This window comes from Malurus melanocephalus, unplaced genomic scaffold (genome assembly GCF_030028575.1).
Source record: "Malurus melanocephalus ecotype Western Australia unplaced genomic scaffold, MMel_1.1 scaffold_59, whole genome shotgun sequence".
NCBI classification, from domain to species: Eukaryota; Metazoa; Chordata; class Aves; order Passeriformes; family Maluridae; genus Malurus; species Malurus melanocephalus.
Window position 1 is genome coordinate 255,400 of NW_026623291.1, and position 70,407 is coordinate 325,806.

The 70,407-nt window shown below is 48.0% G+C and overlaps 4 protein-coding genes across 5 annotated transcripts in view; 1 reads left to right on the forward strand and 3 right to left on the reverse strand.

Annotated features, from left to right (window-relative positions):
• The window catches only part of PKIG (cAMP-dependent protein kinase inhibitor gamma), a 16,704-nt gene extending 12,401 nt beyond the window's left edge, over positions 1 to 4,303 (reverse strand). Inside the window, exon 1 of the mRNA XM_057365909.1 lies at positions 4,096 to 4,303. The gene's annotated coding sequence lies outside the window, so the exon portion shown is untranslated. The remainder of the gene's footprint in view (positions 1 to 4,095) is intronic.
• Positions 4,304 to 19,797: 15,494 nt separating this feature from the next.
• SERINC3 (serine incorporator 3) lies at positions 19,798 to 27,986 on the forward strand. The gene is made up of 10 exons (XM_057365905.1): positions 19,798 to 19,886; positions 20,398 to 20,559; positions 21,016 to 21,209; positions 21,940 to 22,019; positions 22,724 to 22,861; positions 23,704 to 23,873; positions 24,614 to 24,704; positions 25,102 to 25,279; positions 26,072 to 26,299; positions 27,037 to 27,986. Exons 1-10 carry the CDS (start codon positions 19,848 to 19,850, stop codon positions 27,173 to 27,175), a joined length of 1,419 nt encoding a protein of 472 aa, XP_057221888.1. The 5' UTR covers positions 19,798 to 19,847; the 3' UTR covers positions 27,176 to 27,986.
• A 754-nt stretch (positions 27,987 to 28,740) lies between these two features.
• TTPAL (alpha tocopherol transfer protein like) lies at positions 28,741 to 37,344 on the reverse strand. 2 transcript variants are annotated; one of them, XM_057365907.1, is made up of 5 exons: positions 37,288 to 37,344; positions 35,711 to 36,163; positions 34,806 to 34,999; positions 32,931 to 33,041; positions 28,741 to 32,217 (listed from the first exon to the last, which is right to left on the reverse strand). In XM_057365907.1, the coding sequence occupies exons 2-5, from the start codon at positions 36,147 to 36,149 to the stop codon at positions 31,942 to 31,944; spliced, it is 1,020 nt and encodes a 339-aa protein (XP_057221890.1). In that variant the 5' UTR covers positions 36,150 to 36,163; positions 37,288 to 37,344; the 3' UTR covers positions 28,741 to 31,941. The 2 variants fall into 2 exon arrangements, with proteins under 2 accessions (XP_057221890.1, XP_057221891.1); XM_057365908.1 differs by lacking the exon at positions 37,288 to 37,344 and adding an exon at positions 37,043 to 37,240.
• Positions 37,345 to 47,575: 10,231 nt separating this feature from the next.
• HNF4A (hepatocyte nuclear factor 4 alpha) lies at positions 47,576 to 64,074 on the reverse strand. The gene is made up of 10 exons (XM_057365911.1): positions 63,823 to 64,074; positions 60,015 to 60,192; positions 58,203 to 58,297; positions 56,056 to 56,162; positions 53,398 to 53,553; positions 50,510 to 50,597; positions 49,842 to 49,997; positions 49,321 to 49,557; positions 48,548 to 48,670; positions 47,576 to 47,920 (listed from the first exon to the last, which is right to left on the reverse strand). The coding sequence occupies exons 1-10, from the start codon at positions 63,935 to 63,937 to the stop codon at positions 47,778 to 47,780; spliced, it is 1,398 nt and encodes a 465-aa protein (XP_057221894.1). The 5' UTR covers positions 63,938 to 64,074; the 3' UTR covers positions 47,576 to 47,777.
• Between the last annotated feature and the right edge of the window lie 6,333 nt (positions 64,075 to 70,407).

Sequence of the window (70,407 nt, forward strand, 5' to 3'; positions counted from 1 at the left end):
AGGCTTAAAGCAAAGTGGAGCAGTGATGCTCTGAAGTAGAAGTTATTGCTGAGCAGCTTTGTTCGTGATGGGACATGAGGGGAAACTCCCATCTTCTCTCTCAAAAAAGAGCTGATTTTGGAGACAAAAGCTCTTTAGCAGCATCTTCTAACCCTGCAGGCCTGGCTCTGGCTAGATGTTTCTCCCCACAGCCCTTGCTTGGGCATCTGAATTCTGCAGATTTGGAGGTGACCGTCTTGCTCCATCCACAAAGGCTCATCCCCTTCTGGCTCACCTGGTCCTGCTGCTGCCAGGGTGATGGGCAGAGCTCCAGAGCCCCTGAGCACAAAGGCCATATCCCACACAGACTGTTAGGGACTTGAACAGTGGCACATGGATTAGTCCATGCAGTGTGACTCAGGATGTGCTACAGTGCCTTGCTAAAGAACACTTTGTTTGTAATCTAGTCCTGTAACACATCAAGGTACTGTGAATTGTTTTGGGAGCCTAGTGGAAATGCTCATTGGTAGAAAAACATCCATACCCCAACAGGAATGAATTACAAGGGCAACAGCACAGAATTACAGAATCATTTTAGATTGTAAAAGATCTTTAAAGTCATCAAGTCCACCACTAAGCCATCTCCCCAAGTGCCACATCCACATATCTTTTTAATATCTCCAGGGATAATGACTCTACCACTTCCCTGGGCAGCCAGTTCCAGTGTTTGACAACCCTTTTGGTGAAGAAATCTTTCCTAACATTCRACCTAAACCTTCTGTGGTGCCACTAAAGACCATTTTCTCTTGTCCTGTCCCATGTGCACGATCGCACATRTCTGAGGTTCAGATTCCCTGCATGGTGATCAGATGTTACCCAAAAGGAGCAAACACATGAAACAACCTTGGTCCTCTCAATATTGCTTCCAATTAATTCATGTTCCAACAAAACACACCCCAGAATGTTTTTTTGGCAGAATTCAGGACTATTCTACACAACAGCTGTTCTGGTGCTGCTTTGATCCAGAGAGGAAATCCTGCCTGGTTTCAAGCAAGGTGATRGCAGCAGAGAGAAGGTTGTTCTTGTGTCCCTTGGCTGCTGGGTAAACAACAGGCTGCATGCATGGCTGSTCAGGACAGCAGCCTGGTCCTCCCAGAGCAGCCAGGCTGCCTCATTTCGTGCTCTGCCTCCAGCAGCAGCTGGCATCCTCGGCTTCAGAGCTACAAGAAAACCTCTAATTGTAAAGGAATGTTTTTTCATAAGTCACTAATGACTCTGAACCAGGAGGTGTTATAATCCTTACAATGCAATATCCTCTTAATCATRCCCAGGATTGTTTTGTTACCGAGATAACTACCTGGTGCCCATTAAAATGCCTTCAGAGCTCTTTGTTCCACCGATATCTCATGGCAGTGAGCACCACAGATTAATTACCCTTTGTGGAAACAGTCACTCCAGTAAAGTTGGTGACGYTCTGGTGGGGATATGTTTGGCTTATTACATCACTGCAAATATCAACAGAAATGGCATTTCGGCGCCCGACGGGGAGTTCCCTGGGCAGCGGCTTGTGACGGGCAATGTGCCTGCATGAGGAGCTGTGCAAAGAGCACCCAGCCTCTCTGGGCTCTCCTGGGAAGGGCAGTGCTGGGGAACTCCCTGTGGAAACCAGAAAAGAGCGGTGGAAAGCACATATTGCCTTAGGCTTGGAGAGAGTGAGAGTTTTGAAGTGGGGCTCGGGCAGTTCATAGTCCAACTGTGGCTCTTCCTGCTCACWCTGCAGGTGCCAGCCAAGGCCTGGAGTGACCTCAACCTCTAACTGYCACCATGAGGAGCTTGGGACAAGGCCCATGGAACACCTGAACCTTCCCTTCTCCCTGGCTGGTACTTGGCTATGCCTGGGGAGCAGCTTCCCTTACAACTTGTCTTTTTCTAGTATGAGCAAAAGACGACGAGAAGCAGTGGGCTTTTCTTCCCCTCTCATCCTCTCTAAATGGTGCTGTGGTGGAAAATTTATTTCTTGGATCTATCCATATAAACAGCTTTGGTGCCATTAAGGAAGCCCCTAAGGGTGTGGAGRAACAATTGGAATGTGAAAATGGGAGAGATCAGAATGGGGTGACACAGAAAGGCAGACAAAAAGCTGGRTTGAAGCTTCTGCTGTTCCTTATGGACTTATAGATGCATCCCTCATTCTGCCACAGACCTGTGTGAGCCCAGGGAAATCATCTGCTTTGTGTGAGGCCCATGTAAAACAGGAATGATGCTGGGGCTCGGGTGCCCAGACAGGCTGGAGGCATTAATGCACAGCAGTATGCTGCARGAACTGGCTCTGAAATGTGGGAGATCAGGAAATGTTAGCACCTCGGAAAACGTTTTTCATAGTTATCTTGGGTGGCAAGGTTATGTGCCTGTGGCTATTCCTGTGAGTGGGATCAAAAGTACATTTACTTTTCTTTGGAATGACAGGAAAAAGCAAARCTCCCCCTCCTAGCTCCTCGTGTGCCGGCACACCCCTCACAATCAGCCACTGGGTACAGAAGTGCCAGGTTGATGGAAGATGCACGGCTGTGAACATCCCTGGGTTACATCTCTTGTGACTGAGCTGCCTGTGCTGGAAGCACAGGTACTGTAGTTTATGGTCTGCAGGTCTCTGAGGCATCAGAGTCTGCACCCTGTGGAAAGCGTCCCCCAAAATGATGGCACGGGGAACACTCACATCTAGGTGGAACTCTGTCCGAAAGACTCAGTGCTGTGCTCTGTGCACAAGGTTTATTAAGCTCCATTGGTATATCCACGTTTATAAAAGGCCATTTAACCTATATCTGCACTATAAACAAATACAGCCATTGAGGATCTCTTCGTGGATCCTTCTTTCCTAAAAACCCTTCCTCACAGCCAAAAGGTGGCAATTTCTTAGCTGGGTGGCCACGCTTAGCTCAGTGACTCTTTCCAGCCAAAAGTCGCTGAAACCAAGCGCTGCCCCACAGTAACCAAGCCAGGCATGCCGAGCAAAGCCCAGAGCTTGAGGGGCTGTCACCATCTGAGTCTCAGCCCCCCAGTGAAGCCGTACCCACCCCATAAATCCTCCTTCACCCTCGCCCTGCAGCAGCATCCCCGCCGCAGCTCCTCGTGCTCACTGACCCCGGCTCGTCCTCCTCCGGGTTTGAGTCACCAGCACTCCCAGGGCATTGCCCCTGGGGTCACAGCTATACTTGGCTCTTGCTCTGCACAACCATTTACCCCTTCCAAGCAAAAGGAAATTTCCCAAACATGCCTTTGGGRCCAAGGCATTACATGCATGTGAAAGCTCCCCACCACGGCTCGCTACCAGCTGCTTGGGGAAATCCAGAGAGAGGAAAGACACACAGCTTCGAGGTGGAGGCATTTGCAAAGCCTCCTGAGAATACCACCGCACAGCTGTTCTTTTTTTATCCCAACTCTTTGCATTTTCAAACATTTGCTTGGAAAGCCGGATGCCAGCAAGTCTCCGAGCCTGCTTCTGCTGCCACATTCTGAAAGCTCTGCTCGTACCCGCAGCTCCGAGAGGAGTCCCGGACAGCCCTACGGCTCCTTCCATCCCGAGGGATGATCCCACCATTCCCGCACCGACGGACCGCCTGTCCCGCTCCCGTGCGAGCACAGAGCAACCCCCACGCTGGAAGGGATTCCCTCCGGCAAATCGCTCCGAATAAACGGACACGCGTTAGAAATGAGGCCAGAAATCCCCACGGGGCTCACTGATCCMCGGTCCTCTGTGATTTCTCTCCTCCGAGTCTGCTCTCCCTGCTACCCCTTCGCAGGGAGCGCTGAACCGCGTTATTCCCCGAGCGGAACAGCCRCCAGCTCCCCGCCGGCAGCCTGCGAGCGGCTTCTCCCAACAAACAGCGCAAAAACCGGGCTGCAGCTCTGCTTTTCCAGCCCGCGATCTGCCGGCAGCAAAGCCCTCGCCGTTCGCAGTCGGTCGTGTAAAAGTTCACCCAATCTCCGCACAAACCCGTGCCCCGTGGCGCGGCCGTGGGCAGGAGAAGAGCCCCTGGCTGCGCTCCCGGGCAGGTRTCCCTGTCACCCACCGCCCCTGCCCCTCGCCCCCACGGCAGCGAGCACAGCCCTACTTACAGCCCCGGCTCCCGCCGCTTCTCCGCTCGCAAATCCCGTGCTCCCGGCGCCGGGGAAGGAATCGCGGCTGGATTACACCCTGCTGGCGTCTCTGCCCGCTGTGGCGAGCAGCCAAGCCGGCCGGGAGAGTCGCAGCCAGTTTCAGACTTGCAGTTTCCTTCTGCTGGGAGCTGCTAAATGAAGTTGCACTTGTGGGGCCAAGGGGCGTGTTCTCCTCCCCTCGAGTCAGTCCCTGCCTGCTGTAATCCAATGCTCTGCCCGATGATGTCAAGCGGCTCCCGCTCGGCTCCTACCTTACAGTCGGCAGGAGGGATCCGTTTCCTTTTCACAGRGATCTTTGTTTAGCTTCGGCTTGTAACCCCATCCCCCGACAGCTGCGTGTGCCCGAGCATCCTCCCTTCCCTGCTCAGCGCTGGGGCTTCTGCTGCCGGGCTGTCACCCCTGCCGGCTGCTCCCCCAGGTTTCTCCGGCACATCGCTCGGATGCACGTCCYACCTGCATCCCACTGTTTTATCCTCTCCATCAGGGCTCGGCCACAGACACCATCACACCCCTGGAGCCTGAGCTATCCTACCAGGTGTAGCCAGGGAAAGTATATACCAAGATAAATGCAGCTTTGTGTCTTTTTGGAGTGCTCCACTGGCTCCCATTAAAAGCGAGGAGTATTTCAGCTCATCCGCCCCTGGGTGCCAGCTGTATTTGGGGGTGAAGYGCAGAGCTAGCTGGTGACAGCACCTGGATTTAAGGGGGAAGGTGCTGAGTGTCACATTTAAATCACATTTCTTTGTATCCACCCTGCTGTGTGAAGCACACCGTGGGAGCTCGAGGTCACTATAGAAGAAAATTTTGGCTGTTCTTGGTACCACAAGGACAGAGGAATGTCCCTTTGGCTGGCATCACCTCCTGGTGTCMCATCAGCCTTGCAGACCCCACTGGATGGCTGAAACCAAACAATCAAGGTGGTTGYAGTCATCCTCTGGCCCCACCAGTGTGGAGGGAAGGTGTGTGAGCACAAAGGAACGCGCACAGTGCTGCCAGCGTTTGCTTGAACGCTCAGACTGGAGCAGGGCTCATTAGTGGTAATTGCTTTGCTGAGAGAGTGGAAGATTTGCTCCATCCCTGCTGTAAGAACACTCAGCTCCTCACAACTGGGGAGCACAAAGGGTGTTTGCCAAGGAATGGATCCACTCTAGCTAGACAAGTTTTTGTTTCAGGTTGCAGGCAAGGTTAGGCTTAGGGTTTGGCTTAGGGTTTGGCTTAGGGTTASGGTTATMTTGCTGGCACCAGACAGGCACAGAAGTGGCATCTCTGCATTCCTGCAGCTCTCCCATGACAGATGGGACCCAGAGCCACCCAGTGCCAGGTGAAGAGCAGCAGCCTCTCCTCCCACACGGCACCACCCTGCACAGYTGGACCTGTTCCACCTCTGCTGCCATCACCAGCTCCAGCCAGAATCTGTGCGTGCCCAAAATTGTGGTGGTTGCTGTGAAAGATACCCACAGGATCACAGGAAGAGATAAAAACACCAAGAACAGCAGCAAGCAGCACAGGAAACACCCTGATGACAATTCTGAGGCACAGATGAAGGGGAGTGGACCTCAAAAGGGCAAAACAGACCCATGCTCAATGCAYCCCCAAACCAACCTCATGCAGCCTCCTGATTCAATTCAGTTTTAGATCAAAACCAGCTCCAGGAAGCCCATTTGATTTCCTGAGATGCATCACCTGGCAGAACTCATCTCTCTCCAGCCGTTTTGAGTCASACATTGCTGCTCACCCAAAAGCAGCCGTAAGGGATTCACCACAATGCCCTGCCTGTCTTCGTGAGATGCCAGGGAGGGAGCAGGGCCCTGCTGTGCCCAGGGGTAGCACAGCCTCAGGAGACTGCTGTGCTTCTCTGGCCAAGGCTGCAGTTTTCCCTTTACTCCAGCTAGCACTTGAAAAGGATCCAGAAGGTTACAGCTTCACACTCAGACTTGGACTGCAGGGTTTGGAGGCCAAGTCTGGTAAGGATACAAGTGCTACAGTCACCCAGGCATTTCCCTGGCAGCCTGTGGCCAGGACCATCACAGCACAGACAACAAAGAACAGTGCAACAGCAGAGTACTCTGGAAAGCCAGGAGCTCAGGATATGTRCTTCTAAAATAAGACATGACTTGTCTCTCTCAAAGCTCCCAATCCCATGTGTGGTCCTGGCAACAAGCCCCCAAAGCAGCCACCAAAAGTCCATGCTTTTCTGTGCAATGGTTTGTGTCCTTACAATGACTTTCTCATCTAATACCATACCCTACAAGGGCGTCTCAAACATTTTCCACCAAAACTCTTTTTAAGTAAAAAAAAAAAAAAAAAAAATCCATTTAGATTTTCTACAAACTGTATGTTTCTTTTTCCTCGCAGGGAGGTGGGGGACAATCCCGAGATGCCAAAAATCCTGAGATTGCCTGAAATCTGAACACATTAGTATAAAAATGCATGGCTTTCAGTGTATTCAGTCTTCTTGTTCTTAAGCAAAACTGACATTTTGCAACAATACACTCAAACTTCTAGTTAATGCTCATGTTTGCCATCTCCTGCCCTCTTTTGTCCACCATAAGGCRTTCATCCGGGGGTGGTGGGCAGATGATAGAGCTGCCCAGCATGGCTCGCTCTGCGTGATGGATGGTGTCACAGCCTTGAGCTGACTGACTCAGCTGCAGCCACAATCAGCCCTTAGTGGCTTCTACTTTACTCATGGGTTTGTGTTTGCTGAGGTTGTGGCTGCCTGTTGTACCCATCTGCTCACTCTGTGCTGTCCTGYGTAGTCTGGGATCGATGCTGATGCCATTACCACTCTGGACAACTGGAGGCTTGGCTCTGCTGCTTTTGACCTTGCAGTTGGTCTGCAGTGAACTGTGAATTTTTAGTTTTGTGCCACAGAGTGGGATGCAGAGAGCAAAGCCCCAGGGAAAGGATGGTCCTATGAAAGTCGGCAGCCCATGGTGTGGGTGCCACCTTCGCTGCTCTGGTGCCACACGAGATAGGAGAGCACAGCTCAGGGAMGAGCAAGAACTGCCCTGCAGATTGACTCTTAACCTTTAGCTGCAGGAGGGACAAAACCAAAGCAATCTTAGAGGGTAAATGTCAGAATGAGGTGAGAGCATCCCCAAGGGTTTCGATGTAAAGAAGCCCAGCCCCAGAGCAGCACCGCCGTGCCAGACCGCACGATCCCGCTCCGGCAAGGAAAACCACCAGCACAAAGGACCCTCCGGGAAGCTCTGGAGCCTAAGGAGACAAGCTGTCACTTCAGAAGGATCTGACCTGCCTCTGACCCGAATGTTTTTGCAGCCTAAGYCTCGCTTTCCTGAGTGCTGCCAGGGTTAGAGCAGCGCTGCGGTAGCCGCTGATGTCGCATGCAGCCTCCTCACGTAAGAGCAGCTTCCCGCTGCATTTCCCAGGCACTGAGGGCTCCGTGTTGCTTGATGTCATCAGGATTGCAAGGAAATGTGGAATGGCACAAGATATGCATGGAAAAAATGTGACATGGTTTTTTTTCCAGACTTCCTTCCATAAAATAAATACTTAAAATAAACTATTTTTGATAAAAAGAAACAACCCCACAGAACATTTTTCAATGATGTGCTGGGCTCCCAGGGCAAGAGTGGATGTCTTAAGCCATCAAATAACAGCTTCACTTGGAGATTCATGAGAAGAAGAGAAACTGAGAAGTAAAAGCAGCTTTAGTGACAAGCCACTCTTTTTGCTGTCAAGGGAGGGACACAGTTTGCTGTTGATTAGGGAAGAGAGAGTGGGTGCTGGGATGTCTGAATGAATTAACCAATGTTCAGACCCATGTTATTTTTATAAAAGCTGCTCATCCAGAAAGATTCAACAAGTGAAACACAAAGAAGCTTGTAATGAGGCTAAACTCATTAGTGACTCCCCCTTCAGGGTCACCCCTGTTAGAGGGCAGGGCTTGAGGAGCTGAGCAGGGCTGTGGGGAGCCCCTCTGGGCACTGGGACCGTGGGGACATGGCTGTGGCTGCTGGCACTATAGCTCTGTGTGGGGCTGGCATTCCACCAGGGCAGAGCACACTCAAAAAACTGTTTACTTTGAGCTGGAGCTATTTTTAGCTGCACTAATCTGTGCAGAGATGATAAAGCTTTTCATTGCGAAGTGAGTGGCTGTGCTTTGCTTCTGGGCAATTTCACTCCACGAGCTCATCCCTTCCCCCTTCCTGGCCACTTCTCTTTACTGACCTTATCTCCTCTGCCTCTGAGCCAAACACCTCCAAAAGGTTTGTCCCAACTAGATAGGTGGGAGTCTCAGCCCAAACTTTTTTTTTTTTTTTTTTTTTTTTTTTTCCCTAGGGAAAGTATTCTGTTTAGGAAGTTTGTTCAATAGTCTCCAGAGCAATAGTTGCAAGGCTTTGCTGGAAGCCCATCATGGACATGCACCCTCTCATTTCTGCAAAATGCCTCCTGTCCAATGGCTCTTGCAAAAGAAGTCACTTGACAGCAAAAGAAGTCACTTGACAGCAAAAGAAATCACTTGACAGCAAAAGAAGTCACTTAACAATTACCTCTCTGCAGCTGCAACAAGTACAAGCAGGTCTCAAACTCGGATCTCATGGCAAACCAGAATCCCCAAGCATTGCAGTCCCCACTGCCCTACACCATTTCTTCCAAGGGGTCCCACAGCCCATTCCAAAGTCCCTCACACTCTGTATAAGAAGCACTTTACCTGCTGCTGATAGGAGCAAGCGCGGCAGCTGGTTCACAGCACAAAGGCTACAAAACACGCACAAACCCTGCTTGCTCAGGGATTTGTTTGTCTAAAGGACTCCAGAAGCTTCTSCAGTGTAAACCCACAAAGGTCATGCATCCAGCACATGCTTCATCAGAAAATCATCCCTTGTGGTGAAAGCTTTCTTGTCTGGGACACAGCATGAATAACATCTCTGTCGGCTCAGGGGGTGTTCAGAGCGGGGAAGAACATGCAAGTGTTAATTAAATAGGTTMATTCTGCTTGTTAGGAAGGGTCAGATATATAGAAAAGCTAAAAATAATTGTCAGGATGAGAAGGTACAGCAGGAGAGGTATTCCTTAAGCTGATCATGATTGACTGCTCAGGTGTTGCTGGCAGGGAAGCAGGAGATGCCCTGAGTTCCACAAACAGGTACTTCTTCCCTTTGTCCCTCTGATTCTGCCAGAGAATGTAGCTGGAAGAAATCAAGGAGCAGGCTGGCTTGGCAGCTGTGTTTCTCCCTTTCAAAGAGCAAAGGGGTTTGCTGATAAATGAGAAGCAAACAGTCATCTCTGTCAGTRTTTAATATATGCCAGAGCCACCCAGCCAACAGCTGATTGTTCACCGGTGGCTGGCAACCAGACAAGGATTCCTGTTGCTGATGTGCAGCAGACAAGTAAATATTTTGGTTCTAACTTGTGTTCTCAGCTAAATGGGCTTTTACAGGCTTTTATYCCAYGAAATMTGAAAAGGGGACTCCCTCTGGAATGGTGAGGGATCAAACTTGTATTATTAATCCTCTGTGTGTGTCAAAGGACTACAATCTTCAGGCTTCACCAGATACACTCACACTTTACCTATGGCTGGGAAAAAATTCAGCCTAACCTCCTGTTATGTGTCCTTGGTTTCCATGCTGGTTGWTTAAGGGAGTGTGTGTAACCAGATGCCTTCTCGTGAAGCAGCTGACCACTGTGACAGCCAGAGTGAGCCCAGCAAGGCTGTCCCTGTGTCCTGTGCTGTCCCACGCCCTTAGACAGAGAGAAATAGTGGTGCCATTTCTCTATTCTAGCTCTTCCCAAGGCCACAGACACTGAGATCAGGGAGCTGCAGCATCCCTGGGACTTTGTCAGAGAGCAGCAGGAGTTCAGGGTGCTCCATGGGAGGAGCTCTGTGTTCTRGTCAGAGAGCAAAATATCCTGTATGTGCCGTCAGTGTACACAAAATAAAAGCAGGGTTTGCCTGGGAGCATTTCATGTGCACACAGCCCTCTGCTCCCAGCACCATACTGACAACATGTCCTGCGTTTCAGGGGTTGTCCAAGCATGCAGGGCTGGCACAGGAAGGTGTAAGATGTGGTGACAGGGCTGCTCTGAATATTGGGTGGCCCAGAGAAGGGCTCTGCCACCCCAGGGTGGACAMAGCAGCTGAGAGAACCCTGCTCTTCCTTACCAGCTGTGGGCAGAGTAGACTGTTGGCTCCTGGGAGGAATGAAGGACACTGTGGGGCATAGGATTTGCCAGGAGGCAGAGCCATCAGTTCTCARGGGTGGTGTTRCACCAGGGTCTCAGTCTGAGRTCCCTGCTCCTTYCCCACTGCAGCAGTTGTTCCTAAGRCATARTCCCAGCCTCAGAGAGTTTATTCCTTTAAATAGACAAGACAGACAAAATAAAAGGAAAAGAGGTACTATCATCTCCTTTTGGCAGGTGGCTGGTGGAAGGACAGAAGGCTAAATGACCACTRCAGAGACAGATTTTCACCCAGCCCAGAACATTAACCTTGTGTGCTCTGCTGCTGGCAGCTCCTCCATGGCCATCACAGATGGATGGCCCGATGCTCTCGTGGGTCTGTGCCAGCAGACAGACCTCCCTCACCTAATCATGGCCAATCTCACTCCCTGCTGCTTGGAGAGGTATTTTAGTTACTGCTGTTTAGGTCATGACTATTATGGTTATTCCAGGATTTTCTGTTTTCAAAGTGTTCKACTTACTCCCTTAGYTTACTACATTTGTTTCWCATTCTTACTTTCTCCCAAAGTTGAGCTGGGTTTTCTTRGACAGGTGTAAAATTCACTTTTATGCAGGATTACGTTTTTTTGAACACAAAGTTCAATGTTTTCATATAGACCCCACTTACTTTTATGGATTAAATAACTTACTACATTTCTCAARTAATTGTTTTCAGATTTGTAAAACTTGGCCTGATAAAGTATCAAGTGTCTTTATTCAGATTATCTATTGCAAGAATAATCTAGTGATGGCATTTAAATAGACATCAGCTTTCTGGACCTGTATGTTAAAATCTTAGTTCCACACAGACCCGAGTTAGATGCGTCACAGAAAGGTCTTGCAGAGGACCCTTTAATAAAAAGGCTGTCTCAGGTCAGAAACTTTTAGTCATATTTGATCTAAAAGTCTGTGTTTGKGGCTGTTCCTTGCCCTGTAATACTGAGAGGTAAATGCTAGTCATTGCCCCAAGCACCCTTTGCCCAAATTGCTGTGGCTCCCGATGGCTCCTCACTGCACACAGCGGTGGTGGCAGTGACGTGACCTGCCAGGTATGCAGCRAGGCACAGTGTGACAGTTGTGCTGTTATTTCTGTATGCACAGATACATTTCTSTGAAGCTGCTTTGATGTGCTGCCCATCGGGCCCAGGCTTGTTCCAGGGAGCAGCCTCTGCACCACGCTGGACACCTGCACGTGTCCCACCCCTGTAGGTGCAGGGACTGAGCTGCTGACAAAGGGGATGTGGTGCCAGATGTAGAATTGCTGCACAAAAGGGTCTCAGCTTTCCATCTCTATGGCAACCAGCAGGAGATCTCACAGGTTGGACAAAGGGTGTGTGCTCCTCATCAGCACTACCTGCCTTTCTGTAGGAATGAGGGCTCAAACTGAGCCACCAGGAGGGAAAATCAACTTTATTCTGGCTAAGAGGCCCCTTTTAGTTATTATTTAATCCAAGTCTCCAAGCACTTTAATTTATCATTAATAATATAATTAAATCTCAGCTGTCTTCAAGGATGAGTTGAACAAAAATGTAGCCAGTTGGGCACATGGAAACATTCATTTATGCCTCTTCATTGCAGGGAAAGGTCATCCCCATCTCTCCAAGAGCTCCACCAAACACACCACTTCTGTCCTGAAGGCAGAAAGTCACCCATTTTTCAGTATCCAAACCAATTTGGRAAGTAAGCCTGCTAGCTCTTGTGTTACTGGATAACAAGAAATTGTGTGAAACTGAGAACTAGAATTGTTATAATAAGAGACCTGCTTTTCCCATCTTTATTTGCACAAGAGAAAAAAATAGACTCTTGAATCTATACTGGTTTATTAGATGTAATTAAGAAGCAAAATCAGAGAAACTTCATAAATGTGATATTGAAAATTTGGATGTTGGAGCGAGAATGTGTGGTCCCACCTGCAAAGTAATTACTATTTTAGAGTAAATCACTACATAATTGGGTTCTTTACCCCATGAAACAATAGGGAAGGCTTTTTGTGCACTCAGAACTTCATCCCAATTTGCTGCATGCTGACTTCCTCACGTAAAAAGGTCATTTTTGGCAATGCTTGCGGAATATTTACCACTATTTGTTCCACAGCACTTCAAACTGGGACACCACCACAGTCCAAAACACTGAGCTGTGCCTGCTGGCGATGGATCCAGCCCAGCAAGAGCCAGGAGCTGGCACTGTCAGTGATGGTATCCAAACAAGCCACATTTGGGAAGCAGTTAGGAGTCATCTTTAATCATTCAGCACTTTCAGTTGGGTTCGTTAAGTTCCAAGCCGGGTAATTACAGCCTCATTATTTTTCTCTTTACAATGAAGACAAGCCTGCAAGCCAGGCAGAATAATTTCTTCTGCTGCCGTTGCCAAGATATGATAGCACATCTACGCCATAAGGAATTTGTCATGGTATCAGTTTTATTAATGGTAAATAATGACTCTTCAGTTAAGCAACATCTTCACATCAGCTGGTGCCTAACCATAAAACACTAAGTAAATTTCAACCCCTACAGACAGGTAATTGAGTYGAGATTCCCACTGCTCAGCATGTTGCTTGCTGACCAGCATGTGTCAGGTTTTCCACATTATTTTTTTTCACTGAAATTAATACCYGGCTACAATCAGACTTTAATTTTAAAACCACAAAGGCTCATCTAAAAATAAGACATCAAAGTCCCCGTGACAGTAAGTAGAGGCCAAGACTAAGGGAACGGTGGTAGATCAGGTATCAGAGAGTAATTCATCCTGTCTGTCTACCTTCACTGGCTCGAGGGAGAGCTCAGTTCTTGCAGGGACTATTTYCCAGCCCAGAACCCACAGTTAGTGTGGCAAATACTGAAATACACAAGGTATTGCTTTCACAGATCTTGCATCAAATTGAAGACTGTAAGGAGAGTAAATACATGTTTGGAAAAAAACAGCTTTGAAAAGAAAATATCCACAAGAACTGCACTGTGGGGCTGTCCAGGCATTGGGTTTCTGCACAAGCCCTGGAAACAAGGTAGGAAATGCACTTATACCATCACACATTTTAATTAAAAATGGTAAGCCATCCTGTAGAGTCTGAAGAAACTTCTGCCATTATCTCAAACAGCCAACAAATTCAGAACTCAACTATTAATTGCAATAGGGGGAAATGACTCTGCTTCTGCCACTGAAACACCTGTGGACGTCACGCTGAGCACGGTGACCTGCTTTTGTTTCCTACRGACGTGCTCAGGTTTGCAGGAGCACGACACATTTAACGTGTGCTTTAGCAGGACTGCGTGCATTTGCAGCAAAGGCTCAGTGCTCTCGAGTGTGTTCTGCAGCAGGAAGCTGTTGTAAGATCCCCTGATAAACCAACACTCAGCCCTCAGTTCTTCCCCTCCCTKCCCTTCCAGGATTAAGGCTGTGGGTGTTTCTGGCCCTGGTGCACGTGGACGCTGTGAATGCTGAGCTTTGTCAGCTCCTGCCCTGTGCTGCCTTCTGCAAACCRCTTGATTTACACCCTCTTGGGCAACAACCCTCCTGAACCCAGCGATGTGACTAGCATGGCATTGTATTATTAGACTTCCCCAGGGCGCTTTTTCTTCTAAATCATCTAGGATGGGAAAAACAGTTAGATAAAGGAGAATGTCATGACTCATTCCCCAATGYCATGGAGGTTCAGAACAATCAGAAAAGAGTTAACAGCACAGTCACCCCCCAGTAGTATTTCAGAGTTTCTAAATACAGAGTTCCTTTTTGAGCTGGATGCCCGTTTTTGTTATCTGAAAAGTATTTCTAGAACTCTTGGCCAACTTTAAACAAACAAACAGGGAGAAATATTTGTGAAGATAAGACAGCTGAGAGTGTTTGGTTACTGAGTCTTTCTAAGTTGAAGGATTTAATTTTTGGACTATTTCTTTAAAGCTTGTGAAAAGAAGAAAAAAATTGCTCTGGAAATGTTAAATCACAAAACCATCCCAGCTATGGCTTTGGAATAACAATCATTCAACTTAGCAAATATCAAACGTGGGAAGGGATTTATCTGACGCATCTATATGATCATGTGAACTCATTTCTCAAGGAGAAATAGTCTCTACTGGAGACACAAGAGGAAGGAACTGTTTTGCCTTCTTAAAAAAAAAATATAACAACATAAGCAACTATAACATGCCCAAAGCTTCCTGGCACAAATGCAAAAAAGCAACATCTGAAATGTCAGCTGGTACGCTGGGAGGATTTACATGATTTAAAAGATTTATGAGAAAGAATTATTTCACTGGCTTCAGAACATCTTGGAAAGCGGCAATGCGGGGGGACAATGGAAAAGAAGGGGAAAAAAATCTCCAGCTAAAAGAAATTATCATGGCCAGTATGAATCTGTATTGCTCTTTTTGGTGCAAGAAAAAAAAATGGGTCAAGCATCCATTGGATTTTAAGCTACATTTAAAGATGAATGAACAGTGTCTGCTGTGACTCTGGGATATACTCATTTTCTCACATTTCATATTGACTCACAGTGCTGTGGCCCACCTAAAGCCACACAGCTCATCACTGCTCAAAGCAGGATTAAATCAAGAAATTCCTGACTTTTCGTCCAACTGTTTCTTCACTGGAAGCTGTTCCGCAGCAGCCACTGCTGATACACAAAGGCTGGCCAGCTGGATTTCAGTGCAGGCTCTCAGGGGAGAGATGGGGTCACAGAGACAGGGGAAATAAATCCTGCCTTAATAAAAAGATAATATATCAAGCAAGGAAAAGGCATGAAACCATTTGAAACAATAAACTCTGCAACATTTTTAAGTGTGCTTGRGCAATGCTCAAGTGGAAGGTTGGCTTGCTTTGTGGCTACCTGCTCTTGAAATGGCTACTTAAAAGCATGGTCCTTGATGCCCTGCCCAGCATCAAAATTGGTGCTGCAGCACCAMACCTGAGCCCAGCTCAGCTCTGCCAGGACAGCAGGGGTGGATGCTGCTCTGCTGGGCTGGGAGGGGGAAGGTGACAGCTCCAGCAATGCCTCTGGCTCCATGGCTCCTCCTGGCACAGTTACAACCAGCTCACAGCAGCGCAGGGCTAGGGCTGATCCAACAGTGCCAGCCCCTTCTGGGTCACATCCTGCACCCCAAAGGGCCCTGTCTGAACACCCTGTGCTGTTTGCAGAGGTACCACATTCACCTGTCATTAAACTGTTCACTCCCTCCTCCTTTTCACCAGCCATCTGTTGCTAATGCCTTCCATAGTTCATTCACAGATGTCACTGCAGATCTTTTGTGAAAAATAATTCCCTCCAATCTATCTCTGTTTATGTTTTATTGTTGTTTTCTTCATAAGCTTTTATTTAATGTTATTGAAATACTTTTCAATACATTTAAGTCTCACTAATGCTTCCATAAATAATGAGATGAAAGGGCTCAGTAATATCATTCCAGGGTATTAGATTAAGGTGAACATTTTTCTCCATCTGTTTCACCAATAACCTCAACTAATGCAGTTTCCAGACCAGACCACATGATCTTAAGTGAACTGAAGAGAGTGAAAAGGTCTCTGGTGACATATAAAGACTTAAAGGAGATTGAACAAAGGTGTCCTATAAAATAAATTTCTGGCCAAACAAAACTGGAAAGACACAGAGATTACAATTCTTCTATCATAACAGCAGTGACTCATGCAGTTGCATAGTCACTTGGGGTGAAAAAGAAAACAGTTACTCAATCTCTCAGGGATTTAGACACAGAAGAATATATTATGCAAGTTTTAGCTGCGTTACTAATGGCCTTGAAGCACACAACTCTACTATGACTCTCACTCAGCTCAGCAGATCACAAATAAGATGACTCATGTATCCATGGCATGATAGGAAAATAGAGAGCCTAAGAAGTGCAGAGGCAGGTGCTAATACAGTCACAGAGCAAGCAGTCAAGGGAAGAAAAGATTTATAAAATCATGAGCAAAGGACTGCAGAGAAATCAGCTTCTGTATTTGGAGACTTGAGACCATGRATTAGGTTGATTTTTCTTGCTCTCAGATCAGGGGGTTGTGAGTGTGATGCCAGGCTGTGCCCAGAGATGAGCCACTGGCACCACTCACCTGCCTGTGCCAGGGAATGGCAGCAGAGAACTCACCTCAGTCTCTGCATGTCAGTGGTGAGCGAGCCCCTGTAGACACAGCACAGGTGAGATCAGACACCACGAAAATCATCCACAAACTTGACAATGTTTATACTCGGCAGAACCTCCTACCCTGCTGGTATATCATGATTTTGTGGAAGTTGCTAACTCTGTTTAAAGACTAATGAAACCCATTAGTGGTCCCAGCCATAGCAGTGTTTTGCCCATTATCTCATGACTGACCTTCTCATGGGTGAGGGCTTTGACATCTATTCTCAAAGCACAGGTTAAAATTTGAGTGGTTGGGCAGAGCTCAACTCAAAATCTGGGCTAAACCGCTGGAAAWGCAGTTGTCCCAAAGAAACTGCAATTCTATATGCTCTGAAGATCACATCAAAGCACAGCTGTAAATATAGCTTAAAGCGAAACACTTTACAGAAGTCAAATAATTAGAAGGATTATATTAGAAAGCTAATGCTGGTACATCCAAATTTGCAAATTTATGTAGACCAGAGCACAGTAAGATGTTTAGACCTGTATATGAGTCAAGGCAACGCTACTGTAGAAACACAGACAATGTATGATTCTGATTTTTTAATTGTTACAATTTGGCACAGCCATTCCAATTTACAGTTCCCACCACCCGACTGAAAGATTCTGGATGGTCAAAGGATTATTCAATTATGATGTGTCTGTGGAATTTGTTACCTGCAAAAACACTGCCAGTGCAGAGCAGGAACCCTCAGATACTCTTGGGAACATCAGGAAAAATTCTGCATTTTTGTTATCACAGAAAAGAGACCCTTGAGAGTAACAAGAATAGCACTAACGCACAAGCTTGAGTGACATTTTTTATGAGCTCAGTTGCACAAAGGAACTGCAGAGAACTGCTTTCAAATGACTAAATCTGACACATTTCCTTTAAATATTACCTAATTCCAAGGGGTTTATTCTAGGCATTTCAACTCACATATGTATAGGATGTAATGTATAGATACAGCAGGGATGCACCAYTTCATTCTGCTGTCGGAGGTGATTAACAAACCAGAGCAGGGTATTTTTGTACAAACCAGGATAACCTCCTGCCATATCCTGTCTCATTCCCAGAGCTGTCAGTCCCTAGGCTGACTTCATCCTTATCTCCTGTTAAACATGTAGGGGTTTAGGTGATGTGATGCAGAATCAGAGAGGGTTTAAACTGGGAAGTCAAATGAGCACTTGGAAATCTCTTGTTACGTGGACAGTGGAAGGAAAAGCTTTTTATCTGCAACCTTTGTCTCTGCCCAGCATAACTCAGTGGAGGATCCCCCARTATTGTACAAAAGTATTTGTCTCATAAATGTCTTGAGAAGAAAACACTCRCAGATTCAAGATTTAGATRAGTTCCATCACTGTATTAGTAATACACAATATTCCAATSTATTTGAATTATCTGCCCAGGATTACTGGGAAGGGAACACAGAATCTGATTGTGCYTTTTTTCTGTGTATATGCACTGGAACAAACAGTGAAGGAGCAGGCATGTGGCAAAAGCTGCCTTAGAGATCCAGCTGGTGCAAACAGAAGGGTAATAAAAATACATTAGCAATAAAGCAAAGRCTCATATATTATCTGAAGGAAGCCTACAGTTTCCTTGATTTATGGAGTGACCTTTTTCTGGAAGAAGCCTGTATGTCCTCATGAATAAGGCTGATTGCAAGAGAGATGATACTGTTAACACAGTGTTCATATATTCTGAATGTTAAAACTGCCGTGGAGAATATGTGGCTGATTTACTGGATGCTCTTTGTCATTTCTTGGCAATTTCTGGTGGAAATAAAGCTGTCATTCTGATTATTACTGCCTTTCTGTGATGGAAGCAGGTTTTTTGGACAGAGACTGTGTGAAGGGTCTGACAGAGTGGGAAGCAAYGTGCAATAGCTGCGAATTGCTATGGCCAGAAAATATCCTGGAACACCAGCTGGTCWGTTCTGACCCTGCCCTGTGATATTTTGCAACACTAATGCCAATTARAACCAAGTTTCCTAAACTCCTGTGCAAACTTTTGTCAAACCCTCGTGTTGTTATTTCATCACAGCCAACTCTCATCCATTTCATTTGCTCCCAGACTTTTGTGAGGAGGAGTGAAGTCACTCAGCTGTCCCTCTCCAACTCCTCCAGGCTGTAACCTGTGCAGTGTGCTGGAAATGCAGACCCAGTGATGCCCCCGTGCTATGAGCATCTGCAAAACAACATCTCTTTCCACCTGGCTCCTCTATGTGCCTCTTCTTCCATATTAAAGGAGCCCATCTGTAGCTTTTTCAGCYGTGCACCCTCCAACTATGAACTGAGCCTGGTGGGAACTGATGCAGAAGTRTCTCCTTGATAAACCACCTCTGAAAAGCTCCTGAGCTTTCCCATTTCCACCCAGAGTTCTGTTAAACTATACAGGCCAAAATTCATGTACACCCTACACTCTCAGGCCCATGGTGGGATTCCYGGGGCTGTCCTATGCACAGCCAGGCGTTGGACTCGATCCTGATGGGTCTCTTCCAWCTTGGAACATTCTGTGATTCTGTGATGTGAATTCTGGGGCACAAGCACTTGTGTCTCTTACACGATCAAGCAAGAGTGGGAATGAATTACAGATGCTGCCCCAGTCAAAGAGCTTCAAAAGACTGAGCAGCTCCGTGGCCCTGTGGCAGGGCAGGTGACAGCAGTGTCCCCAGGCCCTGGGCCGCGGCCATTGCTAACACTATACAGGCTTTACATGAAGTGGCAAGAAACTGCCCGCTCGCTTGGTCCGGCATGCCGGTTGTGGCAGTGGCGCCGGTGAGGTCAGCGGTGACGCGGGTGTAACTCACAGGGCCGTGACGGCTGTCACCGCGCCGGGTCAGCGTTACCCGGGGCACGGGCCGCGCCGAGGCGCCCTGAGGGCTGCTGCTGCCTAAGGGCGAGGAAACGCAGTGTGCTCTGTCACAAAGCCGTGCGGGGCGGGGGGGATCCGGTGCCACCCCGGTGTCACCCTGGTGCCACGCCGGTCCCACCCCGGTGCCATCTCGGTGCCACCCCGGTGACCGCCGCCCGCGCTGCTGCCATGGCAACGGCTGCGCGCCAAGGCACGGCCCAGCGCCCGCAGCGGCCGCAAGCAGCGATGGAACGGCCTCACCCATTGGCTGCCAAATGCTAGGCACCGCCCACACGCTGACATTTGGACCAATCAATATCCCCGTCCCTTCGGGGCAGGCGGAAGCGGTGTTGATAAACAACATCGCCCCGCCCCTCCCGTCTCTTGTCCTCCCGCTCCTCCCCCTGGCGCGTGGTTCCATCACGCCTTCTGATTGGCGGGCGGCCGCCTCCGAGCGGCGCAGCAGCCAATGAGCGGCGGCGGTGATTCGGTAGGTTCCGCCCCCTGAGGCCGCTGGGTGTGGGCGGAAGCCGGAAGCGGCAGAGGGCGGCGGTGGCGGCGCCATGGGGGCCGTGCTGGGGGTCTGCTCGCTGGCCAGCTGGGTGAGTGCGAGGCTCTCCTCCCGCCCCAAACCTGTCCTTTCACACCCTAAACCTCCACTTCCATCCCGGGGAGCGGGCCCGGCCCGGAGCGGTGCCTCCGCGGGGGTCCCGGTCGAGGCCGCACCGGGTGACCACTCTGAATCCCCGCGGGCTCAGTCCCGGTCCCGCCGAAGCCGGGGCGGCTCCAGCCCCTCGGAGCAAAGCGGTGCCCGGCTGGAGCCATCCCTGCCCTTCCCGGGGGCGCGGGGCCCGCCTGGCCGGAGCGGGTCGCTGGCGGACGGGGCCCGCCCACCCTGGCGAGGCCCCAGGGGCAGCCCAGGCCGATAAACCCGGTTATCGCGGGGTGTTCGCAAACACGTTGTCAGTCAGAAACGCCGATTAGCGGTTTATCTGTGCGGTCCGGGAGTGGAGTGCCTCTAAATGGAGTTAGGGTTTTCCTCTCGGTGCCGCTTAACGCCCAGGTGTCAGCTGCGAGGGGAATGCCCTTACTATTTCTGTTTCTGTCCTTCAGATTCCCTGTCTCTGCAGCGGTGCCTCGTGTTTACTGTGCCGATGTTGCCCCAACAGCAAGAATTCGACAGTGACACGTCTTATCTATGCCTTCCTCCTCCTTCTCAGCACTGTGCTTGCCTGCATTATGCTGGCACCAGGMATGGAAGAGCAGCTGAAAAAGGTATGAAGGGGAAAARCCTCTTTCTGACTGTTTTGAAAGCCATTACTCGTGCCAGTGACTATTGATKTTCTTTGCTTGGAATGGATTATGTGTGAGACACAAACACCCAAGTGTCCTTGTTCCYGAGTCGAGAGGTTGTGTGTACTGAATGGCTTCTGGCTGAAACAGCAAATTCAGTGAATGTTCCTTTTTTAGTACATGCCTGGTTGGTCTCAAATCTGGCCTGACCTGGASATGGTCAATTGTTATCAGAGGCCTGCTGCTGTGGCATCTTAATCTTCCTGGGTGRAAAGTGTTGACATGGGGAAAGACAGATGATAGTAAGGTCAGAGCACAAGGTCTTTTGTTCTCTGATTTCCCAGAAGATTGTTGACTAAAAGCCTTGGCTGTTACAGGACTTAAAGAATGTAATCATGAATGCAAAYATAAATTCACAACTAAATGTGTCTTTACCAGATACCTGGATTTTGTGACGAGGGGCTTCACACTCGGATCCCACACTTGGATGGGTTTGTCAGCTGTGATGTGTTTGTGGGATACAGAGCTGTCTAYCGTGTCAGCTTTGCCATGGCTGTGTTCTTCTTCCTCCTCTCYCTGCTCATGATAGAAGTGAAAACAAGTAATGACCCGAGAGCCTCGATACACAATGGGTATGTGTGAGCCAGCTGGCTGGCTTTGCAGCTTGTTTCCTCCCTCCAGTTTCTCTGCTGAACACGGTGGAAATTCGTTCATGCATACGGACAACCTCRGGTTTGTTTTGGACTGATTACAGAGTAGCACTTTAGTCTCTTAAAAAGCTTCCTATTTATGTAAGGTRTTCAGTGTCCTGGTGGAGGGTGCCACTCTGAGGTGGGGTAACCAGAAGGGCATTTCCACAGAGATGTCATATTGCAGCTAGTTTATATCTCCATCACTGTGCTGCCTCTGGCCCTCATTGGGTCATTCTCTAGGCCCATCTGACTCAGCCAGCAGAAACTGGTTTCTGATTTCCAATTCCCTGATTTAACTGGGTTAGTTCTGGGCTGGATGACTGAATCATCATAGAGTCATTTAATTGGAAAGGGACTTTGGAGAGCATAGAATCCCAAGATCATAGAATGGTTTGAGTGGGAAGGGACCTTAAAGATCATTCACTTCCTACCCTTTGCCATGGGCAGGGACACCTTCCACYAGACCAKGTTGCTCAGAGCCCCATCCAACCCTGAACAGTTCCAGGGATGGGAAGCCCTCAACCTCTCTGGTCAACAGGATCATATGATCCAAAGCCCTGCCTGGAGCAGGACCAAGCTGCTTACAGATCATGYAGCACATGACTGCTGTGTGTGAACTGGCTGGGTGCAGAGTAAGACCAATATTTATGACTTCTATCTTCTTTTAAAGGTTCTGGTTCTTCAAAATAGCTGCCATTGTGGCTATCATGGTTGGAGCATTTTATATCCCTGAAGGGCCTTTCACAAGAGGTACAGTTAAGATTCATCATCGGATTCTGACGATTAAACTCAAACCTTTTCACAGATTTACTCGGCAATAGCGAAAGTTCTCTTGTAGAAGATGCAGTTTCTGCTCATCCTCTTTGGAGTACCTTGGTTTGTCCAGTATTTTGGTGATCAGCTGAAGTTGTGGCAATAAGAAATCGCTTTTCAACTGCATTGGTTTTGTTTATTAATAATTTTTTGCTTCATGAGACAGTCACTACTGAGCTGAGTCCTCTGACACTAGACATGAGTCAGGACACTGACAAGTGCTAAATACTTCCCTRGAGTCTCTGAAAAATCTGTATGGGAAACTTCTACTGTCTGGCCACATCATAGGAACTTAAAAGTGTTGTTTACCATCAAAGAAATGTGGCATGATGGCACTTAGTACACAAAGATGCCATGTGTTAGATGGTGCCTTCATTGTGWAAACATGTTGGGCTAAACATTCCCATGCTCAGCTTGACCAGCATTGGCTGCATCCCTGAATAGCTGGAACTCCCATGCACTTGCAAGATTGAGGCCAAAGTGACTAACAGCATCTGTTAGTTAGCATCTGCATTTCAAAATGCAGTTTCAGATTTTTCATTATTTGTCTCCAGTATAATTAGGAGCTCTTTTGTCTTTAAACTGGGGTATCATGCACAAGATGAAAGCTAACTTTTTTTTTTTTTTTCTCCTTTTTCTAGCTTGGTTTTGGATTGGTGTCTCTGGAGCCTTCTGCTTCATTCTCATCCAGTTGGTTCTACTTGTGGATTTTGCTCAYTCTTGGAATGAGAGCTGGGTTGAGAAAATGGAAGAGGGGAATTCTAAATGTTGGTATGCAGGTAGGAATCTTAATGTGTAAATGGTTTGTTTGTACTRKGCAGTACCCTGCAGAATAWCATTGACTGRTTTGCAGACATACCTAGAATTAAAYTCCAYRGTRTCCTTGAGTCACTGCTGTAAACACCTGAAATTAATAGCAGCAGTGTTTCTTACTCCTTGTTCAGTAAAATGCAAAACATTTTAGACTTCTGAGTAGCACATCTGACAGTCCTAATAAACCACACTTGYCTGGTTTGCAGCACAAGTGCAGTGCTTGGAGCCTGGTTCTCTTCAACTCTGAGCTTTGCTCTGCACCTCCCTTGCTGTGTCCCCAGGAGCTCGGTTGTGGCAGTGGCTGCAGTGAATGTGCCTTGGTGCCTGCTCCCCAGCTGGCCACTAATTACAAAGTGCTAATTGTTGTTGTGGTTCTTAGCTCATAGCTAAGAATGCTGCAACAGCATTTTGTAGCTTCTTACAAAGAACAGGGTGCAAACAAAAATGGGTGACCTCAAGCGCAGGAATTCAGGGCTGATAAATGCCCGTGAGAAGCGTGCAGAAAGCACTCTCTCATTATGACACTGTGGCTTAATATCAGTTCAGCTAATTAAACTGCTGCTGAAAGGCAAATCCTGTTCCCCTGATGGCAGCACTGGCTTTCCTCTGAGCTACACTGCTTWGTGAGCCCAAGGAGAAATTTAGCCATACCTAATAAAAATGCGTTCTGCTAGTCTGGTGTTCTGACCCAGACTGCTAAGTGAGGAAGAGGGGCTGTCTTGYTGCAGTGTTAGCTGGACCTTAAGCTAGTTAAGATGTACTATTAAAAATATATATGTAATGTAAAACGTTTTTTTTTTTCCTCCAGCTCTGTTGTCCTGTACAAGCTTGTTCTATGCCTTGTCCCTGGTTTTTGTTGTTCTCTTCTACATTTTCTACACGAAGCCTGATGACTGCACTGAGAACAAGTTCTTCATTAGCTTTAACATGATCCTGTGCATTGCTGTCTCCATTGTTTCTATCCTTCCAAAAGTCCAGGTATTATTTTTCTCTGCTRTTTTCTTCTGACATACAAAGCAGGGAAGTAAGAAGGGTGTAGTATCAACTCAGTCAGACATAAGAACTTTAAAATTTGGCAATCATAGCTACGCTAGTTAGGAACTTAAAAAAAAAAATCTTGCTCTAAAACTATTGCACTACCTAGTGCCATATTTTCTGGAGAGAGGCAAACATGGTTTTGGGCTTTGTTTCTGTGTGGAGGACTGCTGGCATGGTTTTGGGCTTTGTTTCTGTGTGGAGGACTGCTGGCATGGTTTTGGTGGTGAAGGTCCTGGCAGAACAGAGAAATCTGTTACAGAGTAGCAAAATAGCTGGAGATTTGTTTGCTTAATACTGTGGCTTTGAAATTATGGGCAAACTGATTAAATATAAGAGCAAAGTTGCATGTTACTTGTGGTGTTGCTCAAATCACATGCTAGAATCACATCAACAAAATTGTTTAAAAAGGTTGAGATTAACTCAGTAAAAATCCATAACTGAGTCTTGGGCACAGAAAAGCTGGATTGGTTTGCATATTCCTTCCATGTTTGAGTTGCATAAATTGTATTACTCTCAGGAGTTTCTTTCAGTCTTTTGAACATAGAACTAAGCCTCGTGCAGTTCTACAGCAAAGTTTTGCATGCTAGCAATTGGTGAATTGTTGACAGTAGGGTAAAACTGTCCAGCTCTAGATAAAACTTGTCCTTTTGACTTTGGCTTGCTCTTCTGCTTTGGGACAGGAACATCAGCCYCGCTCTGGCCTCCTCCAGTCCTCTGTCATCACACTCTACACCATGTACCTCACTTGGGCAGCCATGTCCAATGAGCCTGGTAAGCAACATGCTGTCTTGAGTCATATTTTGGTGTGCAAGCAGAAGCTGCTGATGGTTATTACAGATCACTTTGTGGGAATTGCTGATCTGTCCAGATAAAATCCAGTGATGCTGAAAAGCTGACTTGACTGAAACCATCAAACTGCCTCTTTGCAGAACTAAACTGGGGTAAGAGGGGAGAAAAGAAACAGTGTCAGGGCATTCTGATGTTATTTATTTATTATAYCCTTGTCTAGCTCACAGACAGGAAAAATATTGCAGGCAATTTCTGTCTCTGGAGAACCGGAGAGATCAGCAGTTAAAGGAAATGAAAAGTTGCAAGCTTACCTGTCATCTTTTCTTAGCTAAATGCTGGCAAAGCTCATCTCTCTAATCTGCCTTGAAATCCCTTTCAGAAAGGAACTGYAACCCAAGTTTGCTGAACATCATCACCCAGATAGCTGCACCCACAGCTGTTCCAGCCAATGTCACTGTCCCACCGGCCACTCCCGCTCCACCCAAGTCCCTGCAGTGGTGGGATGCCCAGAGTGTTGTTGGACTGGTTATCTTTGTCCTTTGCCTCTTGTATTCCAGGTAAGGTCTGCACTACTATCCAGTGATRAAGGATTGGAATTTTTCTGCCTCTTTTGTTTAAGTCTGGGTCTGGTGCAAAATGTACCTGCATTTCTTCACATCCAGCTGCCGTCTCAGAAACCTGTGCTCTGCTTTGTGGATGAGGATAAGATTTATATGCCCAATCCCAATAACAGAATGTATTACAAGATGATTAGAGGGATGGAGCACCTCTCCTGTGAGGAAAGGCTGAGAGAATTGGGTTTGTTCAGCCTGGAGAAAAGAAGGCTTTGGGGTGACCCAATTGTGCCTTTCCAGTGCTTGAAGGGAGCCTACAAGGAACATGGAGAGAGACTTTTTATGAGGGCATGGATTAAAACTGAAAGAGTAGATTTGGATTAGACACTAAAAATTCTTTACTGTGAGGGTGGTGARGCACTGGAATGGTTGTCCAGAGAAGTGGATGCTCCATCCCTGGATGTATTCAAGGCCAGGCTGGATGGAGCTCTGAGCAACCTGATTTAGTGGAATGTGTCCCTACMCATGGCATGTGGGTTGGAAGGAGATAATCTTTAGGGTCCCTTCCAAAGCACTCCTTTCTATGATATGGGGCTTGGAATGCTGTTTAATTAGCTTAATTAAAAGCTCGGATGAAAACAGCTTGAGGAATTTCCTTATGTTCCCAACTGGATTTYAAAAAATACTATTTGCTAGTCACAGACATTGATTGTGGTCCATTGCCTGCTTTATTAGCAAACACAGCTGACTGTAAAAGGAGTTTTTAACCACATCTCTCTCTGGGTTACACTGCAGCATCCGCTCTTCGAGCAACAGCCAGGTGAACAAGCTGACACTGTCTGGCAGTGACACTGCCATGCTGGAGGAGACAGTGGGCACAGGCAGTGGGGCTGCTGAGGAGGGAGAAGTGCGCCGTGTCACAGACAATGAGAAGGATGGGGTTCAGTACAGCTACACCTTCTTCCACTTCATGCTCTTCCTTGCCTCTCTGTACATCATGATGACACTCACAAACTGGTACAGGTAAGAGCCAGGGGGGAAGTGATGGCTTATATGTGCCAGTGTTTCCATGTGCATAGGACACTCCTGCCCAGCTGGTGAAAATTCTGTCCCTGTGCCAGTTGCATTAGAGTTGTGCCTTAGTGCTACTGAGTTAAGATATAAAAAGGCAGTACAGTCAGCAGCTGTGGCTCCAGGGCACTGCTTCAGAACTGCAGGGGCAGAAAGTGTGGCTGCTGTCCTTCAGCTGGACAAGTAGCAGRAAGGATACATGGGAAATTGGTTTTAGGTGGCCTCCTGTAGTTTGTTAGAGGCCAGCCTGCAGTTACTGGCTCTTCATCATGGGAAAGATGTGCAGGGACAGCACTATGTGCTGCTTCTCAGAGTTGTGATTTCCTACATCTCAGAATCACTTGGACATACCCTGTGCTGCTGCAGCTCAGAACCACTGCTCCCRGGACATTTTATAAATCAGCAAATGCACTTTGAGATCAGCCAGGAGTCTATTGCACAGCTCATGCAAATAATTCCTTGAAGAGCAGCACATCAGCATGGGCAAGCAGGCTTGGAAATTGGGTCCCAAGAAAAACAGCCTGTGAAGCAGCCACAGGAAATTRCTGATGTAGTTGTCTCACTGTGTTCTCCAAGGGTCTCTCATTGGAGTGTCTCAGGAGTGTCCTCACTTCAGATTGATATGGGAGGTACCAAGAAACAGTGGGAGGTGCTTTCTGTGCCTACTAATGGACTTCTTTACTTTTTAGCCCTGATGCAGATTTCAAAACCATGACWAGTAAGTGGCCAGCCGTGTGGGTGAAGATGACCTCCAGCTGGGTTTGTCTGCTTCTCTATCTTTGGACCTTGGTGGCTCCTCTTGTCCTTACTAATAGAGACTTCAGTTAAGTTCCTGCACSTGTCTGAGCTTACAAAAGTGGGGAACTCGTTGCTAAAAGCCAAAATGTTCATTTATTGCTTTAGTTACTATTTCTTACGTTGGTATTAAAATGCAGTTGGATAGAAAGTTATATATTGCATAATGCTTGATGCAGCATCAAAATTACCAGTTATCTTTCTATTTTAACTGTATCAGGGTTATCTTATTACTGCATTTTTAAAATTCACTACAGCTGTGCTGCCAAAGCACAAAAGAAATTATCTGTTCTGTCCAATASCCACAACCTTCTACTGAATAGAAATAACATTTAGTTAAATACGAAGTAATATATTTTAAAGAACAATTATAATCAGCATAATGCACTACTATGCTAATGCTTCAGTTTCTGGAAGTGTAAGCCATGCTGCTTGATTTCTACATTCCACTGCAAAAATTTATTTAAAGAAAAAGTTTATTTAAATTACTTAATTTTCTTCGTTGTGGGAAAAAAGCACCCTTATTCCTCACCTAAAGAACAGAACTTTGAAGTTGAAAAACTGGTTAACTCTTAATTGTTTTTAAGACAAACCTGCCCTTTTTAAGGGGCAATTTCTATGGTAACTTCTTTTTTTAGGATGTTTGCCAAATAGAGTGGTAAGTGTATGAGTAGTTTAATCAACTTTATGATTATGTTGGAAAAATAGAGCTTCTTGATTGATTTTCACTTGTCCAGTATGCTTAATAAAAATAACATACATGGAATTTTTYTTATTATTATTGGCTCTAAGGCATTTGCACTGTAAACTCATTTGAATAAAGCAGACTAACTACTGAAACTGGCCCAGTTCTGTTGAAGTGTAAGAAACAGCAGTTATTTCTCCAGTGGCAAATAGCACACACAAGGATCAACTGCTGTAGTGTCCAGTTGGATGTGACTGGGTCTTCTCCAAGCAGTAAATATTAAATTATGTGTTTCTTTTGAAACAAACAGCACCTTCCCTGTGAGTCTCTGAATTTTAATTTCTGTTCCTTGACATTTCTCAGTTGTTCAAGTAAGCTTTGCTTCTCCAGTAGAACACCTTTTGCTAATTCATTGCTGTGGAGATTATCTTGAGAAGCAACTGTGTGTTCAGTGTGGAACTTGTGTGTTGTTATTGACTTCTAYAGTAAAATATCCCAACATGACAAAAGGCAGATGTATAGGAAATATCAAAGTAGCAGCTGTTACAATGTGTTTAATCACCCAGTCATGCATCATAAAATTACACATTTTTGACGACTTCATTTTATAAAATGTAATATAAAAATAAATTTTGTCAAAATAAGATGTACACTTAACCACCCAACACWTCTAGGCCCACATAGAACAGAAGGCAAAATGAATACTTGAATAACACAATGATTAACTCATGCCAAAATGAGATTTAACAAAAACAATACTTCAGCCAGTTCCTGAAAATATCTCAGGGCTCATAACACCCATTTACAAGAGTATAAWTTCAATTCAAGTACTTTTATGTACACTTTGCAGCTACCTTTTGTGCCACCTAATGCCAATGCAGTCCAAGTCCTTCCCTATTATGTAGTAGATGTGGCAGGGATGGCTTCTGTACTGGGAAAGGCATCTCTAACCTTGGAAAACAAAGTTATTTCAAGTGGGAAGAAGGAACAAAGTGGTTCTTGTACTGTAAAAAAAAAAAACCCAAACAAGCCCCAAGCAAAAAMATCAGCCCCATCTTGTAAGCCTTTCCTAGCTCTCAACCTGCAGATAAGGAGATGCTACACTTGACACAAATGTTTRTTTTCCAAATGCTGACAYGAGAAATTYTGAGAACAAAYTGATTTCTTTGCTACAAAGTGCTAAAGCTCAAAGAACATTCTCAGCTCTGTAGCCAGGCACACATAAGCCAGAGCTGTGCCTTCTGTGTGTGCCAAGCACTGGTTAGAGATATGCCAGGGTTGAAGACAGCTCAGTGAAGCTACGGCTCTTGGCTGAGTTCTAAAGCCAAAAACCAGCAAATTAGGAACAACAGATGGCTGATAAAGGTAAGCCTGGCTTAATTCAGCGTCCTGACATCAGCTGCCAGCTTTAAGAAAATCAAGTTCTGGAGGCACAAGACGGGCACTTTTCAGCATTGGCAAKTGTGGTTTAACCCCAGCCAGCAYCATGGCTGCTCTGACTCCTGTGAAAGAAATGTACCCCAGCCAAACCCAGCACAATCATACAGCCTTATTTATTATGTTTAAATCATATTCTTTATTCTTAGTGAGCAGAGGAAAGAAGAGGCTTAGGTGGATCTAGTCTGCCTACTATTTAAGGCATGCAAGAGAATATAAAAGCCTGAAAAAGGGTGAGTTTTGTAGAGGTTCCTCAGCCTTCTGCTGAACACCACTAGATTTYATTTCTTTTTGAAGGGCACTAAATTGAATTTTGAAATCCAATCTTCCTCTCTAGTAGTTACATAAGAGGATGACAGTAGCTGTTCCTACAGTCAATACATCCCTTCTTCCAACCCCGCAGCACAATAAAAGAAAAACTATCAGTCAGGCCTTCATCTCTAGGTAAGATGGTCTGTTCTATTTATTTTAGCTGTACATTGTGACTGGAATTGAAGAGGCACTAAAACAACAGAGGTACCACTGTCTCTGTTTTAGCAGTTCAGCAGTGTGGGCAGCCACTTATCTGTCCAAGCCCTGGTGCTGTGTGCTAGTGGCTTGCTAGGTAGCAAAAAACTGAATTAATTTCTCCAAAACACACAGAACATTCTGGTCACAAAGGAGTAACTGCCTAGCAGTACTCTTTTCCCTTATTTTAAGTGAATGAAAATGGTAGTTTTGTTTTTTTTCCCTGCACTAAAGCTAATAGCTATCAAAGAGGAGTTACAATTGACTTCTAAAGGTTAGAAAAAYGAGATGCTTTCACTGAGAAAAATTAATCTCTTCCCACCTTTCATCTACAACTGTTCATGTGATGAGTTTTCTGCTCCTACAAATTCTGAACTGCCATCCAAAAAAAGAAAGCTTCATGGTTTTACCCCTTTTCAGAACCCAGTCTTATTTATAATGTCAGGATGACAGGTATGGCATTTRCCACCCCTTAGTTCCAGGATGAGGGCTGCTGCCAGGTCAGGAAATCATTACAGCAGTAGAGGAGTCTCYTTTTGGCAGTGCAGTCATGCTGCAAGGGGACTGAGAGGAAGAAAGACATTCAAAACAGAGTTTGGCACTTTGAAAAATGAATGTCTGAGATCCTCAAGATGATTTAATTTTGTATTTACAGAAACGTAACTGGTGCCTATAATCACATTTGGCACTAAATCAAGATTTCATCCAGAGAAAGTGCTCTAGTAATAAGTTCCCAATCAGAAGGGATGTTCTTTTCCACCAAATAGTGAATTATTTCACCTTGAAGTAACAAACTGTGCTTCCCTCGTCCTAGTGAGGTTTTCCATCTCCACACCATTAYAGTGCAGAAAAACGTGTGCAAAGAGTGTGCTGAGAGTTAAATTCTAATTCAAGACCATTAAACAAAATGAACTTGGGGAGTGGGAACAGCTTATTCAGACACGGGTATCTTACCCTGGTTTGACATCAGTGTTAGTTCTGTCTCTAGACAAAGACCTAGAAGCACAGGCATACAAGTTATGAGTAAATATCAGAGAGATGATTCAAGTCTAACTTCATACAAGAACATGACAACCAAAGACAAAAGAGGTCAGCAAAGTTGAAAACCAAGTTGTAACATTTCACAAAAGAGCTGACAAGCACAGTGAACAAAATGCTACAATATCAGGAAATTTAAGAATGTGCTTTTAAAAAGCCTRTCTGCATTTGGTTTCACAAACTTAAAACTCAAATTCAGCTCAAAGTAACAAGCTAAAGCAGCACCTTGCTGTCTTACATGAAGTATTGCCTTCTATACATCACATGCCAACTGCTACAAAACCTCCTCACAAATCCTGGGTATGAGGTACTTACCCAATTTCTTATCTCAACCAGAAAAGAATTGTGGGAAGGTGGCTGACACAGCTTTTTTTGTTTGGTCCTGAACCTCATTATTTGAAGCTGTTGTTCATTAGTAYATTATCTGAAAAACTTCCTGTTTTCTGCCAGTGAAGATTGCACCTGCTGTWTAAACCTTGGTACAGATGTTATGGTCATTAATCCATCAGTCACACTTCTGCCAACTGTGAGAAAGTTTAAGAGAATATCTCCATATAGGTATTCATGAGTAAATTTTGTTCTGTATTGAGACAAATATTCACTGAACTATTTCGGAAATGCCAACTCACAATCTGAACCATGTGACAGAGGACCAGCCAAATTAGACTAATGGTTTTAAGCAATCTTCACTAGAGAATTGYATTTTCCAGGGTTCAAAAGCCATTTTCTTGTCTTGGGTTACTGGTGTTTGCAGAAGGGGAAGGGACCAGATTATCACAAAGCTCGTAAATCATCCTCATTTTTCACCTGTGTGGGGTGGGGACAAGAAACTGTCAAGCTTACATATCTGCAATATTTGTTTCCCTTTGTCATGAGAAAGAATAGGACAATTTGCATCATTCACACAGAGGTTGATGAGCCTCAAGTCTTCTACACAAAACTTGTGCTCTCTGCTTTTACCCTCCCCGAACTCTGCCCTGCCCCCATTGTGCCCTCTCCAGCTTCCTTTGGTTCTACAGTGTAAAGTGCCTCAGCAGTCAGTCCCTAAACTGCAGGTTTAGGAGTAAGGCAGAGTTCACAACATCACCTATCAGAGCAGATCCTAACTGTGCTGGAAAACTTCCCTCCACTATTAGTAACAGTAATAGAGCTGAGGTTTCATCCCTCGAAGGGAATCATCACACTGCTTTTCATCAGCATCCCCACTCACTAGCAGGTCGTGGGGAGAGCTGTCACACGGGAGCACCAGCTCTGAGAAATCGTGCAGGAAATCCTCTTCAGAGGCCAGCARCAGCTCATTCCAGGCAGAGATGTCCAGCTTCCCTGCAGTACCACCGTACTCTTCAGGAAGGATCACTGGAGGAATGTTTTGGTGAAGGGAATTCAGATCACAGCCATGAAGAAAAAACTGAAGAAGAAAGCAAAAGAGCTTTGGAAGTGCACATCAAACACTTCACAGCAAATTGCTGGAACAGTCAGCTAACAAGCTTGTTTTGAGCTAAAGAACAAATTTTTGGAGTGATGTGTTTACAGGCACATGGCAGCACAAAACTGGGGAGGTACAGTCAGACACAGCAGTGAGAGAGGTCTTGAGAGAATCCACATCTAATGCAGATTAAATCCCAGAATGAGAGACTGGACATGGGCCTGGGCTGAGGTTCCAAATTCAGTTCGTCCCCAAGTTCATGGGATTTAAAGTACTTATCCTTGTGGAAAAAAAAACATCTTGGCAACCACAGTTCTGTGGCAAGGACACTTGTGAGAAAAGAGCAAGGAAGGGGGAGCAGTTCTCCTGTGATACCACCTCACCACACATAAACAAAGTGTTACTGGCCCAAATAAGTGAACCACAGGGATGCAATTAATGTCCCGGATACAGGGCAAATGTACTAAAGTTCCATATTAATACTATGCCAGTGATGAGTTCCTCAGCGTTTCTGTCTTACAGAGAATTTTCCCAACAGGCATATTTTTAAAAATTAAAGGAGAAAGTAAAATGACACCAAAATTTTTCTAGCTGTCAAGTATTATAACTTTTCTTTTCTTTTTTTTTTTTTTAAATTTAGAGTGTCCAAGCAACGAACTTAAAAACATTAATGTTAAAATCACATAAATCCTTACCCTGTTTGCGATCTTCTCCTTCAGAAAAGGCTTGATGATTGCAAAAATGCCTTTGAATATACGAGGCTCATTTATTATGTTAACAGCCTTTATTCGAATGGGGAATCCATCCTAAAGGATAAAGAAGATTTTTATAATGCAGTTTAAAAAACATTTGCGATCTTTCTCTTTTTAAAATTTCCTGAGACTGACTGCCAGCACAACCCACTGCCTCCCCAGCTTTAACCTGAATTACCAACATAAACCACTACAAGAAGARAAATGCAATTCTTTATAGAGAGCAGACCTAGGATGAGATCTATGAGCATAAAAACAAAGTGAAGGGACCAGAAAACCCTCCATCAAATACACTGCTGTCAGTAAATCCTCATTTCTAATGTTGATGTTGATCTCCCCTTACAAAGACATTTAGATAATCCCTGTCCTTTGGTGTTCCCAGCCCTAATAAGGATGCAGTCACAAAGTGATGTCTGCAGCACCTGAAGAGTGCAYCACATTCAGAGCAGGATGCTTCTAACAGTGTGTCCAGCAACAAGATTTAGTGTCCAAGATACTCTAAAATGTGTTCCTATGTAAAGAAGGAATCTAATATCACTAGGACACACTGTTTCCCATACAGGACAGTTTACAACAACAATTARTTATGGGATTTCTGCTGGAGAAATTTATTTGCAGAAATATTTTTCAAAGGCAAAAGCTCATGATCAGCAATAAAGGTCACAAGTGCCATTTGAAGTTTCTTTCCCCTATAACCAGCTCTACATATAGAAATCAAGCAGTCAATGCTTGGAGTGAAAAGCAAACAACAGGCACTGCTGAAGTATTTTTCTCCATAGGAACATCAATGAATTAGCTCATCTCACAGGAGCTGCAGCTCAGCAAGGCTGATGCAACACATTTATATACCAYCCATACCTTTATGCCCTTCCCCAAGTTCAGCTATTGTTTTGTCAATAGCTTTCAGCAGGAACAGCAGGACACCCATGGCTCTATTTGTACAAATTAAATATGGGCTTACAGTTAAATGACACATTTAGATCATAATGTAAAAGAGTGTGTTCTGATAAAGGCATTCCTTAAGTCACCACTCCCTTCTCCCTAATTCACCCTGTCTTTCCTGATCCCCCCATGGATACAACAAAGAACRTAACCAGCTCAGGCCAGAACAAAASTAATGAAWGAACCCATTCAAGAGAAGTTTTCTCCTATCACTCTTTCAGCCTGTATCAACATCAAGTGAAATTATTAGACCTTCCTGCCACTTTGGCCAGGCTTCTCCTCAGTCCTTTCCCCTTCCCATTTTGTCCCACTTCACTGTGTTAAAACCCTTCCTCTCCACCCCTTCACTTCCAGACATCCAGGCAGAGATGTCTTTTATTAGTGTCTCTTTTGGTGCCCCTGTGCTAAAGAAGCCTCTGCCTTCAGGGCACGGATGGAAATTGCCCTCAAATCACACCCATTCAAAAACCCTCTTAAAATTTTTGCAGCAGCRCTTGAACTGGAACCTGCACTTACCCCATGTTGGCTCCATCTCAGCCGACAGGAACCATTTAAATACTAGGCCATTTCCTCACTGTCTCCTCTCTAATTGTAATTCTCTGCTCTCTTTCCTCCTTACCACTACCTAACAGGACTGTCTGTTCCAACTCAAAGTATGCATTTCTAATGCAAATGTAGTTTAGGGATGCAAAAGGCAAAAAAGGGGCAAGTGAGGTAAGGGTGTGAGAAACTGGTTAGGCAGAGACATGTTTAACTCTGCTAAGAAAGAAAGCCAAGATAATGAAGTTTGTGGGGGGTGACATAGTCAAGAAGTCTACACACAGAAGCAGTTATTTACAATGCACAAACTTATTTTCCCACCAGTTCAGGTCTTACCTGAAGAATTCCAATCACTTTTTTGGCTACAAAAGGACCAAAATGGGACGCCTTAGATAAGCTGACTCCTTTGTAGTCTGCCAGGATTACAATTCCATTCACCTGGGTCTCTTCGGACTGAATGAGTTTTTCTAAGGTTAAGTATATGGCACGAATGTTCTCAGTAATCGGRTAATTACTGGGTGTCCATCTGTCTRAGGTTACAAGACAGGGATGGTAAGTYGGAGAGTAAAGATAAGCTAACAATACACATTCCAAAAAACTGATTTCTGTTTTCCTAGACTCTTAAAAGTTAGTCTTTAATAGCCACAGTTCTAGGTCAGAGCACCCTTTCTTAAGCAAGAGGTAAATGGCAACTCATGTTTAGTTCAGGGAGCAAAGGCAATGGTTTATGAAACCTGTTSTCCACCCAGCACAGCTCATTAGAAGCAGTTTCAGCTCAGAAAGAAGGCAGGTAAATGGAAAAGAGGAGAATGAGTGAAGACAAATTTACAGCAAGCCTGGCAWCACCAAAAGCACATGAGACTGATTATCAACACAGGAGTCAGAGCTATAGGCTCCTCTCTCTGCTTATTGCAACARCAAATTACAAGCTTCTAACAGTAGGCCAGCAGCCCTGTTTCAACTTGAGCTACTACATACTACTTTCTCTTGAATTGCCTAATATTTCACTGACCCACCTCACTGCATTTTCATTTTGACATGACTGCACTCACTGCTGACAGAAGCAAAGGGACTGGAATAACGTTGGCAAAGGACCAGCAAAATCCCTTCCCCAGCAGGCTTTTCAAATTTGAGAGAGCTCTCATACTCTGTGCAAGTCACCAGTGTTCAGAGGAGAGCAGAGAACACTTGGCCCACACACACCTCGAGGATGGGGAACAGAGACATTCAGGACTGAGTACCTGGGCGGATGCAGACGACGTGGCGTCCCTGCGGGTCCCGGTGAGGCAGCACAGTGACAAAGCCTGACTCCAGGACAGGCTTTATTGCAGAGGGCTTCAGGTTACTGAACACCTCTGGCCAGGTCCTCCTGCAGGTGTGGTAATTCACCAGGAGCTGAAGTGCTCGATCGTAATCGAACTTCCTGGCTCGGAGGAACCTCAGCAAAAAAGCATCGTCCAGGCACGTCCCCAGGGAGGGATAGTCCTTGCACACCATATCCCGGAGGGCCTGCACATCACGGAGCCTCCATTCAGGCTTCTCCTGAAGCTCCTCCCGGGCTTTGGTAACGAGATCAGGGGACAGGGAACAAACRTACTTTGGCCGGTCTGGCAGGAGCTCATTGTCTGATGGAGACCCCGCTGATGGACTTGTCCTGGTGCAGTCGCTGTCTCCTGACATAATGCAGCAGGAATCTGTCAAAAAACAAGTGCTGTAYGTGATAAACAAACCCACAGACTCACAACCACATCAATTATTTACTTATTTATTATGTTCTGTATCCCTCTGTTTCCTAAATAAAGACACTGCCTTTCCAAGAACCAGCACTACAATCAAGACACACAGTTCTGTCATTTTAATTGTACTACCAGGATTAGAAAGTGCAAGTTTCTCTAATCTCATTATCCTGCCTGACAGGTAGAAAGCTGGCTTGAATGAAACCTAACCAAATAAATAGAATTAAAAATACAAAATCACACAGCTTCATTGCAAAACACAGAATTTAATTTGCCTCAGCATTTATTTCCCATGTCCAGYTGGAAATTAAAGCAAAGCAAATATGGCAGTTTGGCAGGATTCTCACRTTTGTTCAAACTACAGTCTCTTCTGAGAAGCTCTCCCAGCTAAGCCCAGGAGTTTTCCTTAACTTCTCTGGCAAACACATGCACTTACCAGCACCTCTGCCCAGGTGAATGTTTTGAGCAATTCAGGAAAAGCAGTACTTGGGAATATAAGAAATAACTGCAGTGCACAGACTGTACGAACACATAAGAAAACTGCAGATTCTTATGCCAGCACTGTATGGGTATTGAGGCTGGCTTAATCTAGTTTTTAGTTCTCAGTGTRATGCAAGTATTTCTGACCCGAACTGAATTTCCAAATTCACTCATAAGTGGACAAACATGAGCAAAAAAATACAAAATTACAATATAATTCCTGTAGCCGGACCTGGCAGGGAAAATGGCTTTATTTCACCGAGCTGCTCGCATTCAGAGTCACCCACAGCACATCACACCGCTCCTCGCTGTCACACGGAACCGCCTGCCACAGGGACACTTATCCCAGGTACGCACCTTCCTCCAGSACCGGCAGAGCTCTCAGCGCCTCGCTCCCCCCTCACCTTCCCCGGACAGCYCGGCACGGCCCCGGGAGCGCTCACAGGGACGCGTTCCACCCGCTYACAGCCCGGCTGGGCAGCACCCAGCGTCTGCCCCCGCACAGGGCCGAGGAGGCTGCGGCACCACCCAGAGCCCGCCCAGCCCCTCAGCCCAGCCCAGCACCGGCTCCCTCAGCCCCCGGGCCCGCAGCGCCCCCGTACCGGAGCTCCCGGAGCAGCCGCGTCCCGGCCCCGCCGCCCCGGAACGGCCCCGGCCGCCCGGAAATGACGGGCCCGGTGCGCCTGCGCGATGGCAGCGGGGCGGTGTGGGGATGGCATCGGGATGGCCCCGGGGCGGTGTGGGGAGGGAACCGGGGCGGTGTGGGGATGGCATCGGGATGGCCCCGGGGCGGTGTGGGGAGGGCGCCGGGGCGGTGTGGGGATGGCATCGGGTTGGCACCGGGGCGGTGTAGAGGATGGCCCCGGGGCGGTGTCGGCATGGCCCCGTGGGGACGGCGCCGGGGCGGTGTGGGGACGGCTCCGAGACGGTGTAGAGGATGGCCCCGGGGCGATGTGGGGATGGAACCGGGGCGGTGTAGAGGATGGCCCCGGGGCGATGTGGGGATGGAACCGGGGCGGTGTAGAGGATGGCCCCGGGGCGATGTGGGGATGGAACCGGAGTGGGGCCCGCGGCCCTCGGGAGCGGCCCTTGGCGGGGTCAGCGCCGCCGTGTTTCGGCCTTGCGCCCAAAAYAAGGGGTTCCTGCACCTCTGAAATGTCCCCTTGCAGCCGGAGCGAGCCCCGGGGCTGCTGCCTGGGGGGCACATCTGTCCTTCAGCTCCACCTCACCGTCAGTGGCAACGGCAAGCGCTGCCTCCAGCCCTAAGCCGCAAGGGCAGAAGTTTTACGTATGCATACATTAAAATAACCCCAACAATTACTACGAGCAAAAACCAACCCCCCCCAAAAAAATCCACAAAAGCCCCATAACAACAACAAAAAAACGACCAAAAACAAACACAAAAACCCACCAAAAACAAAAATCCATCTAAACCAAGAAACAATCACAAAAAACTGAAAAACCTCAACCTTTTTATATATAGAATATATTGCATATAAAATACCTTTATTATTATGTATATATTGTATGTGCATGTATGTACATTATGTGCATATACCATATATAATGTTGCTATGAAATGTATGCAGTGATATAACATACAGCACATATTCACACATATGCAGCACATATATTTACGCATATAATCTATATAATACCTGGATTACATACTATTTATAATATATAATCACATATTACTATATATAAATACATTCATATAAAAATAATATTTTATGTGTATGCATACATGCATATATATATATATATATGTGTACATGTATATATGTATATAAATGTATATATTTATATAAATGTATATATTTATACATCCCAGGGCCTCTCCAAACCAGAGCAGGGCATTTGTCCCCCCATTGCGGCCAAGCCGGTACCTGTGAGACAGCAGCGCCCCAAACAGCGGAGAAGAGCAGCCGAGAGCGGGGCCACAGCTCCATCTGCGGGCCCTGAGCCTCTCYCTGCCAGCCCGAGYTGATGTGGGATTGCCTGAGMAGAGCTGGGRCACCCTAAAAGCACGGTCCAGGTARGCACAGCAGGATGGAAGCAGAGTCCGAGAGATGTGCCGGCTGTATCCTGGATTTAAATGACAGCTGAAGGGCTAGATGTTAATAAAGGGAGATTTTGGGGGGTGTTTGGCTTTGGTTCGGTTTTTGACAGGAGAGAAAAACACGTTATACCACAGGAGGTCGGGTGGTGATACCCTGAGTGGAATTTGTAATAAAAGAGATAGTCACCCGCTGGTTTGCTGCATTAAAAAGGGTTCAGCGGGGAATGCTGGGGAGGGCAAAATGCCCTGTTTGCACCCAGGGATCAAGGGACGCAGAGTTAAATTGCAAATGTCTCAGCATCCTGCCAGGGACTGCTCCTAGAGTGCCCTGGTTTCTGCTCCTCTCCCTCGGCTGTAACCCGTGTTTTCAGCCAGGAGAGGGAGTCAAGGATAGCTGGACAAAGGGTGGGAATCCCAGGAGCCCGCAGTGGGAATCAAGGCCCTTCTGCAGCAGCCGAGATTCAGCTCTGATTTGTCTGCCAAGGGTTCACCCTTCCAAAGTAAAAAATATTTCACTGACACCGTCCCTGGGTAGAGCTGTGCCAGCATGGAAACAAACTGAGCGTGTCACAAGCATTCACCTGCAGAGAGGTATTCCAGGGAAGGGGAATTCATTCATTCCAGCCTGGGCTGATGGTCAAGCCCAGACCTGGCTGCAGCCTGGCAAGCTGGTGCCTGAAGCTGGGTCCAGTTTRGAGCTGTGTGAACTGGACCTGTTTGGGATGTTGCTCAGTGGTTGGAAGGGACCTCAGGAGGACAAGAGTTTTTGCACTGCTCCCGTTTCCAATCATACAGCTCCTGGGCACAGAGACCTTCAGCACAAGTGTGACAGAAGCAGCTCGGTGGGAAATAAATGGAAACAAATGCCTGAATCTGGCAGCTACAGACACAGCTTGGAAAGAGGGAGGTGTATGCTGTGGAGATGGATCTGTGGCCTCACAGCTGAAGAGATGAGAGAGTTTCCCGGATCACTTGATCCAGCTAATTGCTGATCTGACAAAAGGCTTCAAAACACCAAAGAGCTGGGGAATACTGGAGCTGCAAACAGGAATTTATGCTAAAGGTTGCAAAATCTGCTTGGAATTTGCACCTCTCAAACAAGGGAGGAAAATTTCGCAGGGAGGTGACAATTCCAGTCCTGACTGGTTAATGGCAGCTGCAACAGGATGTTGGGAGTGAGCAAAGATGTTTGAAAGGAGTGACRTGAATGAAGCTGTTTTAGGGTACAAGAAATAAAGAAATAAGGGAGAATCAGTAGCAATCAATTGAGAGATAGGAAAAATGAAATTAAAGTAAGAGCAAAAGCCTTAGGCAGGTGAGAGAGAATGATAAAGGAAAGTAGAAGTGAGGATACTGCATAATGAGGAAGGGCTGGAAGTGAAATATAATCTGGGGATGGGGATGGCACCCAAATGAAGTGACTACCTTACCTCAGTTTTTCTTATTTGGGGAATGTTGAACTCAGGGAGAACAGTGGGTGGCAAATGGAAGTGAGGGGTTTCAAGCATCAAGCCAAATTGTTGGGGAAGCTTGAAAATATTGGCACAGGGAATCACAGGAACTGTAGCAAGAGCTTCTGTAATTTACTCTTCCTGGTGCTGGCATCTTGTGAYTTGGAACCAGTAAAGGCAGAACCTGTCTATAAGGAAGTAAAAGCTAAAARCTGAAAACAAACATCCAGGAACTGACAGTCCAGGAGCGGTGGTAGCTATAGCCTGAATTTAAATTCTCTTTCCTAGGATGGASAGTTTTGTCCTCATCCACTGCATCAGAAGGGAGAAGGACATGCAGCACCACATGCCCACAAACCTCCCCAGACGAGAGGAGACAAACCACACCAACTCTGCAACTCCATCAGACCCAAACCTACAGTCTCTGCAAGAGTTTTCATCAAGATTTGTGTTGTGACCTTGGGAGCCACACCTGGAGCCCCATGGGGAGTCCAGCCCTTCTCATGTTCGTCTCTCCTATCACATGTGATTCATACCTTTCTCAGCTCTGCTGCTGGGTGCTCCCATGYTCTGCCGTTGTGTTATAAATGAGTGGCTGTTGGTGTTGGTTGATATTTAATGAAGTCCATGTAATACTCTTCACTTATTTACTTACCCGATCCCAGCCTTAATACCCAGCCTGGGAAAGTTATCTTGGCTTCTTTAAGCTTTTCCACCATTAGCAATAAACGTTTTACAGTCTTGGCAAGCTGAGGCTGAAAAGCGAGAGCATGACTTCAAACAGCACTGCTCTCAGAGAAGGCTTTAAACTGATATTAAATCACTAAACTGTGCAAACATAACAGTCCTGTAATAAAGATAATCTGTGAGCAGTTCAGTCCAGGAGGGGCTCTGGTCCYTGGGGTGCAGGTGAGGCCTCTGGGCCTCACAAACCACAGAACCCTTTTGGGCACTCGGCATCAGAGCAGAGAGCCACTAGTCCTGCAGTGTTGGACAAAGTCTGCCTGAGTGTGGGGGATTCTAGCTCAAGGCTGCTTCTCCTGCACCAGTCCAGCAGAAGGGAAAGGGCTGTAGAGGAGCAGCAGTCCCTACTAATCACCCCAGGCAGGGCCAAACCAGGCTCCAGACATGGTGCCTGGCTGTGATACAATCCAACAGCTATTCTTCTGCGCTCAGAGGATGAAGTGACTAAGAAAATATGCCCCGAATTACCATAAATATTCTGCTCACAGCCTGGAAATGTGCATCCTGCAGGACAGCCTTCCGTGCCTGCTGTCACCCTGCGTGTGGTGGTGTGAGGAGGGGATCTGAGAGGTGGGATCCTCAGCTGGGAGCAGCACACATTGTGCTGCAGGGACTGTCTCTGCTGTGCCCGTGCCCTCCCCACACACAAAGGACAGGTCAGGCCCCCGTGCACAGCGTTAAAATTGGGCATGAATGTGCAATTGCACACAAATCTGTAGCAGCTGCTGCCAGATCAGCTGTACCCACTGCACTCTCAGACCCCCGGGAAACCCAGTTTGTGGTAAGACAGACACACAGCCTTACTCAGCTTAGGCTTTGGGAGAAGACTTCCCCCCTCCTTGGCTTTACCAGCTTCAAGACCAGCCATGTTTTTGCAACAGCTTGGTGAGGAATGTGCTTGGCAAGGCTTCTGRATGTTTTAAATATTACAGGATTTGTGTAGTTTAATTTCAYAGAATCACAGAATAACTTAGGTTGGAAGGAACCTTTAAAGGCCATTTAGTCCAATGCCCAGTTTACCCTGAACTGAGCGTTTCCTCTCACTGTGTTTCATGATGCTCTTGCACACTGGAAGGAGAGCAGCTGTCTCTGAGGCAGGATGGGTCCCTGGCAGGATTAATCCTTATGAGGTGATATTATGGTGCTGCCCAGGGACCTTGGCAGCTGCTCCTTGCAGCCCCTACATGGCAAAGGTTGCAGCTGTTGGAGCAATAGAAACACTCAGGTTAGCTCCTGCAAGAAATCAACTTGTAAATGGTTTAGGAAACCAATTYGTAAATGGTTTAGGATACTTTCCAKGGGCAGAATGAGGGAAGCATTGCTGGGTTGGACTGGGGACTCTTACTCCTGGGGCTTTTAATCTGCGGTCCATCACAAGCCCATYTATCAGTGGAAAGAAGTGAGGAGGGATTGGGTTTTGGAGTAGCCCATGGGTGGTATCTTTGCACATCCTTGGGGTGAAGGAATGCAGCTGTGTGGTGGACTGTGAGGGGAGGAGCTGCACACAATAAATAGTAGGATTTCAATGGAAAAGTAAGAGCCTTGAATGCTGGAGCTCGTCCCCATCACCTCCTTTGTGGGCATGCAGTACAGCACAGCAGGTCTCCAGTGTGCTCTCCCATGTGAGAAAGTGCCACTAATCCTACACCTTAAAATATTGTTAAGAGAGGGCTAAAACCCACTCAGGACCAAGGATGCCTTTATCTGTGCTGGAAGGGTTGTAGTTCAGAGTCAGGTTTTCTGGGTTTGGCACAAAGCTTTCTCTTTGCTGCTTCTGCCTCCAGCTTTTTTTTGCAGTTGCTTGTCCCTGCAAATCAATTCTGAGTGGATTCTAGGATATGCAGGAAGCAGTGTGCTCCATGTCAGTGGTTAATGGAGAATAACCTGTCAGCAGGATTTTTTAAGGCACAGTGAGGTTTTGGAGAGTCCTGGAAAGGAAGAGAGTATTATGAGTTACTTTATTGTAATAACTTTCCTGTTCAGTGAGGGGGAACATGTCCAGCCAGTGCTGACACCTGGGTTGGCAGCAGCAAAGAGGAATTCCTGTCTGACTTGGGATGCTTTCTGCAGTGGATGTCTGTCCAGGCATTCCCTCAGGCAGCTCTTGCGCTGTTTGCCACMCCCAGAGCAGTTTCTAGGAGGAGGTAGGGAATCACAACAGCTCCCTCAGACCCCTCCTCTGGTGTGAGGTCCCCCAGGTTCGCAAGGGGTCCCTGGCCTTTGTGAATCCAGGGGCTCACAAGGGACTGCAGGTTSCAGCTGGGCAGAGCTGGCAGGTGTGAGGGGCTGGAGTGGAGCCCGGGGGTTTGTGCCACCCATGACTGATCTCCAGGTTAGGGGTGCCCTCAGGCCTCTGGAAGCTGTTGGTCACAATCAGGCAAGCCTGGCATCATTCCTGATCCAAAGCCAGAGTAAGCCTAGGAAATGCATTTCCCAAACCACCTTCTTTCCCACACCCAGGTTACACTCAGAGCCGTTCTTCCCCTGGGTTTGGTCTGGGAGTGCTCTGCTGGTCCCAGCAGCCTCTTCTCCCTCTCAGGACACTGAACTGCAGGTCGTGACTGCAGTGTTGTTTGTGCCAAGCTCTCCTGCTCACTCCCACCTATACAGTATATTGCCATTTTTATTGGCCTGGTTGGCAATTTTTCAGGTGCTAGGTGTGTTTATGACTGGCAGGGTCACACCTCAATTTGGAATGGGGAGAGAGATTTTAAACGTACCCACACCTTACCATTCCTCCTCCAGCCTCTCTGCGTGGAAAGGGCTGGTGCAGTGTGTGGCCCTGAGATCCCCACTTGGTCGGTAATATTTGCTTTAAGCCCTGAGCAAAGTGGCCAGGCTGGCACATGGAATTGCCTGGCTCAGCAGTGCCACGTTGCTGAGCTGTCCCTGTTGCCTCTCAGTGTTCATGACTATCTGTGCACTTGTAAGTTTAATAGCAGCAATAGTTGCTTTTGTCAGAGATGATATGTAGGCCATAAAACTTGTTTGCCTTTTTTTTCCCCCCTCCCACAGAGATATGAAAGCTGTGGAAAAGGCTCCAAAGCCTGCTGGCTCTTTCAAATGGAAGTTATATAAGGAATATGAAAAGAATGCATTTCATAGTGGCCAAAGGACCTAAAAATACCACTTTCACAGATCTTTGCTTGGACATCATGAAAAGATTCYGCAGCCGGAGATGGTGCTCTCCAGGAAATCATCCTCAGGCTAAGCTGCAGGCACAGAAAGCTCTTGTGTTCAAAAACAGTGTGAGGAAGTTGTGTCRAAGGACAATAGTCAGAGCAGCCTTCTCCTGTGACATGGGACATTGCCTGAGGACTCCAGGACACCCAGCAGGATAAAACACAGCCCACGAGTGGCAAGATCAGTGTTTCAGGATGATCCCAGGCTGGAGTGAGAAAAGAGGTGAGAGTTGGGATTGAGGATGCCAGTTAAGGACAAGGTTGCTTCTGGGACAGTTTATGAGTTTTTTTCCAAGTGWGCTGAATCCAGCAATAAGAAATCTCCTGTAGGAACTGCACTGATTTAAGATTAACCAGGTTAAGGGCAACCTTGATAGAGCAGTTCATGGGAAGGAATCCAGGAGAATTTATTGCTTCAAAGATTTGATATTACATATATCAKTTTTTAGGGCATATACCCAGGTAAAACCAACCATGGATCAGAGCAGAGGAGTCCCAGAGCCTTTTTATTTTACATTGAAGAGACTGAATGAATTTCTTTTCATTCTCTTGGCTAGACTAACCACTCAATCCTGTGTGTGCTGGGATAACATGTCCTGTGACTGCCTTTGGGTCAGGCATTCAGCAGGGTGCTGRGACTCTGGATCATCACAGCTAGTGAGGGCCTGTTATTTGAGATCTGTCCTATTCTCCCAGGTCCTTTACTCAGTAGAGACAGGCTCTAAATGCTGTGTCCCCACACAGTCCTCAAAGGGAGCTTGGGTCTCATCCCTGCTGACAGTTTTCACCAACATGACGGTCACTGGGAAGCCACTGGATGTGCTAATGGGATGGAAAATCAGGCTGCTTCCATCCCTGGTACCTGGGATAGGACTGCCCACCTCAATTCTCATCAGGGGCTGCAGATGGGGGAACATGAGGGTCAGTCCTGCAGATAGAGCTGAAAATCAGAGCTGGATGTTGTTCCTTCCCAGAGACCTAATCTTTACAGCCATCTACACCCATYTCCCCTCCTCCTGTTCTCTTCCTGGGCATGCTACAGCTGAGCACAGGCTCCCGTGGTCAGGAAAGCAGGTCATTAAGAGCCGTCTCTAATTGCAGTGTATTTCTTCACCTTTACAACCAGTGATAAATTGACTTTCACTTGATCATCTTATTGTGCCCCATAGGCTCAGGCTGGCTCTCACCTGCTGCCAGCAGTAGGGTATCTATCTGTGTTTGAACCAAAGCACAATCACCCACCCCGAAGTGCTCAGAAATTACCTTTGAAATACAAGAGGGACATAAAAATGAGCATGTTTGAAATGTGAATAACATATTTTAGCTTCCTTTGCTTGGTTTTCAAAGTGTGGTTACTTCAAGCGTTTTAAGCTCCCCAGAATCATGAAAGTAAATATTTATTCTTCATGTTTGTTTTTCTTTCAATGAAAATTTGGATTGTTATTCAATCTTATGATTCCAGCACATGTGGCTTCAGGATAGACACCAGCTAGCATTGGGCTTGCCAGGAAATAGTGACAGCTGGCAGCAGCGTCAAACACTTGTTTGGGCTTTTTTCTCCATACAGAATATGCTTTGTACTTAGAGCAACAGGGAGGTGAGCCCCTTGATTTAAAATAAATCCTCCCAGAAGAAAGAAATCCATCTGTCTGGGAAAAGTTAGAAAATATTTTTGCATTTATTTTTTCTTTTTTTTTTTTAATGAATACAAACTCTTGTGAAGAAATATTCCTCTGTTTCCATTGGAAGGCAGAAACCAGCAAAAATTAATGTACAATATTGAGGAATACTTGGTGCAAATGGACCAAAAAGGATTCCCCACRAAGTATGTCTACATACAGGAAAAAAGGTTGCTGCAGTTGGAAAAGACAGCCTGGCTATTATGGGATTGGGGTTTTTTTTGCATTTAATCTCCCAATTATAAATAATCAATGTGATTTACAAAATAATTTACAGAAAATGATTGGATTCATCATTACAATAAATTACTWGGTACGATGCCACCAGCATTGAGACCATACAATACCTCTGACACCGCCAGCTCGAGGTGTTTCATATTTGCATTGGGAATCAAGGGACAGACCTGCAGCTCCTCTGGCTGAKCTGGCTCAGATTTGTCCCCAGCAGAGTCCTCTTGGCAGCCATGGTTCCACCATCCTCCTCCTCCTCCTGRGAGGCCAGAGATGACTCAGGCCTGCAGTGGTGCAGGGCTCTGGGAGCTCCAGCCCTGCTGGCACCCGGGTGCAGGAGGGCTCCTTTCCTGCTTTCAGCTGTAAACCAAAGGTCAGATCCGCAGGGTTTTGGCACAGGCGGGCACAGAGAAACAGGGACAGGGGCACAGGGAGCAGAGCAGGGTGGGCACACCCAAGGYTGGGCAAACCAAGGGGCTTGGGTGAGACAGGGTTATTGCTCGACCTCTGTCGCTTTCTCTGCAGGACTCGAAGAATTGTGTTTATGAGGTTGGTGCTCTCAAACACTCAGAGGTCTGAAGGAGTCATAACRAAATCTGACCATGTTATGAAGACCTATAAATCTGTTATCAGCCACTCACTCTAAGCTGAAGGAGCAGCACTGCACTGAAGAATTGGATTGTGTGGCACATCTTAGCATTAAAACTGGGTCTGAACTGAGATCCTGGGCCCCAATGATCCCAGCACTTGGGAAGCCCAACACCTTGGCCCAATCTGTGAGGCTCAGGCTCTTCKCACCCTCATAGGTCTCTCCCTTTCCTACATCTTTGCCCCACTTCCTTCCAAACAGGCATCCAATGGTCTTCTAACTGCAGAGAAGCAGCAGTTGGGTCAGCGATACTTTTGGCAGTGCTGCCAGCCTGTAAAGGGGTGACCCCATCCCATTAGCTGAAATCTSTGGAATCCCATGGTCCCTCAAATTCCCAGGAGGCAGTAAGTGGTGCAAGGGAAGGATTTGGCAGTGGTTGTCCTCTGAGCATTGTGGTGGGARGGCAGGCATGGCACAGAAATAACAAAACCCCTCAAAAGCAGAAGGATCCAAATAGTGGAGTATCCTGGTGGGCCAGACTTTGCTCCAGCATCAGCTGAAAGATTTGTTAGAACTGGCTAGGGGGCTTAGCGTGCTGGAAGGTGACACCATGCAAAGACCTGGGACCAGCCAAGGCTGAGGAGCAGTTCTGCCMGTGCTGCCTGGGCAAACCCCATGTGCTTCACCTGCTGAGATGCTCCTGGGGGAGCTTCCACCTCCACCAAGTCTGGCTGGACTGGGGACTGTCAGAGGGGCTGGCACAGCTGTGGGAGGGAAGCCCTCCGCTCCCACAGGGAATTCTTGTTCACAGGGTCTGGTGTGTGCTGAACCAACGCTGAGGTGGCAGTGGGCAGCAGCCTGTCCCCAGCCAGTCACTGTGACCTCCCCACTCAGGGAGGCAGGAATCTGGCCCTCCTTACAAGGACTGAGGGTTCAGCAAGGCTTCAGCCTTAGTTCTGGGACTCGGGGCTGCCCATGGCACGTGCTGTCAGTAGCTGCAGGAAGACAGCTTCTGATGGTGCTCAGTCCAATAAGCAAGTCCRTGTGTTTGTGCCCAGGGACCTGTGGATGGCTTCTCTTTTCACAGTGGCAGAGTCAGTCTGGGCTTTTCTCCCACACAYTGCTCCGAAGGAGGCCAGCAGGGGTGCAGGATGCTAGATGACCTCCTGTTTGGTGATGGCAGGCTGTGGGATGGAGTTGGGCTGCTTTGCCACGGTTGCAATGGCTCCAGGCAGCAGCTTGTACTGCTCTGGTCCTGAGCCTGCGGGTGGAGACGGCTGTGGAGTTTCTGGAGTAGCTGAAGAGAGAAAAACCAAATTAGAAGAGGGCCTCACAGGGCTGACAGCTCTGGGATCTGTCCTTGGTCGTGCAGGGTTCAGACATAAGCACAGCAGAGGCTCTTAAGGACTTGTATGTTTGCTGTAGGGCAGCCAGACACGCAGGCATGGCTTGATGCCCCAGAAGAACCACAATAACCAACATCAAATGAGGGGTGCTGCTGATGTTTTGACTTGTACTGACCACTTTTTTGGTCAGCTGAGGTCATCTCAGCCCAWGTTCCCCATTGGTGGCCCCATGTGGTGGACCAGACTCTCCTGTGTTTTTGCAGAGGGCAAACTGAGGTGTGTCTGAGCCGTTCAAGGGAAGGGGAGCCTTTCTACTGATTTCACTAAGCTCTGGATAGGACTATTCATCCCTTAAGGACTATGTAAAACTTGCTGTCTGCCAAGGAGTATCTTGTTGGATCAGTTAGTCTGGCCTAATCTAATCTAACCCACCTCTCTGTTTGTCTTTCCCTCCTTTCTGCATAGGAATTTCTCACACGCTCATTACCASAGACTTTGTCTTGCTTGCAAATTCCCTTGCAAGGCAGAAACTACCTCCTRGTTTCTCCTGGGAGCTCTGTCTCTCTGGTCATACTCACACATCTGCCCGTTGTGCATCTGAGGAGGCATTGTGTTGGCCACGATGACRTTTGTTCCCAGGTTCTCCTGGATCAGGTGGGGGTGCAGGGGGTGGTGGGCRTGCGGCGTTTCACTCGATGAGCCTGAGAACATGCAGAAGATGTTAATTGTCACAATGGCAGAAGGAGACAGCTCAGATGGGCAGACCCACTGCACCAGAGTGTCCAAGGCTTTGTGCACAATCAGCTTGTGCAGAGGTGACTGGAGCACACCCTTCCCTTTTTCATCCATGGATGTCTTGAGCTAACTAACTCCCTGCCTGCTGCTTGCATATTTCTTATACAGGATTATATTCCTGAGTCACGCCTCCATGTAAAGAATAACACAGTGGGAACTTTTTATTTTGTTTTGTCCCATTGGATGCTCCCACTAGAAAATCTGGGACATTCCTTCAACCTGAGCTTTCAGACCTTTTTGTTCTGATGAGTCCCTTCTGACAGGGTTAGTGAAATGGCTGCCTGGTAGGAGCCTGGGGGGTGCACAGCAAAGCTTGTCCATGTGCAGAGGGCTGGGGATACCTCTCTGTATACAAAGGCACATTTAATGCACACTTTAGGTGAGAAGTAGAGGATAGTTGGTTACTGCTGTCAAGAATAAGAGATGATTTTGTGTGAGTCAAGGGCTGACCTGCAGACGGGCTGTCTCTAATTTTTCCAGACAAGRAGCAGTAACTAAGAAGTTCTCAAGGGGACAATAATCTGAGAGGCCTCTTGTTGGCTCCTCAAGCACTCACCTCCCAGCAGCATCTCCTGCAGCAGGTTGTCAATCTTGGCCATGCCGAAGAGCTTGACGAACTGGATCTGCTCTATCATCTGCCAGGTGATGCTCTGCAGCACGGGCAGCAGCAGCAGCAGCTCTCCGAAGCGGCCCCGCGAGTCGTACTGCCGGTCGTTGATGTAATCCTCCAGGCTCACCTGCACCTGGTASCGCATCCGCTTGATCTTGGAYGGGTCGCTCAGCCCCTTGGCATCTRCAACAGCCCACACGGCAAAGTGAGCAGGCTGCTTCCCCAGGAGCTGCCYGGCAGTGCCAGCACCAATTCTGGGCACAGCCYGAAGTGATCTGCCTCTGATTCCCCACTCTCTGTTATGATGGACAGTTTTTCTCTTCTTAGGCAGACTTTTACCCTCCCTCTAAGAACAGTTTGGCCCAGAGAGGAGACCAAGCAGCATTTCCATAACTCAGCACTGGTTAACATCAGCATAACCCAAACTAGTCCCTTCTGATGATAACCCTCACCAAGCTGGAGCATACCTGGGTCGAAGAAGATGATGGCTTTCAAGCAGGCATATTCATTATCATCTATCTGCAGCTCCTGGAAGGGGAGCACCAGCTCGTCCAGGATGCGGATGGCCACGCGGTTCACCTCCACCAGCTCGGGGCAGTTCCGTGGGATGATGTGATCATTTCCTTCAGACAAGCAGCATAAGAGACCTTGTCATTGCTCAAGACTTGCCAGGGTGACAAGGAGGTCAAAATGCAAGTAACTAATGCTGAGATAATTTTGRGGATGGAGGAATTAAGAAGTGCCTCCTTCTGCTCCTTCCCCATCTCAGAGCACCAGAAATTGGGAGCTGTGTTTCCAGAGCAGCTTCTCATTACACAGGAGCCACTCAGGTGAGGAAAAGCTGACCAAGGAGTGAGAGCTTTTTTCTCAATCACACCACAGCCTGCTTACACAAACCCAGGGGTGCATTGTGAGTGTTCACAGTCCCCCAACTTTGCCACATCATGGCCTTGAAGTCAATGTCAGCCATGCCTAGCTGCACCCAAAGGTTGTGCTGGGCTTGCTAAAACACAGAACAGCTCAAGCCACCACCCTGCAAAAAGGGTGTCCACAAACAGTGCACCACCCTCTCCTTCAGCCCAGCAGGGAAGCGTGCCAGAAGCAGATGGGCTGGGAGCAGAAGTGCAGTTCTTACCTAGCAGCAGGACATCCTTGAACACCATGGACCTCTTGGCAGCTCCCAGTAACAGATGCTCCCCTGCGTGTGCACGCAGAAGCGCTACCTGCAAGGGCAGGGAGAAGTTATTTGGGTGATGCAGAGACTGAGACAAGCTGTGATTTCACGTAAGGAAGAGAGAAAGCTAAGCATTTCTATACTGCACTCAAGGATGGGGAGTGAGGGCCCCTCTTAAAGAAGATCCAAACAGAAAGAGAAAGAGAGAAAGATCAAAAAATCTTCTGTGCAAAACCACTTATAAATCCAGCAGAACCAGTAGATAATAAGACAGTACCTGAAATACCCCATACTCAGGACTCATGTCATGAGCATGACCATGCCAGACTGTCCCAGAACCTCACACCAGTGAGGGACATGTTCACCATGGGCTGTTTGCAGACAGCTCCTACCAAGTGCACAGCCAGGGACCACACTCCATGCTGGGAGGTTGGGGCAGTACAGTCCCCTGCTGTTGGACAGCTGCTGTCCCTCGGGCTGTTCCCACCTCCCACTGAAATCACACTCACAGGGACCCACGTCCGGCTGGCCAGAGGGGTCACGCCCTGGCCATTCATCCCTCCACAGCCACAGGAATTGGAGGCAGGGAAGCCAAATGGATGTTTTTCTCCCTTGGCGTTAATGATTGAAGTGTTTCATTTTACACTCTCCAGTGGCTCCTGGGAATGTTCTGAATCTTTTGCCCTCCTTCAGTTAAAAATTTCAAAGATTTAGGCAGAAAGAGAAGTTAACAATTGGACACCCTGACACAGAGGCTTCTTAATGTCCAGCCAGGAGCTTCTGCTGGAGAAAACAATCATTAAACATTAATAGAGGAATTCTGAAAAGCATGTCCTGATGGTAATGGTCCCCTTTTCCAGTGTGTTATCTTCATCATCTGACAAAGCCAAGAGAAGTCTTACCCTATCAGACACGCCAAGAGAATGTATCATCCATAGAAAAGAGCTCTAGTTTGGAAAGATACTGATGTTTAGGAGAGGGATTTTTTTTTTGTTTTTGCAGGTGGTAAAAAGGTTATGCAAAATAAACACAATGGAGATCCTTGCAAAAAGACTACGCACACATGATACTGGGGGATCTTTATCTAGATGCCAAAATCTAGCCTCTCTCTATCACTGTCCAAACATGGGTGGATGTGTTAGCTGAGCTGCTTGGAATTACCAGAGCTGCACACAGCTGAGCTTTCCTACCTGACAAAACTTTGAGAAGCAAAAAACTGCAATTCCCAGAGAGGAGCAAAGCTCTCACCTAGAAATTTCCTGCCTGATGCAAATTCAAGGAAGTTCAGTTTGTAACTACCTTTTTTATGTTCATAAAGTTTGCTTGTTTGAGCAGRGTTAAATCARTTACTTCAACAAGGCAAAACCATCTMATTWGAATATTTKTTCTTGCAGTGATGAACCTGAGATATGTCATTCTATTGTGAACTAGGATAAATATAAAGTTGTAACACAACAAAGTAGAACTTTGATATTGTCAAGGCTGTGTSAGGCTGTGTCATCTTTAGGTTTTCGCCTTTGAGGAATTTTGCAGCCCCACAGCTGTAAAATGAGCTCATGTGGAAGTTGCTGTAGTTTGCAGAGTTATTGGCCAGGTTTAGGGCCTCTGTTCCAAATGGGACAAGGATGTGATGGTTTGTACAGAGCTGCTCCAGCTCTGTGCTGGGCTGCAGCCTGTTTGCTGGTAAATGGCATTTACCATTGGAACACATTTTGGTTTACTCAATTTATGAATTGTATTTTCCTAAGCAATTTAACAGATTTCTTATAATTTTAAACAATTTAGCACTTGCACAGAATAGAAAAGAAGGAAACATGTTCCCATTTTAAGAGCACTGAATTCCCCAGAGCTCTGTGTGCCACTGGGTWGTTACTAAACAGCGCAGATTTATGATTTAGAGGATTTTGATCAGGTGGATACTCTCAGTAGCTGAATATCCTTTTTCTTCATTATATAAAAATTACCCCTAGGCCAATAGGGCTGAAGACTGGTCCTAGCTGAAGAGAGCACCTACTAGTTTTGTTATTGTACACTGGGCAGACTGGAAATACCTTCCTGCCTGTGACAGGACCTGTGCTGGCCCTGCCAGAAGTGCCATCCCAGCCACATGTGCTGTTCAAGGCTGAGCATACATCATGTCCTTCAACACCTGCTGCAGACCTCTGAAATGCAGACTTACACAGGAGGCCTCTCCTTGTACCTCTTTGAGGCTGCCTGAGATCCTGCAGTGCAGTTTTAGAGAACACCAAACCCACTGTGCTTATCTTCATAAGGGAATCCACAAATGTCAGTTTAGTGATTCATGTTAAATGCAAATATATTCTTGCTTTTTAATCCTGGAAAAAGATTTTCTATTGCCTGGGCAGCAAACTAGTGTTTAACTTCAAAATTCCACACTGAGAGCATGGATACAAACATATCCTCAGGCGGGAAGCAGAAAGAGGCAGATTTTTAGGTTTGGGGAGATCTTAGGCCAGAAATCTGTCCTGATAATTCTGATTACCCCAAGCATTTGTATAGCCCRTCCTGTTTTCAAAGTGCTGCACAAACTATAACCAATAAATGACTGTCTGACCCCAAAATGCTCATCTGATAATGGCCCTCATTGGAGCTCAGCTTTATCTGGCTGTGCTCCTCGGCTGATCAGCAGCACATGCAAGTTGCCCGTGCTGGCATTGTATGGATGTCTGGCCTGGGCTGGCATTGTATGGATGCTGCTCCCAATCAGCTGCAGCAGCCAGGATAACAGAGTGCACAATCTGCATTTTCTTTGAAGGTCTCGGGGCTGCCTTTGGCTCCCCATGGCCTCTGCCAGGACAGAGCGAGGTGGGGAGGACAGGAGGACTTGCCTGGTCATCCAGGGGCAGCTCACAGAACGGGGGGATGTACTTGGCCCACTCCACCAGCACCAGCAGCTGCTGCTTCATGGACTCACACACGTCAGAGATATTGGCAATCTTCTTGCCTCGGATGTCTCCRTTGATCACAGGAACCGGGGATGATATCTGCAAGGACAGAAGAGATCCCTCAGCTTTCAGAGCTGCAGAGGAAACAGAGACAGGAAAATCCCCAGCCCAAGGGTTGTGTTGATGCAGACTCCAGAATCAACAATTACTCTTTTTCTGTAGCACACACCCAGATCCCAGAATAGGTGACCCAACAAGACTCGTTTAAACTGAGATCAGCTTGGGGATCTGTGAGCGTGAAATGCCTCAGAGTAGAGGCTGGGGATCATCTTGCTAAACTGGAATGCCTCAAATAGACTGGAAAGCACAGAAGAGCCATTCCTAAAGCCAGGATCTTCCTCCCACTGAACAAATGTGCTCAGTCAAGATCCAGGAGGGAGCAGAGGGGCTGGTGTGSCAGTCGGCCTCACCAGTAGAAAGGACACATCCTCCCAGTGCTGCTGCACAACCCGCTTGGTCCCAGCAAAGTGCAGAGAGCTGCTCCCCCTTCCACCCTGCTCCAGGGCCACTSCTTGGCCAGAGCTGCCCTGTCTGCTTCCCACAGGAACCACACAGGCTCTGCTCCTCTCCTGAGTCATCATGAGTGCATCTCAGCTTTCCAGGTCTGACATGGCTTTCTGTGARCACCAGGTCATTATTATTTGACATCCCTCACTCTGAATTGCTAAAGGCAGACTTTAAAGATAACTGTCTCCCGCCTCCSACCAGCTTTTAGGTCCTTTTGGCAAAACTGGGCAAGTGCAAACATGCACAACACAGATTCCGTTTGTTACGTGGTGAATTATTTGTGATTGCAGAGACAAATGTGGTCATTTCATTTGCAAAGGACAAACCTGAYAACTCTGCAAGTACTGTCACACCGAGCTGGACAGAACATCTCCCCCAAACCAGGCACCCAACCTCCTGCCTGGTTCTCATGCATAGCTGCTCACCCAGGTCGTCTAAAAATTTGCCCTTAGTCACTACTTTATCCTCATGCTTCTGTAAGCAATTAACTCAACCCCATCACTGCCCTCCGCCTGCCCTCTGTGCTCTTGTACAACATCAGTTCTTCCTGTCCTGTTCCTGCCAGCATTTTTCAGCTCGGACTCTGCCAGCCTTCCCAAGGAAATGGAATTCAAATGCCACCTGCATTTTTTTTTTTTTTCTTTTCAGGTTGCATTACCTGGAGGCTGTCCAGCTTACCAGCTGTTATTGAATAAGTAAGATTGTAAAAATCTCACCATGTATTACCCTAATCAGAGGGCCCGGAAGGCTTAGCAAATAAATAAAGACCTCTGAGTGAGTGACCCTAGATCTTGGAGAAAGCAGCTCCTCAGCAGTATCTTGTTCTAATTAGCCAGGCACATAAAAGTTACCAATTACCGTGCTGGAGCCTGCMTTGTTTAATGAGTCGCTGTGTGCTCTGTGGGAGAGCAGGAGCTCCCCTGGATCTGTCGATGGTTGTAGTTTTTATCAGCAGCCCCTGCTTACATGTGATGGCCCTGCAGGACTCTGAGCCCCGGAAATGTCCTTCCCTTGTAGGTTTGGTGACTCSAGACCCCATTATCTCACACCTCCGGGGAGCAGTACCAATCTTGTTTTTATAGGGTATATAAATACATTAGGGTCTGCATAGGACAAGGTGAGATGTGGGATGAGATTGGATATGGTTTTTGTGTACAAGGTTGGTCCTTGGCCCTTCTGGCGTATCCTCTCTTTGGAGAAATGGACCTTACAGCCTGAGCCTGATGTGGGTCCCAGAGCACAGCATGCCCTGTCCTGGAGCATCTCCCAGATGATGTGACCCTTGAAGCAGCATGGACTGCCAACTCAACCCCTTCTTTGTTTTCCCGAGGACACAGAGTGCTGCTCTCCCCAGCTCCCATGAGGAGGGGCAGCTCCTGCCTCCAGCACAGCTCCATCCTCACCCTTGTTCTCACACACAAACCCCTCCCCACGGGCTGTGTGTGCCCATCCTGTCCTGTGTCCTCCCAGACAGTGCTGACTGTGTACACCATTTGCAGTGTCCAGCCTCTTAAATCAGAGTCATCTTTTCAAGGTGAARGCTCTAGGAAATGAGTCTTGGCTGTGTGCTAGTGGAAACGGGGAATTTCAAGCAAGYACTGGAAAAGATATCTACATAAAACAAGCAGGAAACCGATTCCTYGTGAAATCGTGCAGGAATCCAAAGTTCCTAGCAGCTAACATGGGGAAGGGAGGCTGCTCATGCCAGGCCAGCCCCTCATGGGCTCAGGCAGCCACAGCTCTTTGGATTGCAGTGATTCTACCCTGTTCTCTTCCATCAGGCTCTCCAGCCTTCCTGTGTCCCATTAAAACAGAATAAATCATTGCATATTGTTACAACTGAGTGCTGGACTAAGGAGATTTAAAGGGATGGTTTCAGGTAACAAATGATTTTTGRAAAATCCATCTTGAGCTGGCAGATAAGTCACTTAGAAAAGAGGTGATAATTTGAAGACTCAACCATTAAATATTCAGCTGGCACCACAAGCCAGGTAGTGCCTGGTGCTTTTGCATTTGGTAAAATAAAAGAGGTACCTGCTGTGCCAGGGCTTCTGCATGCAGGAGGGCGTTGATGGAGGGCAAGCTGCTGTCCTCGTAACTTGATCTGCGGGTGCTGATTCGGTCCCGTTCGTTTTGYACAGCTGCAAGAGAGGATTTTGGCTGAGCTGCACGTCGTTCATGGCAATGCACACCGAAAACTAGCACAGACTTTTGGCATTCCCCTCCCTTAGCTGCAGTTTCCCAGCTTCCCTGCCAGGCAGGGTGGAGGTGCAGCTGTGTCTGGTTTGTGATGGGATGCCAGCAAGGGCTGACTGCATCTGGTGGCTCTGATTTCTTATTTGCTGTATTAGACTTTCCTGGGAGAGGATCGCTTCAGAACCCAAACACCTGTGGAGTTTGGTGGGGAGAATTTCCTGACAAAGGATCTGAGATTTTTTATTTCATGATACGGGGTCTGAAGCAGTGGCTCTGCTCATATGCATCCCAAAGCTGATGTGTGAAATGRAGGGGTATCTGTGAGGTTTCCTTGCCCTAATRGCTCCAGTGAGCTCCATTCAGGAAKCTGTTACACTGGGWGGGTRTAGTTGGAAAACCTCTGTCTAAACTCCAGTAATAAAGAAGCATAGAACTGCTCCTACTTATCCATCCAGAGAAGCAGAGCTCTCACAGCAGATTGTAAAAGCATCCCAGCACAGGTTTGACCCCAGCACGCCTCCCTGTTTGGTCTGGTCTTGAGGGCCTGGCTTTGAGGGGGAGGATTTGCCTGTCTGTCTGTCTGTCACGAGGCCTGGGCTGGCCCTAACTCACCCTGGCCACGCCACTCAGAGCCATCTGCTCAAATAAGCTATTGATCCATGGCAGGGGAAACAGCACAGTCCCTGCCTTGGGCTGGTGGCTCTCTGCATTGATACGTTCTCCATGTATAAATCCACCTGATAAAAAGCAATAATGAGGCTGGGCCAGGAGAAAAGCCCTGCAGTCAGCGGCTGTAAATAGGAGCTCTCAAGGTTATGCTGCTTGTTATCAGTAGCAGGCCCCCGAGTTCAGTCACGCCATGATGTTTTCCAAATGTTTGCTCAGTATTAGCTGGTCATGCACCTAATGTAACTTCTATTGAATATTAACAGACAACAGCACAGCTCTGGGCTGGGGATGAGCGGGCGCTGCACAGAGAGGAGGATTCCTATATTCTTCAGGAAAAGCCAAGGAAAGCTGCTTGTGATACCTCACCCCCTTTAACTGGGAATAAATGTTCCTGCTCAGAGGTGCTCCTGCTCAGAGGTGTTCCTGAGCTACCCAGGCACCACTGGCACTTCCCTGTTGCCTTCAAGGACCYTTTTGCTCTAAAGTTTCTCCTTGAGGTGGTGTGAACTGCGAGGAGCACAGGGTTTAATTTCTCTGCATGGAACAACAGAGCCAAGCACCTCCTGCTTGTCCCTTTGCAGACATCAGTGGGTGAGCTCTGTGGGATGCTGGCCAGCTCCTCTGCTTCTGGCAGTTTGTCCCTGGTTTTCCTGCCACTCCTGAGAAGCAGGGCTAAACAAGGGTACAATCCTGCCATGGGGAGGTGTAAGGGCTGCAGAGACAGGGGGGGAGGGAAGCTGGGGAGATGAGCATGGGCCATGCAGGGATATTTCTGCTATTTTCACAAAGCGTTTCATAGCAAAAATGAAACTAAACTAAACTCTCAGCAGAGGGTCATCAAGAATATGTGTCTACTAGGGGGGAAAAAGGTGTAAAATGTCAGTTGGACCTTATCTGGACTCCTCCATCCAGCTGTGGATTTCATGGAGACTCTGGAACAACAGCAGTTGTTGTTGGAGCAGTTTTGCCAAAGGGTTCCCAAATTTCCAGGCCTTCTTTGAGGCCTTCCCAAAGCCCTCCAATGGACTGGCTGTGTGGGAGCCCAGGTGATGTGTGTGTCAGTGTAAGCAAGAGTGAGCTGAAGAGCCCTGGATGTGAGTTTTGTGCACAAGCACCTGCAGTGCTGACACACAGGCATGGACTGTCCCTACATCCCGCTGTAGTGGGGTCAGGATCTGTGCCCAGGAGGGCACCGTGGAGGGCAGACAGRGCTGAGGTGCACATGGCAGGGACCAGCCTTGGGCTGACAGGGTGTCCCCAAACACAGGCAGCCATTGTGAGTGACTGCTGCTGGGGAGAGCCACACCATCACCCACCTTCCTTCTTCATTCCTGCTCGGAAGCACTTCTTCAGCCTGCAGTATCGGCACTGGTTCCTCTTGTCTTTGTCTACAACACACTGCCTGTTGAACCTGGAAAGRAAGGAAGGAAGGAAGGTGTGAGGAGCAGCAAGACTGGGCCTGAAGGCAGGACAAGACAGCCCCAAGCTCCCAGACGTGCTCAGAACCAGTTCCCAGAGGCTCACCCTGAGAAAGGAGCCCAAATTTGTGATTTTTCCATGATTGTGTTACTCTGTGGTTTCTTTTTTGCTCTGAATATTGCAGCCCTCTACCTCTGGGTGGTCAATAAGGACAGATCAGGAGCTCAGGCTGCTGGTCTTGCTCACTGACCATTAGGGATGGACTAACAAGCCCCAGGGAAGTTWAAAGTGTGATCTAAGAGGGTCAGAACCAACTTGGAAGCTGCTGTTTTAAGTTATATGCTAGCAGAATGGAGGAAGAATGCCTTTATTCTTAATTTTAAAAACAGGTAGAAGGTTGTAGCAGCCCAGCTGTGAGGTTAAGAAGTCAGTTTAAGTCTCTCCATCTCTCCAGAGCTCTGTCTGGGATCCTCACAGGGTGGTTCTGACCTCTGGACAGCGTTGCTGGTGTGCAAACTGCTCTGCTGCCACTTGCACTTCAGAGAGTACTTGGGAAGCAACCAGCTCCTTCCCTCCAACCTTGTGTCTCCAAATCCACTGCACGTGGTGGGGAAAACACTGATCTCCCMTGTGTGTGACTCACAAGCCTGGTGGCCACTTGCAGCATGAATTTCACTTGCAAATTTGCTCTAATTTRCAGCAGATTGATCCAGCTTGCAGASTAAAGACAAATGAGTACAGAGCTGGGAAAGGGSTCTCAGCCATGCTGAATTCTGCASCTTTTGAAAAGGCTTCTTTCTACTRTGATTTTTAAAGCCCCAAGCTATGGTTTGCCCAAATGGATGCCAGAAAGCAGCTTTTTAAATATTTCTGTAGTGCATATAAAAGCCTCAGCCTCCAAGATCTGGGCACCTTGGCTTTTCTGGTGGAGTTGTGGGGAGGGGGCTCCCTGGGCAGCCAGCTTAAATAACCCTGGTGTGCCAATGATGATGGGCTTCACAGGCACTGATAAACCTGGGGCTTCCTTCTGCCACTCAGATTTTAGGGTCATGTTGCTCTTCATGCTCCCCATATGGAGTAACTGATTCAAACAGCCCAAGGGATTCAGACACTGTGAGCTGAGGATGCCTCAGTTTCCTCTGTGGCTCTCTATGTGTGTGCTGCTCACAGCAGGGAGCGGGCAGGTCCCAGCTGCTGATGGCACAGGGAAACCACGGGCAGTGCCTCATCCTCAGAAACCTGCACATTGTGCTGCCCTTCATGGTGCTCTTGTATCGTGTGACAGGCAGTGACAACCCTTTGGGTGGATGGCAGGCTCARTTCCATCTCGTGATGGAGAAGGATTGTCCCCAGGGAGTGCTCACAGCACAGAGTAGTGATGTGCTAAGTCTCTGAAATAGGGATTCTCCCCTGGCATCTGCCTGCTTGCTGGCCACATTCATGGTTGGCTATATCCATTTGCAGGAATATGAGCTTGGCCCTAAATATGGGGCAAGACTTCCCAGGGTCGTTACCCAGKGATCAGTGCAGGCAATCCCAAAATCTGAGCAGTCACTGACCCTTCCCAGCTGAGATCAGGGAAGGTGGAGGAGGATGCAGTGAGGATGAAGAGGGTGAAGGGCCCTGCTGCTGCACTTTGAGGGCTTTTCCACGGAGCTGTGAGGGGCTGTTCTGTGTGAGCCCTGTGTCTCTGTCCCCTGTGTCCTCACCTGCAGGAGTACATGTGGTTTTTCCTGACGCTCCTCCTGAAGAAGCCCTTGCAGCCRTCGCAGCTGGAGGCYCCATAGTGCTTGCCCGTGGCACGRTCCCCACARATGGCACACAGAGCRCTCACCCCRATGCTGCTGGAGGTGTTGAGGTTGGCTGCTTCTGATGGAGAYGTGTCTGCTTGGGGAAGGACACAGCAAGAGCAGGACAGTGAGACAGTGAGACAGMCAGCCAGTGTTTCCTAACTCAGTTACCAGTGAGAGATTTTTGGAGAAACCAGGCCCTGTTTGTGTGGCAGGGGCCAGCCAGAGGGGTGTGTAAGGAGAAGTGGGTGCTCTGAATGCTCTGGATGCTTAAATCATTGCATTTTGAGTGCACCAAAACTTCCTGTATTCCACAGGGTGTAAGACCCCTCTTCCCAAAGGCCTGGCTGCAGCAGTGCCTTCACATCAAGTGGAAGCTCATTTGTAAGAATCACAGGGCAGAGCCAAAATTCCCCGGCGATTTGCAGACTTTGGGCTGCAGTGGTGTAGCCAGAGTAGAAGCTGATGCAGAGTTAAAGCTGAGGTGTTACAGCTCAAGGTGAGCAGTAATTATTATTATTATTATATTATTATTATTACAGCTCAAGGTGAGCAGTGGTTTATGAGGGAACTGCTTGTGTTATAGCACTGAAACAGCCCAAGACAGCCCTGAGGAGATGCTGTTCAAAAATGAAGTGACCTGTTCCCTTTTCCAGCCATGGAGCTCCAGCCTGCACAGCCTTTCTTTGGGAGAACAAGACTTTTGAGTAAATAACAGATTCAACATGGAAAACTCATGTGGGCAAAGGCTGTCCATGCAAGGATGGACTGATCAAAGAAAGAAAAGGTGGCACTCTAGCATGGAGGAGGCTGAGTGTCTTCCAGAGTCTGGTAGGACCACAGTGGACATTGATTTGTCTTGTAGTCCTTACAGACCAAGGGGGACTGGCACTTGCAGGGCTTTTCATGGAGGACAGGGAATTGCAGCAGCCTCTGGAGGAAAGGACATCTGAAAGGCTAAAAACCATACAAGGGCTACACTAAACCCCTCCAGCAAGCCAAACAAAGCTCAAGGCTGAAGGGATCAGCCCTTAATTCAGTTGATCTAATTGTCCCCTCCCATGTACGTTTTCCTGTATCAGCACAGGCACATCCCCCTGCCTCAGTGGAAATGCCAGTCACAAATCACAACCAGGACCTGCAGAGCCATAGAAACCTGCTGGGATCTTTAATGCTTGAGCCTGTTGGCCCCTGGTCTCTGGGCTTGGCAGGGACTCAGTTAAGGCTCATCCTGGAAGGGCCAGAGCTGCTGCCCCTTGGCACCCAGCAGAAAGGCTGGTCCCAGCTGGGCTCCCTGTGGAGCCAAGGCCAGCCTGGCTGGGGCAGGGCTGCATTTTTAGCTTCTATTTTGCAGAGAAAGGGGCATTTCAGCGGGTGCTGCACATCCTGGTCATGCCACCCCTCAGCAGGAACAACTGGCACAGAACCAGCAGTGAGCAAGCACAGGGGTTCTTGAGCTTTCCCAGGCTCTGGCAGCATCTCATTTCCCTRCCTGCTTTCTGTCCTTCCCATTCCTCGTGTCCCTCCCATATTTCCTTCTGAGTCAGTTTGCTGCCTCTCTGTGTCCTTGCCTGGCACACCCTGTCACGCAGCCACACAACACCAGTGCAAAGCTCCTCACTCCACTCCCACAGCCCTGAGCTCCTCCCAAGGCCACAATGGCTGTCTCCTGTCCCAAGAGCAGCTTGCCTCTGAAAACATTCTTCCTCTGTGCATATCCTGAGGGCTCAGCTGGATGCAGGTCACTCCAGAAGGAAAGTCAAACTCCCAGTTTCAGCTAAACATAGGACTTAGATGTGAGAGGAAGAGCTGATCTGCCTGTAATCCCATTACTTGTGTATCTGTGACAGTCCAGATAAATCCCTTTTTAGCAAYTTATCATGCTGTAATCAGATGAACACAGAGCAGGAAAAACTGGCACTGTTATCAAAGAAATTGCAACATCTCAGTCTAATAGCCAACAACAATGAAATTATTGCCTAATGGATAATTTTCCAATTAAGWTTATTTTGCCAAATATGTGCCAAAAATGTGCGCTCTGGCTGCTGCTATGAAGTAGTTGGAGATAAGGTAAATGGAGGAAAGAAAAAATCTGACTTTAAGTTTGCAACTTTACAGCTGAGCCTTGTGTGAGGACAGGAGCTGCTCAAGAGGTCCCTGAGCCTGTCTGAACACAGAGTGCATTTGGTGACAGGGACAGAGCTGGTCCCCAGCAGAGCTGTGCTGGGCAGTGGCTGAGCTCTGGTCTGGTCCTTGGCCAGAGAAAGAGGCACTGGTCCTGCGGGAGGTGTGTCCTCCCGGGCACCAGAGCCAGAGCAGCCCTGGGAGAAAGGCTTGTCCCGGTCCTGGAGCGGGGCCCAGGAGGAGAGGAGCTGGTGCTGTCTGCCCCAGCTGACTCATCCAGCCCTGGAGTGTCACAGCCCACTGCATCTTGTCATCTGACATGATCCTGTCCCRGTGCCCACCGAGCCCTGGGGCTGGGGCTGGCACATCACAGCCCCCTGGGCAGATTCTGGCTGGGTGGGAGAGGGAGCGTGGCCTGGGCTTGTCCTGCAGGGTCCAGATGGATATCAGCAGGGCCAAAGGGGACCCTGAATGGATAGAACCAGCCCTCAGGAGTGGAGAGGGGGCTGGGACCCCAAACGGTGGGGATTTATTGCACAGCAGAGCCACAGCACCGCTGTCACATCCGTGACCAAGCAGAGCCATAGCCCAGGGAATGCCCACACAAACTGTGATGGAAGAGACCACACCACCAGCACAGCCCTTCAGGGACAGAGGTGCCCAGCAGCCCTGGTGACACAGCACATGGGAGGAAAGGGCTCGGAGAGCCACCTTCTGTGGCATTGTTTAGTCATTAACCTCATATTTAGAGAGACTTTGGGGGGACTCCGAGAGGAATTTCCTGTTATACCTAAGCATTAATCACCAACACTCTTTGGTCCCCAAATGAGTGGGCCACTGTTGTGAATTCTGGAGGGYTAAGTGGCATCCTGCCCCCCTGAAGGGATGGGAACATTTGTCTATCCTGTCAAGGTCCCCTTGTCCCTGAGCCTCCCAGCCCCACAGTGCTCCCAGCAAAAGGGACGCCACCCCACAGCCCAGCTCTGCGCTGGGGAACGGCTGTGCCCTCACAGCAGCTAAAGGGGCAGTGCCTGAATCACTTCTCATAGTGATTTTCACCCTTACCAGGTGCTAAATGCCTTTCTGCTCCAGGAAAACCCAGCTCCAGCTCCTGCTGGAGTGGGACTGTCTCTCGGGTTTGGAGCCACAGGCGCAGTTTTCTGTCTGGTGAACCATCAACAACACTTCACCCAGAAACTTCTGGCTGGGGTCTGGGAGACCCCCACCATGTTCAGCCCCAGGTCTGCTCATTGCCCCCAGTTTGATGTGTGCCCATTCCCAGTTTGATGTGTGCCCATTCCCAGTTTGGTGTGTGCCCTTTGCCAGTTTGGTGTGTGCCCGTTCCCAGTTTGGTGTGTGCCCGTTCCCAGTTTGGTCTGTGCCCGTTCCCTCAGGGGCTGCAGGGCACATCCCTCCTGTACCAAACACAGCTCTCCTGTCCCCACTCCATTTTCCCCGGGGTGGCAGAAACCCCTCACTGAACTGCGGGGAGCTCCCATCTGACACCCCTGCCCTCCCTGGGAGCATTTTTACAGCCACCCCAGGGATTTCTCCTCCTGCAGCCCCCGGCTCATCCCAGCACAGCAGACAGGAGGGGACTCACCGTTGCCCATGGCCAGCACCTGCATGTTCTCGAACTCCAGGGTGGTGTAGGCCGGGTCCAGCGCTGCGCTATAATCTGCCATCTCCATGTCTATGAGGGCTTTGGAGAGGCGCATTATCCTCGGCAAACACGGGCCAGATTGCACCGATTCCCTTGGCCCAGGCTATTGGCCCTGCTGCCTCCCTCTGCCTTCACTGCGTCCCCTACCTGTTGGCTTTTAATTCAGATATTTCTCTGAAAGGATTTGCTGAGCCTCAAGGCCTATACTCCCCGAGGGGTGGAGGCAGGAGGCAGGGGGTTAATCTTTAATCATCTCACCCATTGCTGAATACTGCTAAGCTTTTTTTTTTTTTTTTTTTTTGAGCAGCGGTGATTCTTGTTGACTGTTTATGATTGAATCTCAAGGCGTTTCTGATCCTGGCTCCTGGGTGCAGGCAGCACCACGGGAGCAGGTATTCACCACCAAGGGCTATTGACCTTGATGCTGAGCTGCTGSTGTTGGTCTTAATTATACCTGGGGTGGAAAACTTGGAAAAAACCCTACCAGGAGAAAAAGGTTGTTCTTCACTTCAGTCATTGCCTTCCTCTCCTCACCGCTGGTTGCCTACACCCCTGTTTTTCTGTTCTCTTCCTCCATCCATCCCTTCCACTCCCTCTTTTCTTTCCCTCACGGTCAAAGAAGGTCAGCTYCTGCCTGGAAATTTACACGTTGCCATGTAAAGCAAAACGGATGACTCCTTTTACTTCCCTATAAACCAAGTTTTACAGGAGTTGGATGCCCTATAAACGTATCCCATTCTGCAGCCATGCCCAAACAGCGAGTGGGGTTGAGGGGTGCCACAGACACCCTGGGAATTGTCAGAGTGGCTCCTGTCCCACAGCCGAAATCACTCAGTGCTGGACACCCCAAAGCCTTGGGTTTTGGCTGATCTGTCATRAAAGTTTGATGAGATCTGTAACAGCAGAGCAGCAGGAGCTTTCCTTCCATCAGCACCGGCAGCGCTTCTGTGCCTCGCCCAGACCTTGGGGTGACCCTGCTGGTGCTGGGGGCGCTGGGCTGAGTGTCTGAGCCCCTGTGCTCTCCTCCCTGACTGCCCTGGGCACATGGCTCCTCCACTTCAGCCAGAACTGAGACTTTTCAGTGCAATTGCGAGGCCATTGAGTGGGAATTTAATCGATCGCTGAACGGCAGCGGCTGCATGGCGCAAGAGAAGCTGCAATTAATGATTTGGTATCAGCTCKCTCTGCATTGAGAACAGCCCCGTGGTTTCGCAACCAGCAGCGACTGAGTGCACACTGCTGCTGYTCTGGGCTCCCAGTGGTTCTGTTTGTTCTTCCCAGGCACCCCAAAGCAGCCCCAGCCCCACTGGCACCGAAAGCTGCCCTGGATGTGGTGGCATCATTGCCACAAACTGACACCAAAGTGTGTGGCTCCACACCAGGACATGCCTTTGGGCTGTTATGCCGGTGGTGATTTATTATTCACATTTTAGGAGGACAAGGAATTGTTCAAGCAGCACTTTGCCCCCCAAAACYGTGACCTACATAGCAGCTCTAAACAGCTCTTCTACCCTGAGGCTGCAGGTCTGCAGCAGTGAATCTGAGCMCAGGGGAGAGCCCCTGCTTTCTCACGTGGAATGGTGACAAATGACCCTTTGCTGCAGGGAAAACAGTCATTCGGTCAGTGCTCCTGAGGGACAGGACAGAGCTCATGAGCTCCTTTAGGCAGATGCAGTCCTTGCCAAWAATTGGTTTTATGATGTGCAGAGTGAGATGGAGATGGAAAAATAGAGCATAGCCCCCTCCATAGCCTCCCTCATCCCAGGGATCTCCATCCCAGTCCTGGCCGGGCCACAGTGATCCCTTTGATTAGATAAATGCTACAGACACCAGGTCAAATATGTGCAGGATTTGCCACAGCGTCTAGTAAAATATCGTAAAAGCAGGGCCYGTTCTGCTCTGCTCAGCAAAACAAACCTTTTGCTTCAATAGCCTGCTGAGCAAGGAGGCTGCAAAGGCCATTTGCTTCCCGGGCARGAAGGATTAAAAGGGCCAGGAATAGAAATCCGGGAGGCAGCGTGTGCGGGAGAGCGGCAGATAAGGAGCAGGAAAGTTTGGAGAGCTTTAGGCAGCTCACGAGGCCGGGGCTGTCAATGGGACACGGTGTTTTCCGCCCAGGGTTGTGATGAGTGTTGTTTTCTCACTGCCCATGTCCTCTGTGGGTCACCCCCTCCCAAATCCCTCATGTGGGTCTGGAGGTCGAGGGCCAGACCAGCCAAGGACACCACGCACTTCCTTTGCCCTGGAGAYGGCTCTGATGGAGAGGCATTGGCTGCTCGCTGGGCACAGGCTGTTGTGGGAGAGGATGTGCCCCCTGGCATCTTCTGCCTGGCATCCTGGTGTCCCCCTGCCATCCTTGTGTGGTGAATTTTGGGACCCCACAGCTCTGTAGCTCTCTGAGGTGGGAGATGTTCAAGTCAGCAGCTATTTGTGGAGCTGTTTCAAACACTCCTGGCTACAGAAGATGTTTTTTCATTTTTATTCCACAGAGACAACCCATAGCAGGTGCTCTGGGGAAGGTCAGCTCCCAGATCTGCTCCTCTCTCCTATCCCCATTTTCTGCACCCTCCACCCCCCATTTCCTATGTCAGGACACGGTTGCAAAGGAGTCCATAACACCTCTGGGGCATGAGCTGTTCCGTGCCAAGTGATTATTGAATTTTTATCTGTTGAGCAGCAAATCCTTTCCCACACTGGCACATCACGACACCAATTCTGCCTTATCTATACATCCCTGACTGGAAAATTCATGCAAACCTAAAGGGGATTCCCTGAAAATGAGATATGTGCTTTTCAGTAGATGAGGATCAGGAACAGAGCATTTAATAGAGCATTTTTGGTAAAGATGCTGTCACCTACTGTGCTCACCAGCTCTGCATGCCAAGCAGGTGAGCAGGCTCCTTTCAAGGGGCTCCTCCTTCTTCCTTCTTGAACTGGGTGTTGTCAGATCAGAGGATAATTGATGTTGGAAGGCCCCTCAGATTCTCTGCTCCAGGCTCCTGCTGGAAGCAGGGCCAGCTGTGAGAGCCAAGTTATCTAGTTGGGTTCTGAACACCTCCAAGGCTGAAGAGCAGCCTCTCTCACCTGGTGATGCTTGACTGTCCTCATGGTTAGACACTGGCTGAAYCCCTCTCCAGTTTTTATGCCCTTTGAGGAGCCTGGCCCTGTCTTTTTGATGTCCTTTTGTGTGTTATCTCCCCCAGGTCATGCTGGCCCCTCTCTCCTGCCTGATGTAGGACACAGTCCTGCTCACCAGTGGATTGACCAGGCCCCCCCAGACTGGGGTCGCCTGCAGATTTTCTGAGCATGGATCATGACCAGGCTGCAGCCTGGGGCCCTCCTGCCCTTTGCTTTTCTCTCTCACAGCTCTGCACTGTCAAGAAATGTCGGATCCCAGAGCCAGCAGGACCCACCCCACCTTCACAGTCAGTGCCATCACTGGTCCTGGCAGCCCTGACCCCAGATCTGCTCCAGTGCCACTCGCAGCTCCAAGGCCACTCTAGAGCTGCAATATTTCACACTTTTTTTCTTTTCCCACTTGCACACGAAGCAGAGATGGACTCAGGTCTGAAACCTCTGCAGCACAGCAATGCCCAGAACACAGCCAGGGCCCTGCTCAGCCCATCTCACGGTGAGCTGTGGGGAAGCAGGAAGCCCAGGTACAAGACAAAGAACRAAAGTCCCGGGGGAACGTCACCAGCGTAGTCATCTCCACACATGCAAAGGTCCCTTCTGCCTTTTTTTTTTTTCCCCTTTGAAATTTCAAATTCCAGTTTGTGGACAAAGTCCTGCCTATCTGAGAATATAGATCTCCGACCACTGACCAAACTCCACTTSAAGCAGTCCCGAGGACTGCTCTTCCCCTTGCCCACGGATGTGTCTGCTCAGCCCTTGGATCTGCCAGGATTGTGCCGAATTTTTTTGCACTGGAGCACAGCACTGGCACTCGCACTAAGTGGATTTTGCACTTAATGTCAGCAGCTTCCTTTCTGGGAAGAACCTCGGGAATAACCAGGTAGGAGCCTTGTCACCTGCAATTCGTTTGGCCAGCCATTGTGGATAGAAAATGGGAAGGAGAAACAAGGGCTTCCATTGTGCTTATACCAGCAATTTTAGCTCATCATTTAAATAAGGGAAGGGGGAGAAAAAAAAAAAAAAGCAGCTACAGAGGGGATGAAAAACAAGAGGGAACATGAGCTTGTGGAGGCAGAGCCACTCCGTATGGTTAACTGATAACTCCAATTTGCCTCTTCCCTCTCATCTTTTCTGATTCTCCCAATTAAGCTCAACTTATTCTCATGCTAATCATTTCTTGACCTGTTTATTCTGCATTAAAAAATTAACAGAGAGCAGTTTACTGCATGACTTGCTCACACAGAACTGCTACAGATTAGCAGGCAGGTTTTAAGCCCCTACACAGGACTTTTGGGTCTCACAGCCAGTCTGCACAGCTCGAGGATGAGCTTTTTTTCCTTTTGTTTTTAAAGAACAGCTTTTTCTAAAGTCAATATAAACCCCCTCCTTTCATGCCTTGAGTATATTTGCTCGGTGACTATTTCCAAATGGGAAAGATAAAGCCAAGGGCTTGTGTTTTGTCAGACTTTTTGTAAACAGGGGTATTTAGGCCATACTGTCAAACCCTCCTGCCTTCTACCTCAGCGTGCTGTGGCTCCAGAGCAGAGTTTCAGTGTGTTAATAAGCAGCTCCAAGGAATTTTTTGGGGCTGGGGGGCTGAGGTCACTGCAGCTGCACAAGCCCCCAGCTCAAGGGGCAGATCTTTGCTTCTGCTCTGGGCAATCATATGACAGACACACAGATGAGGGTCTGCTGCTCCTCCCCAAAATGTCCCCAGGAGCTGTGAGAAGCCACAGAAAAACGAGTGATTCAGCAGAGGTTGTTTAGGGTCTGTTTKCCCCTTGCCAGCTGCACACAGTTCATCCCTGCCCCACCAAAATGCTGCGTGGAGGTGAACCAGAATGATCCACCAGCTCCRTCCAGAGAGGTGGATCAGAAAAATCCAGCAATGAGAGCTGGGAGGAGATTGCAGCCATGTGCCAGACCCTTGTCTGGGGAAGATGCAATCAATTTTATCATCCTGCTCAACAGCAAGCACTCTTGGTGATTTACTTTCCCCAGGGCTAAAGTGCCGTCACTGGGGTTGGGAGAGACGCTGTTTGGAGCTGGGGGCAATGCCCAGGGCAGGCAATCCCTGAGCAGACCCCAAGTACACTGTCACTGATGAGGGTGGGACATGTGACAGCACCCCAGGCTCCCCAGCACAGCTCAGCGTGACAGAGACAGCTTCCCTGCAAATTTAGGCTGTTTTTTACCAAAGTTATCAAAAAGTGGTCAAACCAACCARTATTTTCCTTGTCCCCAGACCACAAAATCCCTGTGTGGAGAACCAAGACAGTTTTTGGGCATGGGGAGGAGATACTTTAAAGAAGGTGTACAACTCTTCCTGAACTCCTCTCTGAAAGCAACATGTGCATTTCAGCTGAAGCTGGGATGATGCTGGGCCTGGAGGCAATTATTGGAGCTAAAATAAATATCTGCTCTTCAAAAGTGGCAGGGAAAGAACTGCAGACATGGGGACAGACAGACCGTTTCAGCATATACTGCTCTGGTGATAACACTGTGCTTGCCTTTCATCCCAGGACCAGAAAGGGGTTTATTATCCTGCCTAACAAGGGCTYTGAACTCTTGAGGAAGTAATTACTATTTCTCTTGGGAGCTGTTATTATGCAAGGACAGTAAATKTGAGCTGTTCCCAGAAGGGTGACTTTACTAGAAAATGCCAGGGTGTTTGCTGATGTGTGTCTGCCATCGTTCTGCCTGCACTGCAGCCCCCAAAAGCAGCATCTAGCTCTGGGACCTGCAATTGGGCAGTGGTGACTCTGGAAATCTGTCTGCTCTGTTTTCATATAAAAACACACAACGAGCCCAGCACCAAGAGAGGWAGGGGAGCAGATTCATCTTCCTCCATTACACCACAGGCTGCARTTGGCCCAAACTGCAGCTCCCACCACTGATCCCACTTGTCCCCGTAAAACCCTACACCAGGAGCACTGCGCTCTATCCAAACCCCAACCCAGCAGAGACCCGGACACTCTCCTGCTAAACATTCTCCCCTGCATTCCTTCTCTTCCTCCATTCTCTCCTCTCCTGTTTGGGAGGGAATCCAGAAGAGCTCTGACTTTGCCATGTGCTGTTCCAGGTTCATGACTATCCTGGCAGAAGCTTGGCTCAAATCCAGTGGTTTAAGCCCCGTTTCATTGCAGGGGCAGGAGCCTCAGGGAAGCAGCAGCACTGAGGGAGGGTTTACTGCTAGAAACAAAACCTGCTCTCCATGCCCTGCCAGCTCACATATTTAGTGTGGCAGCGATCTCAGCAGCCCACTCTGGACCAGGGGAGAACTTTTTTAGCAGGTGGATATGATTCCTTTGGGCCTTGAAGCTTCCCAGGAAAAGGATCCCTACTGAGCTCTCACTCTGGCAGGCAACTGAATCTCTCCCTTCAGCCCTG